This window comes from Phalangium opilio, unplaced genomic scaffold (genome assembly GCF_054372755.1).
Source record: "Phalangium opilio isolate 3A_F unplaced genomic scaffold, DU_Popi_V2 ptg000217l_1, whole genome shotgun sequence".
NCBI classification, from domain to species: Eukaryota; Metazoa; Arthropoda; class Arachnida; order Opiliones; family Phalangiidae; genus Phalangium; species Phalangium opilio.
Window position 1 is genome coordinate 13,994,195 of NW_028324218.1, and position 67,417 is coordinate 14,061,611.

Sequence of the window (67,417 nt, forward strand, 5' to 3'; positions counted from 1 at the left end):
ATTTCGGTCCATCGGGAATATAGCCACTGGGCTGGAAATCTAAAATCATTGCGGGATATTCGGTCGAATGGGATTTCGGTCCATTGGGAATTCCGTTGAAAGGGACGATACCTGTCGCTATGACCCGCCTCTTCTTTCATACCTCTCCGTCCCGTAGAAGGGGGTCCGAAACTTTGACGCGCCCACATTACTCTGATCTCCATTCCTACTCCTAATATTAAATCTATCCCTGGTTATATAAAATATAATTAAGACACACCCTAATTGATCAAAAACTAATTAACTCATAAGCTCTTAAAATAATTTTTGACAGATTGCAAACTTTTCTGGAAACTGGTCATGATATCCGTGGCGAATTCGTATGGTTAAACATTTTTTGCCTGGAGAATGAGATCAACAAAGATCAAATCATCAAGAATTTGACCTCTGACCTGAAGAGTTTGGCACCGGCTTTCGCCATTCTAATTGTTCTGTACATTTTGAGTGTGGTAGCCCTCTTGGTTGAACTTGACGTAAAGAAGATGAATCCAACTACAGGCTCGGATAATAAGCAGAAATACAAACTCAGACCTAGGAATTTTTTTCGTTTTAGGCATTCTAAAGTAACTCCTGATGCGTGAGCTGAACTAAATTGAATTCAAATTTATATACTTTCCCATCATATCCAAAGGGTTATAATAGAAGTATACCCTATCACTAAATACAGGAATACATAGATTTACTACTTGGAATCCTTAAGAGGCCATTTTATGGGCCTGGGTGTCTGACTGAAAGGGGAGGCGGTGTAGAAACCGTCACCGTTGACGTCATGCATAATTTATTTGACGTATTTTGCGACTTGCGCCGCGACTCCCACGACCTATGCGCGGTGAACCCGAATGTAAACATGGTGCGTCGTCTGAACAAGTAGACCAAGGATTACGTTTCTAAAATAAAGGCGAGACTTGCTTTCCGTTAAAAACTCGATATTACTGTTCTCACAGGGTGGAGTAAAAATTTAATTCCTTCCACTCTTCACCAAAGTTATACAAAAACAAAACATCAGCATCCCTATGCAAAGGCTTAGGGTTTAAGGGGAGGTAACGTCATCTTTTCTCGAAATTATTATAGCATTCGTTTTCAATACTGAATTTCGAGCTACACTAACTTCTAAATCGTCGACTTTAGTTACAGTTATAGAAATTTCCGCCTCAAAAACGTCGTTAACGTCAAACTGTTCCAAGTTCTCGCACTTTCCGACCATTTCGGAGCCGAAACTGATGCAGACGACAGCTTAAAAGGTCATGATCTCAATCTGTCCCACACATTCGCATAACCAATGAGACGCGAGGAAGGAGGAGCAGGTGGTTTAAACGTTTTTGGCGCTTCCCCTCACAGTCAATCAGATATTTGTATGGGGTCTATGACCTCTTATAGATTCCAAGTACTAAATCTATGTATTCCTGAATCCTGCTAAATACAGAGTGGAAGAGATCAGAGCAACACCTACCTTTGTGGAAAACCCCCAAAACCCCTGACGGACTACTTCACTGCAGTACATTTTCGAGCTCGTATACAGGGTGTGACATCTGTCATTGTATGCAAATGAGAACGTGCAACAAGTATCATAGTGAATATCGTTTAATGATACGCACTTTGAAACGTAAAAGACCTACGATTAAGCTTAGGAACTAAGGCATCACACTACAAATTAAAGGGCTGTTTGGTAAACCCATCAGCGTACATGTTCGATGTGCCTACCGTCGTGGTGTAGGCACTTTTCAAGACGATTTTCCATGCCTTGTATTACGTTTTCTAGCATTTGAGGAGTGTTTCATTCAATTGCGCTTCGAATTCTGGCCGTCAAGTCGTCTACATTTAAAGGTTCTGTTGCAAACACCTTCCCCTTAACATATCCCCATAAGAAGAAATCAAGTGGGGTTAGGTCAGGGGATCTTGCTGGCCACGGATATGGTCCACCTCTACCGATCCAACGGTTTGGAAAGTGCTCAGTTAGCCATTGGCGAACATTGACCGTCCAATGTGGTGGCGCACCATCCTGCTGGAACCACAGGTCCCGCATCACTGCTAATGGTAATGCGTCTATCGCATCACTAAACTCGTGGCTTTCGCCTACTTAGATAAGGAATCCATACGAGGTTACGAAGGTCAGAATTTTCCGCGGCACTGAGAATTCGGCACATTATTCAATCAAACGTACGCGTCGTTACTATCAGCTTAGTTCGTATAAACGTTGTAAGTCCTGTGTCGTAGACGAATGGCAGCCTACTCCAGCCGAGAAAAATTGGACATGACGTTTATTTTAGGTGAATGTCGCGGTAACGTTCAACAAGCGGCATTGCTTTATGACGAACGCTTCCCAAACCGATGAAGGCCGGTTCGAAGAACCTTCACGAACATTAGAGACAACATACGAGATTTCCGGAGTTTTGTCGTGCAAGACCGTCAACGTAGAAGAGACCGTATAATTGGTAATCATGATAGGGAAGTCGACATTCTTGCACGTTTTGAAGCCAATCCTCATACTAGTAGTAGAGCGGTCGGAGAAGAGGTTGGTCTAAGCCATTCAACCGTTCTTGCCATTTTTCATCGGCATCACTACCGGCCCTATCATATCCACCTCCAACAAGCCTTAACGGACGATGACTACCTAAGACGTCAAGACTTCTGTCTTACCATGAGCGAGCTAATTGAAGCCGATCCATTGTTCTTAAGAAAGGTTCTTTTTTCTGATGAGGCGACATTTCACAGGGATGGTACGGTGAACTGACATAACTTACATTACTGGACCCAACGAAATCCACACTGGTAACGGCAACATTACCATCAAATTCGATGGAAGATAAATGTTTGGTGTGGCATTCTGGGGAACAGAATCATCGGACCTTTCTTCTTCGAGGACAACATTACTGGTGACAGGTATTTGCACTTCCTGCGCCACGAGTTTAGTGATGCGATAGACGCATTACCATTAGCAGTGATGCGGGACCTGTGGTTCCAGCAGGATGGTGCGCCACCACATTGGGCGGTCAATGCTTGCCAATGGCTAACTGAGCACTTTCCAAACCGTTGGATCGGTAGAGGTGGACCAATTCCGTGGCCAGCAAGATCCCCTGACCTAACCCCACTTGATTTCTTCTTATGGGGATTTGTTAAGGGGAAGGTGTTTGCAACAGAACGTTTAAATGTAGACGACTTGAAGGCCAGAATTCGAAGCGCAATTGAACGAATCACTTCTCAAATGCTAGAAAACGTAATGCAAGGCATGGACAATCGTCTTGAAAAGTGCCTACACCACGACGGTAGGCACATCGAACATTTACGGTGATGGGTTTACCAAACAGCCCTTTAATTTGTAGTGTGATGCCTTAGTTCCTAAGCTTAATCGTAGGTCTTTAACGTTTCAAAGTGCGTATCATTAAACGATATTCACTATGATACTTGTTGCACGTTCTCATTTGCATACAATGACAGATGTCACACCCTGTATACGAGCTCGAAAATGTACTGCAGTGAAGTAGTCCGTCAGGGGTTTTGGGGGTTTTCCACAAAGGTAGGTGTTGCTCTGATCTCTTCCACACTGTATAATCATGGCATTATAAAGCTTTAATCGCGTTGACATGACTTAAAATGCTTAAAGGGATACTTTCTTTTAATTTCATTGCAGTAAATCCCTATAAGGTTAATTTATTTCGATAGATAGACAAATAAGGATTCTGAAAATATATATGTTTTTATATTTTAGTTTAATTAATGATTTTTAAATTACGATTAAAAGATCCAAAATGCTCTTGTTTTGCGATCATGAGGGCACCTGGTGACACAGAGCCGAACCACCGAAAAACGTTACTAGTTCGTCTCTACCAATTTCTCCGTAGTGTTTTTCCTACTGGTAGGGGGATTCATTCTGTGAGCGCAGTATGATACAGATTGACGGGAATTGGTATGGCTGCACACCAAATTCTTCTACTTCAGAAGAACTACCCTCAGATTCGTTTATTATAAATTGTTCCGAATTTTCTGAATCCAAAGAATCAGAGTTCGAACTTTCATCCTCAGATTCAGGACCGGAATGATCAGAAATACTTTCTCGTCTGACATTCTTAAGCATATAAGCAGACGACGATTCACCAGGCAAGCTGACCTAGATTCTCGTTCCTACTACTTTTTACTCCTTAAACGACAGTTTTCATTCCAACTACTACCAACCAATCAGAGGCCGAACTTTACCTACGTAGGTAATGGGTTGAAAATGGTGGCCGATTTTAAATCTGGCGTTCAAAATTTCAATTTTTATTCACGTTTATTTTAATTAATAAATTTTTCTCGCGATTTCTACTGACCCCCATGTTTTTAGGGGTGGTTAATTTATAGAAAACCAATGTTAGTGTGACCAACTCAGATAAAGCCGATTCTATCCCTTTAAAGCTCATTTTGTATTTGTTCGCCTTAACTATTTGAAAGTTATATAAAGTTTTTACGAGAACAGATTCTATTCGATTTCACACACTAAAATCTGAGCTCCCTTTATATCGAAACACCGTATTTATGCCCATTTTTGTTGTAAAATTTCTAATCATAACAAATGTATATATTACGCAATTAAAATCAAATTTCTCGTATCGATTAAACTTAATTTCAAATTGCAATGCATTAATAATTTCTAATTTCTGGCTCTTTGTTGGTTTGAAAAAGTGTCACGAAGGACTGTGTATAAATGCAGTTTTTAAGGACTGCGAAGCAAAACTCGTTTTTGTATAATTAGCATTATAAGCGTAACACTTTATTGACTCTTCTTCTATTGATTTTATAATTTAAGAAAGTTGCTGAAAGAAAAGTTTTCGGTTGCTGAATTTTGTCATTAACGCTAAATGCATATTTTACGCATGGGTAAGAAAAACCAAATTTAAATGGCACGAAAACCTCGCAAGGATCGATTTTCGCCAATGTCAAGTGTAAGCCAAGGCAAAAAGAACAGAACTGGGGTGGATGAGAAAGTCACTCATGGTGCCCGTTATAATGTTACGCGTCTTTGGTCGAAAAATCAACGCACTAGGCCTACTACCAGAGTTGAAGATAACATATTTTTTGTAATTTTAATTGTGATGAGTTTGATCGCTTATAGCATACCGTGAACTAAAAGAATAAAGTATTGTTTTTTTGTTGACTCTGAGTAATGCCTCACTTTCTTTTCTTTACACTTTGCCATTGGTATAGGCAGTATTTGGTTCGCTTTACTAAATGGTAATTGCGTTTACGCTAGGTACAAACCCGGTTAATTCTCCACGGTACAATAAATAGCATCACATATTGCGAAACGTTATATAATTTAACCTTAAATGATTCCGCCGCAATTCAAAAAGTTCTGAAGCTTGTGAATCACTCGGAAATATTTTCGAAATGAACATAAACGGTACCAAGACGGTACTTATGACACTTGGTACAAAGTCAGCGGGTGGTAAATTAACCAATCTATAACTCGATGATGCATGTTCAAAATAGTTTTAATGTTGAGCTAAAATAATGTTGTAACGAATACTAGGCGCGAAGTTATCTACAGTACGGCAACAAGTTTCAGACATTTGTATTACGATTACAATGTATCGGTGTGTCAATAGAAGAAGAAAACTTAGAGTAAATAGATCTACGGAGTCTACGCGAGTAATTTCTAATAACAACACGGTAGTAATAAAGCCGTATTCTATGCCGAACAGAACGTGTGTGGTGTTTCATGTTTTCTTTCGTTTTCTGCGATTAATAGGATTTTTCCGGAAAAGCAATTGTCACTTGGGATTTTCGATGTTTACTGTGGTGAATTTATTCGGTATAAGTGGTGTGCTCGCATTTCTCCACAGTATGTGGAACACAAAGTATGATTTTAGTACGATTCCTTATTACTCGAGCTGGTTTTTAAATTTAGTGGGGCCTATTTGCATAATCAATGTAAGCTTCTTCAACACAAAATTAACAAAAACTTGCTTAAAAACGTATAAGCAGTCCTGTTCTGTACGACAAAGATTCAAATTGCTAAATACGATGCTTGTGCTTATATTCATTATGATACTGTACCAGTACATATATATCATGATTTGGTATTCACAATCGGATTCATTAAATTTCTACGTAAGCTTTTATTTTTACAACTCGAATTTGTTACTTAATTATCGGCGTTTCGCGAACGTATTGATTTGGTTCCTATTACTATTTGCTATGATTTTGCTACCAGTGTTAGAAGAAATGTTGCTAGGTATGATAATGATTACCGCAGAATGCCTCAATAGTAAGATTACAAAACTAGCGAGATGTATCCCTAATAAAAACTTCAGTGTTCGTCAATTATCTATACAACACACAAATGTTTGCCAATCTGTGGAAGACCTAGACACAGCCTTAAGATTTACGATTCTTATTTACTTAATAAAATGGTCAACAAATTTTTTGACAACTCAGTTTGGCTGTTTTTCAATCCGACACGCACAAAAAAATTCAAAAACGTTTAACATTTGGTATTTTTTGTTTAACTTTTCTTACTCAGTTTGCCCCTTGTTTACCGTAGGTCTATTTTTTATAAAACTATCGTTAATTAGCCACAGTAACGGTCTATTATTGTCCGCTTGTCACTCGCGTTTTTACAAAAAAAGTATCAAAAGGAAGTAACAAGTCTCTACTGAGAATAGCCGAAGAGTCTTACTTGTGGAATAAAATTAGCGTTACTCATATTAGATTTACTCTCAACAAAACAGCTACAATAGATTTGGCTTTTCTTACCAGTTTTTTTCTAATCTTATTCTCTAATTTTCTCTTCATACTTTCAATGATGCACATATCTGTTGCAAAAAAGCCTGTGTGCTAAAATTCCATTAGACGTATTTGAAAGCTTTATATACCTGATAACATTAAATACGAAATGGTTCAGACCTCTGAAACTCAGAAACGAATTAAAAATATATTTAAATCTATTAGCCAGTCAACATATCCAACCCCAAAGTCCATAAAGCCAGTCTAAAATTTAAAACGAACCAAATACTGGCTCCGTGAAGAAGTCGGTTGAAACTTCGTCCTTATGTTTCAAGTTTTCAACCCATTTAACTGGTTCATTATAAATATAACAGACGGCCCCGGTCGATTAAAACTTAGTTGGATTTGTGGCTACATCTATTGAGTACATTTTCCACGTTAAGCATTCTTTATTAATGTATGTTCAGCTTGAAAAGAAAATCATTAAAAGCTCACCCTCACTAAAGAACGATTTAATGTTTAACTTTAGTAACACAATGAAATTAAATGTTGAACCTTAGTAACACAATGAAATGAAAGATAAACCGCTTCCTTTAAAATTAAGAACAAGGAATATGTAGTACTACTAAAAGACGTATTTGCAGTTCAGGTCAAACTAATAGTCTTATACGATCTGAGTTCGTTAGAACACTTTCCTTACGCAAGTGACGAAATCTTTTTATATATCTCTCTGACCGCTATTTATCAAGATGGCCAAGGATATGAAAATTTTCTAAAGACACTTGCCTTCCTTGGTAAATTCGCTTGAGTTGGTCATTATCAATCATGCAGCCAGGACTTTTTTATTCAGTGCGTAGATACGATTTCTTTATCCGCTTAGTAAATTTGTTTCGCAAAACTACGTTATCAACGTCTTCTTATGAAAAATTGTAATTAAAGAACTGCGTGTATAGTAACTCAAACTTAATACAAAGTTGGCAACGATAATAAATGGTCATTTCAACTGTAATTCATAAGTTCTCGTTTGAACTGCTTATCAAGATTATGAGATGAATGTTCGATTTCATAAGATCCAAGTCTCTATAATATCGATTTAAAATTCTTAATAAGGTAAAAACTAACATGATTTAACACACATATTAATCAATATTCTAAGGCGAATAAACAACTCTTGAACATTCTGTAAAGACGAAAATTTTCTGTCATTTGAAAGAATTTATGTGAAAAACGTATTTTGTAATCGTGTGAACAGCTTGTTTTAACTGGTCAAAAGTAGAGACATTGACGAACAAATGGTCAAAAAACCAGAGTAAGCTGGTTTGACAATACTTTGTGACGCATTCAGTGATAGAACGATTTTTCACCCGTTTTACTAAAAATAATTTTAGTTTTTAAATAATGAGAGTTAGGCTTAGCAAGTTAACGTTTGAAACTCAAAAATCATGTAAAATGTGTTTTTAAGTTTACTAAATGATTTCGATGTTATTTTATCAGTAGAAATCGATTAAAAATGGTTCTCTTATAGTTAATTCTCTATTTAAAGTTCTCGGTGACGATTTTATCAAGCTTCAATGTGAAATCATAAGCCTATGTAAAAACTTTCAGGTTTCTCACTTACCATGCCAAGATGGAACCAGCGTATACTGCAAGTCGTAGGCGTTGTACAAGCCTGCATTAAGTAACTTAGCATACTTATAGTATACTTCAGCTTAGGACGTGACCCTTATGTGGTTTGTGCCCTGATTATATATACTATATACTATCAAGAAGTGATAGCGAGAAGGTATAAGATGCCTAAGTATTCGCGCGCCATAGTCCCAGTCCCCCTTTCAAAATAGGAGGGGGGACGTAAAAGGAGGCACCGGGCTATTTCGCCTCTCCTCAGTCGGAAAATACGGAATTTCCGTCATTCGCGTCGTGCTGACGTGGAGTTTCCATGAACCAATGAGATGCTGGTTTTAATTTAGAGGCGGGGATTAACCCCGGACCTACTTTTGGACTGGAGATAAAGCAGGAATTGTGGCAAATTTATACCTTCTCCCTTATAACTTGATATTACTTCTTGATACTATAAAATACATTAACAAATAAGAATCTAGGCTAGGAGTAGACAATGTTATTAGTTTTCCACAATTTAAATCGTTAAATTACCTGTAATTTGGCAAATTACCGTTTTAAAAAAATCACGGTAATTTCCCATCTCTAGTTATATCTCACGGTGATCTTCTTGTTGCTCTCCTTTCAGTTATATCAGAAGTGAGATGAGACTAGAAGTGAAGGGCTCTAGCAATGATAGTAGATCCTGGCACTAGTGAACAAATTTGAGGGTTTTATGCCGCTTCCCACGCGCTTACGCTACTGAGAAAAAAATTGGTCGAGTTCCAAAAACATTTCCTACCCCTTCCCCTCAACCTAAAGCGGCGGAACACGGACGCGGGTGCTGGAATCTAGTTCGGCCGTCTACCACCGCGAGCGTCTCACCTTTTGGAGGGAAAATTCAGAAACCGCTACTAGAGGGTCAACCGTTCTTGTGTTATCAAGAATCTTCACTTTCGCCGAGTGAAGAATTTGGTTAGCTCAGTACTTCTGGTCTCATCTCACTTCTGGTTATATTTGTCTTTTATTCGTAGAGAGCCTATTACCTTAAAAATCAGCCTTAGGTTAATTAAAAAATAATTAGAAACAGAGATAAAGATGAATATCTTTTATTAATGACTAAGAAGAACAACAAAACACCGAAGAGAAATTTTATAAAACCACGAACAATTATCACGAATGATTTACTTATAAAAAGAGTTACATCTTGTTTATCTTTCCAAGAACACACTCGAAAATGGTAGAAAAAGAGTTTTATGAAGCTAAACGAACAAAGCCAACGAGGACCACACTTTGTCCATCGAATGACTTTGTTTTTTAATTAAGCTTTTCATACATGTTTCAAAGGTTACGATGAGATCAATGATTAGCTGATGCTCGACAATTACATTTTTCGTTTTGAATACCGTACATAATCGATCATTAAATAAATCTGTTAATAAATTTTTAGCAATTAAATTTTTATCTTATTATTATTTATTTATGTTATCTACATTATATACATGAAACATTACAAAGAAAATTACGGCTAGAATATATGAATATTTAATTTAAAACAATGTATTTGGGAAAAACAGGACTGTTGATTATTGAAGTGCTTTGAAAAACCGTAAATGTGAAGGATTTGAAATAGAAGCTGTTAAACAACCCCGCGGTATTTGCCACCTATGGAAATTAGGGGTATTCAAATAGTTCAAAGAAATTCCTTTCTGATTTTAATATAAATTTTGAATAAGTCATTATTTTAACTGATTAACCGGTATTAGTAAAATATGTCTATCTTTCAATCGTAAAAGCATTATTGATAAATGTTGCTTAACGAAAAAAATAATATGAATAATGTACGTTTTTAATTATTTATTAAGTTACCAATAATATCCCTAGATGGCGCTTTTTATATATTTCTGATTTAACACTGTAAAATGCAAGCTATAGGGACTAGGCAGTACTACGTCACGCAACGTCAGGCTACCTTCCAGTAGTGCTAAAAAACATACCAGGAGGAGGGGCTTATATAGCTTTCATTCTGTTAAAAAAACATACCATAATGGCGCTGGGGGGCGGAGTTAAGCCCGAATTGCCAAGTCCCTATTGGAAATAATATATTTAAGCTCAGACCACCTAACAATGGACGCTTTAAACCCGCGTTAACTAATGGCAACCGCAACTTATCGCCGAATTTTACTAGTTTGGTGCTAAACTTTCGACACCAACCACCACAGTGCTAGTGTCAGGCGTTGCTCTAAGCAAACCTAGCTCCCTATACAGTTGCCTGTCCATGGTTAGGTGGTCTGAGATTTAATGGTAGTACTTGTTTTTATGTTTATGTTTTTTCGAACGATAATTTTGCAAGTAAACTTTCTGTTTTATTTATGAAGAAACTGGCCAGCAGTTTAAAACAAATAATCACACGAAAGTTTGTATTGAAGATAATAATTTAAACAGTGAAAAAAAACCGAGCTTTACTTTTTTCAACAATGAAGTTCCAATTGAACTAAATATTATGGATAAATTGAAAATATGCGTTTTGAAAATATGATTACAGTTTTTAAAAGTAATAGGGCCCATTTGTGTAACAAACCAGGGAGAAGCAATGAAATACCGGCGGGTCAAACTGGCCAAGGAAAAGGATTATTAAAACGAATATATTCCTTCCTTCTATTTTAAGATATAGCTCCCTGGTTTAATTTTTAATACATTCTGTAGTACAGAACTATTTTTTAAGTTTCTAATTCACGATATTAATTAAGTACATGCAGTTTTGAAGTTTGAAAATGATGTTGACCTTTCTAAGAGCTTTTTATATCTTCGCGCGTGTTAATGATACTAAATAATTAATACAAATTAATAATTTAATAAAAAATAAAGGGGGGGGGGTAAATTAAATTAATCTATGGGTTACCAACCAAAATTAAATTAAAAGTTAAACACTAAAATGACGTTACGTGTTTACACGTCACCTCGGGTTGGGAATTAATTATACCATTAAGAGAGCTATATATAGCGAAAGGTATTATATTTAAAACACTTAAATAAGCGTTTTGTGTGACGTCACGAACGTCATTAAGCTCTATAAAGATTATTAAAAACGCGATAATGAATCTACTAATGAGATCAAATGAAATATGGAAAGACAAAAATTGTGGGGGAGAGCCTTAATAATAATCCGTTGTTATAATTATTTTAAAGCCTTTAAATTTAGCCTACTTTTATAACATGGTGTATTAAACAAAATTAATTTTGAATATGAATCTCATCTTGACATCTACCTTTGCATTAATTACAAATAGAGAAACCAACACCTTCCCTTGAACCTAGAGGCAACACCAGATGGAGCCAGAATTCACTACACGATGGATGCTAGCCCCACTAGCACTGCCTCTAGCGGTGCTTCTTGGCGGACCCCTACGCCCTGTAAAGTTCTCTTCACCCCTGTCTATAATGAAATGGTCTATTGCATGAGTTAAATGGTAGCCTCCCATCCTGTGTGTTTGTTACTCTGCAGGAATTAATGGAATGCAGAATTAGCTAGATTTAATTAGCCTTATTCCTGATCAGCGCCACCTACCCATAGCGGCGACTTTGTGAACTACTGTAATCGGCAAGCCAATCATATGTCGCTAAAATCTGGTGACGTCACTGACGGGCACTATCGGGTGCTTACCAAAAATGACGTCATCACATTTTAGCGACATCTGGTTGGCTTGTCGATTACAGTAGTTCTCAAAGTCGCCGCTATGGGTAGGTGGCGCTGATCAGGAATAAGGCTAATTGATCAGTCCTGGAAGTGGCGATACCAGGGGTACTTAGCTTTAAGTCCAGTAAAAGCAAAGCTCCCCCGTTTATAAAGGGACCCCCAAATTTATAATCCATGTGGAATAAAATCCTGGCAACGCCAATGAGTCCAGGTATTATTGAGCAAACATGTCTGACACTAACGTTTTAATTTTCGATAAAGGCAAAATTTCTATTAATTTTAATGTATTTTCAATGTTCGGAATTAATTAACTTATGGTCAAGAATTAGGTTTTAATTACGTTACGGTTTTTTAAACCGTAATATACTTAACGAATAATTAATTATAAACAAGATGAGATCCATATCCATTTTTTTGCTACGTTTACCTTAACGTAAAAGCAGGCAAAAATTTCAAAACTTTAAAAACAATTATTAAGATATAATCACTAATTTTAATTGTTGTTCCGCGAGCTCTTCCACTAAAAATATACTTCGTCCCTCATTTTTAAGGTAAAATCCGTGTACATAATCATGTGATTATGTAATTTTTTTTTCGAAAGATGACGATTAGGTGGTCAGAATAATTAGAAACAACGTTTAACTAAAATTATGATAGCACGTTTAAACTTTCTGGTTATATCTTCTTCGGAAGATTCCATAAGAATAACTTTAATTACTAATTTTCATGTAACTTAATTAAGATTAAGTTAAGATAAAAAATTACTGCATTAAAATGAATAATTATAATTTAAAATTTTCATGTAGCTTAATTTAATTAAGATTAAGTTAAGATTAAAAAAAATTAGCTGTATTCCAATGAATGATTATAATTTAAAATTTTGATGTAATTTAATAAAGATTAAGGTTATTGAAAGTCGTCATTAATTATCATAATTTTAGTTATCACGTTTATTTCTAATAATTAATTTTAAATTAATTTGTTTAATGAAATTAAATATTACGTAGCTTTTTTTTGGGAAATAAGATAAAAGAGGGACTAATATTATAAATATAAAATGTACATTAATTATAAACGTTATTATTTAAATTATTTACTGAAATTAAGATAATTTATTTTTCACTTCGCGAAATTCACCCCATCTTTTATAACATGACTCGGTTTTCACACTCCCATATCATTAATTTAAAAATATCGTCACATTTTAATTTTTTTGTTAATGCGATGGACGATGTTTCGCTTTAAAGTTTTTAATAATATAGCAGAAATACGATGCGCGAGACTAGTCTCGTAGTGTCGACTAAAAAGTATTAATTTGGTTTTGTTTTTTTATATTATTATAAAATATACTACTATTTAAATATTTATCAATATGTTTTTCTTTATAGGTGGCCAACATCATGGTATCCGGTTTCACGAAACAATTACGCACGTTTCCTTCCACTGATGTCTTGACAAATATTTTCTTCGACCATTTCAGATGCCAAAACTAATTCTGCAATAGAAAAATAAAATAAATAAAATTAATTATGATTAAGAATTTTTCGCTCATTTTAAAAACGTTTATATGTGAAAAATAGGCAACTAATTTGAAATTGTTTACTTTGTTTGGAAATAATTATTTTTTTTAATTCTTTTGGAATAAGCCATGAAAAGGATTTTTTTATATTATTAAATTAATTAATTTGTTTCCGTTAATGTGTACCGCTAGAGGGAGCAAGTGCTTCATAGCCTATGGCATGTAGTGAACTGTAGCGGTGCTTCTTGGCGTTAAGAAAACACCTTTATATGGTCGAAACGTACTTAGGTACTTCGGTTTACGATTAAGTCTGCTACCAAAAACCCATATAAATACAAAGAGGGGTCGGACGTTTTGGAAAAAGTGTACGGGATTTCGAAATCCAATTTGATTTCTTCAGATTTCGTTTGATTTCTTCAGATTTCGTTTGATTTCTTCGGATTTCGTTTGATTTCTTCGGATTTCGTTTGATTTCGTCGGATTTTGTTTGATTTCAGAATTCGATAAAATCCAATGGATTTCATCAAATTTTGAGATTTTTCCCGTGATTTCGTCGGATTTTGCTATTTTTACCGGGTTTTCGACGGATTTTGCGATATTTCCCTTGATTTCTTTGAGTTTTGAGGTTTTTCGCGTGATTTCCTCGGATTTTGAGATTTTCCCCATGATTTCGTGATTTCTTTTGATTTTGGATTTCGTGAATTTTGTAATGGATTTCACGATTTATTTACTGATTTTGTTTCTGATTTTGTGATTTCGCTTCCGATTTCGTGATTTCTTTGTTGATTTTGTGATTTTTTTACTGATTTTATGATTTCTTTACTGAATTTATGATTTCGTTGCTGATTTTATGATTTCGTTGCTGATTTCGGATTTTTAATTTGATTTCGAAATCAGCCTTGATTTCGGATTTCTTAAATTTGATTTCACGGGTAGCGTACGGGATTTCATGAATGACCGACCCCTCGGAATATACCCTCTTCGATAAAATCTTATAACGGGTACATGAAAAAGTGTGAAAGCTAAAAACTTTAGATCATGGTATTTCAGTACGATTCAATAAATGAAGTTCTTTCTTCTTAGGTCTTATAATATGTTCTTGATTTAACACTAAACCAACATTACATTAATATAATTAATAATAAAAAATAATCACGATATTAAATAATAATAATTATTTAATATATTAAAATATCAATATTTTTAATTATTATTATTAAATATATTAATATTTTTTAATAATAATTATTGACAATATTAAAACAAATATTATTATTAATAATTACTCATAATATTAAAAGACAAGTATTATTATTAATAATTATTCATAACATTAACAACATCTTAAATATTTTTAATGATCATTATTCATAATATTAAAATATTACCTAGGTATATACCTTTAAATTCATCTACCAAAAAAAAAAAAAATAAAAAACCTTTCTCTTTAAAAACATCACACACACCACTTCCAATTAAACTAAAGAACTGTTGCCAAGGCGACTAACCTACCAACGACAAGAAGAAAGGTAAATTAGACAATTAGCGTCAATAGGTTATTTAATAATTTTCGTCTTAGTAAGGTTTCGCATCCGGTCAGGTGTGAAGGAGCTATAATCTATGGTTCTAACTAAATTTTTATTAAACCCATAGGCATAGCCTTCGGCTTAATACGAGAACTTCCCTTCAAGGGAGAGATGAGGTGGATTTAAAATACCCAAGGGCGATTTTCAAACACCTGTGCTACATACAATCTTAGTATCTTTAATTTCAAGCCATTTAAACCCCAAATTGGTACCTATTTTTGGTGGAAGTCCACATGAAGCCTAATAATATTTCGCGAACACAAAGATAAATTTTCGTTCAAGATGACAGGAAAATCCTAAAACATTGGAACCTATCCTGGCATCATTGTTCGTAACCGGCGAGGACTTTTGCAAGTAACATAACACAATACGTATGACATTGTCAATGTTATCAAAAGAATATAAGATATGACACTTATACTTCGTAATGCTGGAGACTTACAGCACGAGCTAGTTTGACAACGAGAAGCGAGAATTGACTACACTCTGTTTTGCAGTCCATCTAATCCTATTTAGTCTGCACTAAGCCTTTGACAGCGCCTCACCAGGCGTCGCTTTACCTCGAATCTATGACCTACGTTGTCACTTCATGACAAGCTCCAGTTTGTAACCAATGACAAAACTTATGGAATATATCTTATGAAGATAGTAGTAAGAGTTTTTCTACCATTTGTCCATCTTGCATTTGTACATCTTCAACAATTATTAGGTCATTAGCGTTTTAACCTTGAAATTTTCCCCACGACTAATTATTCTTGTTAGGTAAGAGATGGCTCATCTTTGAAGATGGGAACTATTTTTATGTTTCTCATCATGATGGCTGCTAATGAAAAGAAAAGAGAGTTTGTTTGCTTATTTATCAACTCAATCTACAAAAAAAAGCTATGGATTCTTTTAAAAAAAAAATAAAATCTATTGAAAATATGGTGTTTTATACCCATTATCTAATACACGGTTTGAAGTTTTTTTTTTCTTTTTTATCTAGCATTTTACACGCATCGATGAATTTGAACCGTTCTTTTGTTGCTTAGAAATATTATCAGTTAAGACCTTCTGAAATTGTTATAATGGAAATTTATATTTTTCCTATATAATAGTGTCTGGAAAAAATCTTATTTCAATTATAAATTTCAAATATCTAACAAAATATTGAATTTTGCAACTTTTAAATATTTTTTATAAAACTTATTTACATTTACATGCTTTTGTTTTGAAAACTGAAATGTAGTTGATAAAGCGTAATATATTAAAACGAATGATATTTACCAGATAAACAAATTCTATATTCAATTAACACCTTTTATTTCGTTTCTAGCGCCATAGAAAGTTTACAAGGTCAAAATATTGACCTTTTTAGAACATTAAAATAAATAACTAGTAGAGAGAGCCAGTGAATTCCCAAATATACTTCATGCTGCCAGCATTACACCGATTCGATATTCTTACGATATCCTGAATATGTTATTGATAGAAGCTATTTGTTCTTCTAAAATTGCTATATGCCATTACCCATTTTCCCTATCGTGAATATAAACTGCTATCCAGTTACAATCAAAGTTTCTCAGATATAAAAATCTTCAAATTTTATTTACGATACCATGAACAAAGTCCCACTTTTGTCCAGTTCAGGCTGTTCAGCACCAAGGCGAATTTTATATCCTAGAATTTGCAGAAAAGCTTTAAGGTCTCGTATAGTAAACATATCTATCCCCTTTTCCTTTCCAGAAAATAACTAGAGTAGAATCCGAGGGAGTCCTCACTTTCCAAAGATTTTGTGATAGATTTCAAATAGATCGTATTCACTGAAGGGGCTAAAGATCTTTAACTAAGCGTCAATGTTGCCAGTAATTTGTGAGAGCCTCTCTTGCAGGTTTGGAACTGAATAGAACAGAACTACAAGCTCTTTAGTCTGTTGTAAATAGCGGTTGAAATGCTATCACTAATGACTGGCAACACTTGTCTGCCCACTAATTTTATTATTTTACATGAATTTGACGACACTTTTAAGACCCAGAAAATTATTAAATAATTATTTATGAATTAATTACCACTAAACTCATTTCCCAATTGCTGCAAACAAAACCGAGGGGGTAGCCACTTGAGAACTCAGGTGTACAATATGTCTTGAACTCAATGTACTGTCAAAGCTGAACTCTGAGTTCCGAAGGGTTTGAACTCAATGCACTGTCAAAGCTGAACTCTTTTGAACTCAGGTGTACAAAAAGATCCAAAGTGTCTACCCCCTCGAACAAAACCCATCCATACCTAAGTTGTTCGATCAATAGAGAGAGAGAGAGTTAACCAAGTTTAGTAATGATTTAAACTGAACTGCTAGCCTTTTTCTTGGCTCAACAATGCTCTGAAAACACATGTTGGAACGTCAAAATATCCTACTGAAATTAGGGCATAATTGCTTCTACTTCAGAATATAAACAGTCATTTTTGAGAAGTTTAAAATCTTCCATAATATTTATTTCTTAAATGTACCAGATTTAAATTAGTAAGGAACTCCTCGTGTAGGCTAAGTCCATCTCTTTTTATCAAATCTCTCCAAAATAAGCAGAAAGCTCGTAGTCCTTTTGTCGTCCCTCTCCCTTAGAAGGAAAACGACCTTGACACTGAACGGCAGATGGGTCCCTAACAGATTTTTTTACAAAAGCCAACTGTTAATAAAGGATTTACAATCGTAAGACGTTACCATAGCCCGAGGCTAGAGTGCATGCCAAGCAAGTACCATCTATTAAACAGAGCTCCTGCACTTTCTTCAGTAAAATCTCGGGGTAACATCTGTGTCCTTTTTTGGGTGTTGCCCTTGCACCTTACCCCCTCACAGAAGCGAGTAGTAGAATATAGCAGCAACAGCCGAGACGTTTTTATACCTTCGAGGCAAGTGATGGTTTCCTGCGCGCGTTCTGGGTGTACACTCAGCCTCGCCCCTTCTCCCACTAGGGGGCAACCCAAGCTTTTTGCTCTCCGAAGTAAGTAAACCCTGACATTCAAAGGGGTGGTTGTAATGGAATAGCCGAAGGGTCAAACCCCGAACAATTGTACGTTTTAAGAAAAGGCGGTTTCCGGTATTTGTCTGCCATGTTCGCGCCAGGGGTCAGAGGTTAATGTTACAGGCCGAAGCGTGCCACCTGTCCTTTTTTTTTACCCTCAAATAGCTGCTGCCATAAGGCGTATTCCTTGCCTATCGTCTCAAACTTACCCATTTTCTTGGAAAAAATATATCCAAAAATATTCCAGATTTATATCGACTACGCTATCGTTTTTCTAAAGGTTATAGACTATTTCGGAAATTACATACAGAGAAACCAACGCACAGGCGCCATCTCAACAGTGAACTCGGGCTCCGTCTGGCGTCTCTTCTTGCCGCGAGGGAGAATACCCCAATAACGGCCTCGCCGGTTTCTCAGTATGTAATTTCCGAAATGGTCTGTACAGAAAACCATCGTCACAGAGAGGTATTACACTGGACGTGTCTGTAATCGCGTTCGCAGTTGGAAAATCGGAGCAAACGTGTTCGCAGAAAGCAATTTTTGAGTTTTACTCCCATAGTTAGAATTAAGAAGTGCACGGCGATCGGCTAGGGTTACGAGAAACGTCTAGCACCCCAATGGCAGGGCTTCCAACAAAGGATCACGCAATTGCGAGTTTTCTTATAATTTACAGTGAATCAATCGCCTTTTATACCTTAAATTTCCAAAAATTGTAAAAGAGGCATACGCTTGAATTCAAACGTCAACAATAGCTATATTTAAAATAACTTTAAGAATAAAGTTTCTTAAAACGATTTAACTAGAATTAGGGTAAATTAATGCCGATTAAAATAATTAATATCAATTCTATTTATATAATTACTTAATAAAAACCCTCTTAATTGCGTCTCGACTCGGAGAGGTTTATTATCATGGTTTCCCAACTTGTATTGAACAAGGACTAATCCGTTCATAATAATTATAAGAGGTTACAGCAGGAAGGTCATATGATTTAATAAAGTAAAAAATATATATATATATTAATGCTAGACAAGATTAATACAGTCCTCCATGCACATATCCTTCCAAGAAAGTTTTTATAACTCCGAAATGATGTATTAAAGACAAACCGCGGGCACGCTGTTCGGCGCAATTTATACCCCGTCAAAAACAAAAAAAAAAAAAAAAAAAAAACGTCGCGCGTGCCACTCGTTTCCCCTGGTCTCCCTTTCCCCGGTTAAGTTCCTCTGGTTCGTCTGAAACATAACCCGCGCGAGACAGGACAGGGGAACGAGTCTGTCGTGAGACGGGACATTATATTACAGTGTCGTTGCCTGGCATACTGTATAATATCCAAACGGAAGTGCACCACGTGCAACATGTCTCAAAACTCACCCCCGCAAATCACCCCAAAAACTTGAAACGACAAGTACGTACACAGGGAGTATAAGTTTTTTAATCCCTGGTAAGTGAGCGAGCGAGTGACTACTAAACTATGGAAAATATGCGCTTGCTTCGAATCCCAGTCGAACCAAAGGAAGTAAAAAAAATATCTAGTTTAGGCTTAACCTTTTTTTCGCGCCAAAAACTATTTTCATGGGTTAGAGCCACGTGGTTTCACCGTGCGTTAGGGTGCTCGGGGCGCATCCGGCCGGTCAAAAGATCGAATAACTTCGTCATCACCGGATAAAGAAAGACTATATACCAAACTTATCCGTCGACGCTAAAAAATGCAAGTGCTTCGAGTCTCGGAGATATAGAGGGAAAAGCATACATATGGGGCAGGCAAGCCATCTTTTAATAGTATAACGGCACGGCTGTTTCGAACTTCCGTCGCCCAGATATTTTTGATAGCTTCAAGGGGCAGTGAGTAGTTTGGGTATGATGTATTTGTGGAGTATTATTCATCGAAAATTTGAATCCAACAAATTAAATACGATCTTGGTCATGTATGTAATGGATTTGTAATGTAAATAAATGATTGCTTTATGCAAGACAGATAATAGACCAATTCGAATATTACATGCAGAGAAAAAAACTTCCAGGGGCAAGCCGCCATTCTGAATAATTTCCCTCACGCCAGGAGACATCGCTAGAGGCATGACCGGGTTTGCTAGCCTCTAACACGCAGTGAGCTTGGGCTGCCCTCTAGCGATGTCTCCTGGCGGGAGAGAAATTATTCAGAATGGCGGCTTGCCCCTGGAAGTTTGTTTCTCTGCATGTAATATTCGAATTGGTCTATAGTGCTAGTCCATTTGGTCGCCGCTTATGTCTCAACAATCCCGCGGTGTCTTCCCGTGAACGAGTGGGCCATGGTAACTGATTATCGTCTGCTTCATAATTGAGAGCATTAGAAGGCACAATTTTAAAATTTGCAGCATCTATGACGTATTCTTTTAGTTTTTATTATTTTCTTCCACGTTTCGATATTAAGGTTGCCAATTTAGTTAATTAGTTGTTGAAATTAAGCCAATTAAAGTTCGACACAAACAAAAATAATATTGTTTACGATGTTCTTTGTTTTAAAACGGAATGAATAGCAGTCCAAAAAAATTATAGAGTAAGGTGTCTGGCACGAGGACGAGGGTCTAGTCTGGTCTGGTAGCATTGCACCTCCAAAAATGGCGCACGGTTTTGCCGCCAAAATTGATCGACCACAATATAGCGGTGGAGTTACTCCAATATAGACCAAGACTATTGGAATGGATAACTTCAACTTCGATTGCCATCCTCAATAAACTCACTCTGAAATATATTTTCAGCCCAAAATACTTCATCAACATCAACATAAGCTTTGGCATTTCGTCAAGTCCTTAAAAAGACCATCTGACTTTGAGAGTGCCTCGATCACCATTTGGGTTAACGAAATACTTTTAAGACCCAAGTCTGCGAGTCTTCAAAAAACCTTGCTGTTGGGCTTATGATTGAAAGGCAGCAGTCATTTGTTTTCCAACATTACATCTTCCCTTCGTCCGAAGAAGGTTGAAGTCCTATAAAGTTTTCATCTGGATCAAGGGGAAGCTTCAGCGCGAAAAAAAGAACTTTTTGTTTCAAAAACAAACTGTGATCTGTCAGTTCCTTCGACAAAAACGCTAAGGAATTTTTCCCCTCCTAGGCCTAGCTTTACCGTAGTTAGTTCCTTATTTTCGGTTCACGAGAGAAAATAGCTGAAGCAGCTGGTACAGTTGGACAGGAAATGCCGGCGCCCCCGTCTTCCGGTTTTGTTTCTTTTGCATGGAAGTCTGAGGGAATCTTTAAGAAAATACACCAAAAGAAATTGGTCTGCCCACGGGCTAGCTTACAAACGTAACGCATGGATAGTCATTAAAAGAATACAAATGGTGGGATGGATGAAATGAAGAAATTTCTGCACTTTTCCCGTAAATTGAATAGTTAACACATCCTATTGTAAAATATCGTCCCATAGTCAATACTGCTTCAGTTTTGAATGTGGCGGAATTATGCAGTTCAAACTAAGTAACTTTCAAGTTTCAATATAAGCGATGGTTTTCCAGGACGAAAAAACAAAACGCAAAATAATCTTTTTACCTCACCTAGTGACGATGACGTCACGTAGAGGTATTACACTGGACATGTCTGAGTGTATGTCTGTCTGTCACCGCGTTCGCAGTTGGTGGCAAATCGGAGCAATTGCGGGTTTGCTCATCACTTACTGTGAATCAATAGCCTTCTATACCCTAATTTTCCAAAAATTGTTAAAGAGGCATACGCTTGAATTCAAACGTCAACAATAGCTATGTTTAAAATGATTTTAGGAATAAATTTTCTTAAAACGATTTAACTAGAATTAAGGTAAATTTATGACGATTAAAATAATTAATATCAATTACATTTATTTAATTATTTAAGAAAAACCCCTTAATTGCGTCTCGACTCGGACAGGTTTATTTTAATTTCCCAACTTTTCTTCAATTGCAAAGATGATTCACGTAGGAAGCAATCATTTTGTCTATGCTTACTGCTGTAGATTGATGTAATAGGCGTACAAAGGCAGGGTTTTTACATTTATGCCTTATCTTTTAAGAGCAGCGGCCGTACAGGGACCACCCATGAGAACTATCAAACCGTAACTAAAGCCCGTACCATGGTATAATGTAAAGGGCCAGGGTACTTATTAGCTATTTTGAGATATAACCGTTAGAAGACTAAATCTCATATTGGGCCGATGGGAATGCTACGCATTGGATACCGTTATATATTTAACGGACTTGTAATTATCCTTGGTCAATTTAAAGAGAATTGTGAGTCATAGAGTTCAATTAAATCTACCGAAAAGGTTCAGATTGGCATGTCAAAATGTCAACATAAAAAACACAATTTTGATAAGGACTTACAATAACAAATATGATGCATGGAGAAAGGGGGAGGAGCAAGCCTTGGTAACTGTTTAACGTTTTTTTCTTAATTTATTACTCATTAATAGATAGGAACGACTTATTTCTGAGAAATCGATGTGTCATTGGAATGCAAATGAAACCCACACATAGTTTAGATTAGATTTGACAATACAGAGTTTTATTAACTAAGTTCCATTTTCAAAGTTTTACATTCCAAGGATCCAAATGATATGATAAGCAGACTTTATTATTTAGGTCGTCTGTAAGTCTAATGAGAGTGGAACGCCCAGACACATCGGTTATATTTATTCACTGAATTGTTTCTAAAAGTTACAAACTTAATCACGCAAAAGTTTGGTATTTACCATTAATTCTTAGCTATCTGGGCTAAGTTTCCCTGGGTGTTTATAGAATTTGTACATTTTTCATCCCATAGGTGGCGGGGCAAGCAATTACCATTGATTTTAATTCAGTGTAAGAAATGTTTGTGCCCCACCTAGGTATTTGAAACCATGTTATATCTTTACTTGGAACATCATCAATGACGTAGCCCAAGTATAGAAATATTCAAAAATGTTATATACATATTACACTAGCCGTTACCCGCGGCGTCGCTCGCGTGTAATAAGAACTTCCTTCTAAAATGATATAAAGAAGGTGTAGATTTTACTGATGACTAATATTTTTGTAGCACCCTAGGAGCGAAGGCACTCGGCACAGTCCGTCAGCCCGTCGGGATATTTTTTATTACTTTTCACGCGGACATTATTCCATAAAGAAGGGTTTTTAAGTTTTTGGCCGCCATTTAAAAAGATGGCAACAAATCGAACCCAAAATACAATTCAGCCCGTCTATAGGTTAAAGGAAACCATTGTACTAAATATTTGTGAAATCGGTTGAAACGCGCGGACTTTATTGCATAGAGAATGTTTTCTTACATTTCTGGGCGCCATTTTAAAAGATGGCGAAAAATCGAACCCGAAAGACCATTCAGCCCGTCTTAAGGTTAAAGCAAACCAGTGTACTAAATATTTGTGAAATCGGTGGAAACGCGCGTACTTAATTGCATAGAGAATATTTTTTACATTTCTGGGCGCCATTTTTTAAGATGGCGGCGGATTGGAAAAATCTTTCTTAGTACGCGCCTACTACTTATGAGTAACGTTCCTGCAAATTTTCAGCCTTCTAGGGCAAGCGGTTTGGGCTGGGCGTTGATTATCAGTCAGTCTGTCAGTCAGTCAGTCAGTCAGTCAGTCAGTCAGGACTTTGATTTATATAGATATAGATAACAGAGAATGAGCGGAGCCAACCCAAGCATAAAATGTATCCAATCTCAATTTTATACTGCTCATTACATATAAAAATTCTAATTACAATTGGAGTTAAGACCATACTCCCCCTATAAATTTGTCTCTGCAAAGAAAATTATATGACCACACATGTGGAGTAATTAGCTTCACTTTAAAAGCGTACGCACGCTTCAACCAGTTTAGTAGAGCATTCTGCTTGGTAAAGGTTTTCAATAACGTTCTTGAAATGAAGGCAATTGAAGGCTGATATGTCTTAACTTCACATGTGTGAATATTTCCATGTTTTAGGGACTAATCAATGTAACTATCTCCGTAACTAAATGTTGTAGACCCCATGTATGTTCTTTCATACATTACGCATAGTTTGACCCTATAAGAACACACCTTTTAATTTATGGTAGACTTATCAGAATCACCGTGTATTAAAAAAGCGTGCTTCTAAAATATCTTTCTTTGGACATGGCATGAGAAAACCTTAGAAAATGTCATTAAACTCTCATATTAATTTCACCTTAATTAATACAATTTTTAAACTGCATCCAAAACACTACGTAAGAATTGCAATTTAATCAAAACCAATATTGTGCATGCATTTCCCAATCTGTCTTATCAAAACGACTTCATTTCCTCATATAAGTGGGCCCACTTGATCGCATATTTATTGCAAGAGTGAAACACCTGCTTTATCATCTTTCGATATCCTATTCTATTCCCTTAAATTAAACCTGGCGTTAAAACAGACTACTGTTGAGTTTTACTCTTCAAGAGCTTCCTGGAGCAGATTCGAGGAGAAGTATTTTAAGTGTCTTTGACTCTTTGTCCCCCACAAAATCATGCATAAAATAGGGCTTATAATTGGACAGGTATGGTATCGATAAGATATTATTAATGGAACACAATAGAAAGATAGTAAAAACACTTAAAACCCGCATCAAGTCAATACAATCTTATAATCCCGGTTCCCCATTATTTTTCAGATGTTGAATAACCTACCTCCATTGTGGAGGCATCATGTTTGTCACGCATTTCCATTGTCAATTATATCTAAAAAACCTTTCCCAAACTTCGGGGATTTTTTTTTTCTGTAATAAACCCTCACAACCTCCTTAGCTTTCAGTGGTTTAAAACACTTGAAACAAAAAAGGAAGAAAGTTTTAAGAAAGTATTTCGTAATCAAGCAAAAGACAATGGGATTGATAACGTATTTTACAGGTTGATAAATCGGGCGTCGTTTACGTACGATATTTTCTATATCGATGTTGTTTACTAAAGTTTTGAATAAAAAGAGATTCAGTATGAACCACTTAAAGTTCATAAGATATGTTTCATAAGTTTGTCACTGGTTACAAACTGGAGCTTGTCATGAAGTGACGTAGATGAAACGTCATAGATTCGAGGTAAAGCGACGCCTGGTGAGGCGCTGTAAAAGACTTAGCACAGACTAAATAGGAAGATGGACTGTTAAACCTTCTCGAACTAGCTCTCAGTAAGTATCTAGCATTACGAAGTATAGGAAGTCTCAATTTTATGGGGCTTAGTACAAACTAAATATGAAGATGGACTGCAAAACCGAGTGTAGTCAATTCTCGCGCCGTTCTCGAACTAGCTCGAGCTGTAAGTCTCTAGCATTACGAAGTATAGATAGGATAGTGTCTTTCTTATGAAACATCTTATAAAGTTATGGTACAGCTAGTACAAGTATATTTATTTATAAATGCATATGGAATTTTGTTGTAATTAAGTGGAAGTTATATATTAAAAGGGATAGTAGAGTTTAATTTCGACCATCAACAACGTGTGATAGTTTAATTCAAAATAAAATAGGTATTATGACGTCATAACGGTATCCGGAGACTGACATTATGTCGTTCTTATAACGCTACATTTTTGAACCTTCGAAATATGGTGCATTTAACTTTCAATTTATATGCTATTAAATTCAATTGTCGTTGAGCTCACTTAAGAGAACTTAACACACCCTTACTTAATTAATTAATAAATTTTCATCAAGCTTATTTCTATAAATGATGTAACGAACAGTTTGCAAAACACTACTAAATGTTGTACATATAATAGAACTGACCTAGACATAATAACAGATAACAGTAAAACGAGACATTTGTGGGCTGTCATCGTGAGCCTTACAACAATGGTCTGATTAACTAAAGTGAGTTTGACATAACGGACCTCGAGGCAGTTGAAGTGAACCATAATTGAAACCGTTAGTCCTTAAGGTCAGTCAGTCAGTCTTTATATACTAAACCATTATCATGAATAGGGGCCCAGGGAAAATTTTTATAGCGCCTCTCACCCAAAATTTGTTGCGTCCAATTTTATAATAGGGGTGGAGTATGCTAGATGGGGGGAGGGGAGGGTACTAGTATAACAAAAGAATCAAACGCGTTACACGAAATTTCGCAAGTACGGAGATCAATCACCGGATTATCATGGAAAAGGAAGATGAGATGGTAGACGAGATATATTTTCCAGCCCACAAAAGTGAGTCATGCAATATTTTTTTCTTTCATATAAATATAAAATCTTACTCGAGACTCTATTAATCTACGTTGCGATTTGATCACTAAGGCCACTGAGATAGCAGTCCGCTACTTCGCCTAAGCAAACCTTGAAGGAGAGAGGAATGGAGTGGTATTTCTGATACCTATTTCTGAGTTAAAGGGACTGTAAAGTTGTCAGCGGGCCGTTGAATTTTATTATTTGAAAAAGTCGAGTTCGAGACCCCCACTGCGTTTGCTAGAAGGAAAGACTTTTGTTTTTCTTGCCCAGGGGGGATTGTGACGACAATAACGACTTAAAAAAAAATTCCAACCGTCCGCCGATTGCTTTACAGACCCTTTAAGGAATGATTTCCCATATTAATCGAAATAAACTTATATTTGAATGCTAAGTGCTCTTTTTAGGGTTGAGCTTGAGCATAGATGTTCCCTGCAGAAGCGGTGTCCCTTCTAGTTTCCAAATGCCTTTCACGACCTTTTTTATGACACCGCCTTTTTGACTTTTCTTGGGAACTGGCTACTTTTTGAGTATAATTGGTTTCGCAAAAGTATTGATTGTCCTCACAAAGGGTACGCGCATGCTAGAATCTCCTAAGATCTTGGCAGTTTTATTGTTATTGAGCAGTTGAAAATACTTAACGAAGACCTGAGGCGATGCCGTCAGTTTGTTATGATTCTAACTAAAATTTATTACCAAATTTTCATTTTACTTTTACAGTATACTGAAATATTAGATAAACAGTATATTTTCAAAGCTTTTGTTAGTACAATTGTGGTCTAACTTTAATACTTAAAAATTTTACCAAAAATATTTAACAGATACATCGTCCTCTGAGTATCCTGACACCGAAAATTAAACAGAGCGAACTCAGCGAAGGCGCTGAAAAGAAAGACAAAGGCCATCCCTATGTTAATTACATAGCAGGTATGATTGCCTTAGGTGTAGTTAGAGTAATTTATGAAAAACTAAAGGTGTCATCTCGGTAACCTTCGCATTATATTTAAATGATAAACTGTATTTTAACAATCGATGAAAGACACTCCACGAGGCAAATGCAAATAATTTCATCACTAAGCATTCAATATTCATGATTTCGCATTTAACAGAATCTCAATATTCCTTGTAACTCATCTCACCATGGCCTCTAGAAAAGTAAAAATAGCTTAACAACAGACTTGTGGAAGCGCCTCTCCCACGAAGAATTATCATCAAAACCCTTTACCCATGCGCCAACGAAGCTCGTACTCGTAGACTTTTCTATACAACGGTATTAAAAATGAGTTTAAATTAAATTAAACCTTGACCAGAGAGTTGGGTTATGGACAAAGAGGAAGGTCGTCTCAAAACCATTCAAGTATTCATATCAGTCGTGGATCGAAACCCTGCACCGTTTCACTTCGTTGCACACCTCTCTGCTGCAAGTCATGAGACTTGGTATAAAACTGACAATGACTCTTTATTCTTTAATATATTAAAAAGAATCGGATTTTTGAGATATGGTTTTCTGACTTAAAAATAGCGGTAGTTGCGACCGGATAGTGTAATCAACACATCATACTTAAAGGTAACTATATTGCGTCAGTTTTAAAATTTGTTTCAAGCCAACTATATTGCTTATTTCAAAAATATTTTTGTGGTCATAGTCGCAAAATTTGTATATCAGTGTAATTGGCATGGACCTTTGAAAGTGCACAGTGCACTAATGGTTTTTCGTTGACCTTTAAAAGCTCTAATCTTGACCGCACTAATGCATAATCGATTTATATTGATTTATAGGTTAATTAGCCCCTCGAACCTAACATAAATATTGTCTGCCATTAGGCAAAATTATTGGCATTGGTCTGCCGTGGGCCAAACGTATTGGCATTGGTAAACCGTGGGGCAATAGTATTGGCATTGGTCAAACGTGGGGCAATAGTATTGGCATTGGTCAAACGTGGGGCAATAGTATTGGCATTGGTAAACCGTGGGGCAACCGTATTGGCATTGGTAAACCGTGGGGCAACCATATTGGCATTGGTAAACCGTGGGGCAACCGTATTGGCATTGGTAAACCGTGGGGCAATAGTATTGGCATTGGTCAAACGTGGGGCAATAGTATTGGCATTGGTAAACCGTGGGGCAATACTATTGGCATTGGTAAACCGTGGGGCAACCATATTGGCATTGGTAAACCGTGGGGCAACCGTATTGGCATTGGTCTGGCGTGGGACAAAAGTTTTGGCATTGGTCTGGCGTGGGACAAAAGTATTGGCATTGGTCTGTCGTGGGACAAACAAATTGGCATTGGTCTGTCGTGGGACAAACAAATTGGCATTGGTCTGTCGTGGGACAAAAGTATATATTGGCATTGGTCTGTCGTGGGACAAACAAATTGGCATTGGTCTGCCGTGGGACAAAAGTATATATTGGCATTGGTCTGCCGTGAGACAAAAGTATTGGCATTGCCCATGATAGAAAAAAATAGGTTAAATCTTTACCGTCATTGTCTTATTCGGAACAGTATATGGTCATGATTTACTGTGTATTAGGTAGCGTTGACCTTGTTGGTTGATTTACTTCATAAACATGTCAGTGTTTTTTCTTCTTCTTAAATCTAGCGGTAAATGCTAATTCCTTAATACGAAATACATCGCATTAGGAAAACAAACCTTTACTTGCTGCTTAAATAAGCAATTAACATCCGTTTAGCTAACATCTTTGCTTCTATGATGTATCTCCAAATGCGGCAAATACAGACAAGATTCTGAAATCCGCCTGCCCTATTTATATGGCGCGATCTTTTTTTTAACCAAAAAAAGATGAGTCACGCCTGCCTGATTTTGGAAAGTGCTTGTAGGGTATGAATACACGGATGCAACGTCATAAAGTGGGCGTTAGGAAGAGAAGGAGGGGGGGGGGGTAGGGGATATGGATTGGATTCTCTCTCTAGTTTCACTCTCGATTTTTATTCAAAATAGGACGCCGCTCTCTCTCTCTCTCTCTGGGGTTTATTACTCATACACCTCGCTCTGTACTAAGAGAAAATCTTCGTGTATATCACGTATGAACCAGAATAGATACTAATTGCTTAGAATAAAAACACAACCGTCAAGAAAAGAGTGGGACACTTGTATTTAAATTAGTATGTTTTAAACTCAGTATATTCTAGACGCAAGTAACGTTATTTGGGTTGGCACAGATTTTTCATTCCAAAATTCCCTGACTTTACCAGGTTTTCACTGATCATCTGATGCCAATTTCCCTGACCAATTTTCAAACTTACACTAACAGAAAAGTAAGAGTGCAGCCTACAAAAATTCCTTATTGATCATCAGCTTTGTACTTACAATTATGCTAATTTAATCAGCTTTTAATTAAGTTGGCCATGACTACACATTTTCTCAAGTCGATATGCAACGGAAATTCCCTGATTTTAACAACAATTTTCAAATTCCCTGACTTTTAACACCCTTTTTCAAATTCCCTAACTTTTTACACCCTTTTTCAAATTCCCTGACTTTTTACACCCTTTTCCAAATCAAATTCCCTGACTTTTTACACCCTCTTTCAAATTCCCTGACTTTTTACACCCTTTTCCAAATCAAATTCCCTGACTTTTTACACCCATTTTCAAATTCCCTGACTTTTTACACCCTTTTTCAAATTCCCTGACTTTTTACACCCTTTTCCAAATCAAATTCCCTGACTTTTTACACCCTTTTCCAAATCAAATTCCCTGACTTTTTACACCCTCTTTCAAATTCCCTGACTTTTTACACCCTTTTCCAAATCAAATTCCCTGACTTTTTACACCCATTTTCAAATTCCCTGACTTTTTTACACCCTTTTTCAAATTCCCTGACTTTTTACACCCTTTTTCAAATTCCCTGACTTTTCCAGAATTTCCAGGTACTGTACTGTGGCAACCCTGGTTATACAGTGACCAAGACCAAAATACTACAAAAATACTTGGTAAGGTTTAAACATTGGAAACTTTAACCAAAGTATAATACAACCTAGGCTAACAAAGGTACCTACGTTGATAGAGTTTTGCACGTGCGCAGAGACATAGTTTAAAACGACCTTCAAACAGTTTTTTTAACTTTGTGACGCAACTACCATATAAATACATCATAACACCTGAAACCGGCGAGTGTTTGATCCTTTTATAGATGCATAAACTCCATTTTAAGAGGTTTATTTGTGTTGTTTTGAGGCATGATACGCCCAAACGCTGCGATGTCTTTGGTTCTATAACGAGATAGAGATTCCAAACAAAGAAGCTCATGGAAGACCTTGAATCTTTGTTGAACAACGACTGTCCGACCTCCCCTCAATCGCGCTTTCTTTATTCTAGTTTATGATAATGATTCACCATCATCCTCGTATTTGGTATGTTGTTATTGCCATGCCACGTATTTCGAGCGACCACGCGTCGCTATGACATCACTTATTTTAATACAAGGCGTATTTCTTGAGGTAACGAGTTTGGGACAAGCCCCAACAAATTTTCTTTCTCAGTGTCATGGTTTTATTAGATATTAGAAGCTAAGCCTCGAGACAAAGTGGAAATAAATTAACAACGATGAACAGAAAAACTGCATGCGTCGAGTAAATTCAAATATGGCCAAGGCTTCTGCAGGGTTCATACAACTTTTGGAAAACAAATTTTCCTGAGATTTCCAGGTTTTTCCCCATATACTTCCCTGAATTTTACAGGTTTTTCCCCCGTATATGGAGTATCCTATGGTGCAAATGTTATTGAAGGAGGGGGGCAAATATGACTATAACATACTCAAAGGACATCCCCGTATCTCTAATATAAGCAGAGTTATGAGCCTCCAAAGTATAGTGTAATGTTAATCTTATGGAGGGAATATTCAGGAACATTTTGCTTAATTACTCGGTCCCGGTTAGACGCAAATTTCCCTGAATTCTACTAAAGATTTCAAATTTCCCTGAATTTTCCGTGAGGTTTTTGTCAACTATTTATTTCCCTGAATTTTCCCTGGGGTTTTTGTCAACTATTTATTTCCCTGAGGTTTTTGTCAACTATTTATTTCCCTGAATTTTCCCTGGGCTTTTTGTCAACTATTTATTTCCCTGAACTTTCCCTGGGGTTTTTGTCAACTATTTATTTCCCTGAATTTTCCCTGAGGTTTTTGTCAACTACTTATTTCCCTGATTTTTCCAGGTTTTCCCGGTTTTCCAGGTTTGTATGAACCCTGAAATATGGCAAAGGCTACTGATAACAAATTACAATATGTTTAAGATTACCACTAAAATATTTATTGATGTTGGAATTGTTATACCTGTAAATTTAGAGTCCAGGTAAAATTCCGGACTACATCTGTAACCAATCAAAGCAACTGTCTCTAAATTGTTCCAGAAATAGATTTGTTCAAAAATTCTTCAAGGGCTTTACGCACGTCGAAGCTCACAACAAACTTGCGTAACATTTTAGGCTTCTCTGAGCTTAAAGGCATGAACGCAGTGAGACTTTTAACATTGAAAGGCCGAAGACTCCGTCATTTTGTCTTCTTTCGGCACTCTTAAGTTTTCTTTGAAGAAAGCGCCTTGTCGGTAAGATCAAAAATAATATAAAGAAAAAAACCCGGGACCCAACCAACTTAGCTACGCAGCTGTTGCCCGCTATACCCCCAAAAAGAACCAAGATATAGAATCTTTATATTCTTCCTCAGCTAAAGGGGGCTAAAAAAATACTAATACTTTCTGAACTATTTTATAAAGTGTTTAAATACGAAATAAGATAACATACGACATGCGGAATCCTTTTGGCCAGTCAGAAATTTTCCAATGAGAATTTTTTCTTTTTAAATTTAATTTACTCTTCATAACTGCAAGTTTCTTGGGGAGCAAGGTTTTTATCCGATTAACAACACAAGTATATACAACGACACTTATCTTCCTTAAATTCTCGGACCAGGTATATCACCTTGAAGTAAATTACTCCACCTTCAAATTACCCAACAAGAAATCATACTTTATCTCAAAGGTAATTCATGCATCTTGAATCTTCAAATTCTCCAGATTTTACCTTATCTTGAAGGTAATTCTGGTAACTTCAAATTCTATGACCATGTATTACTTTATTTTGAAGGTAATTCTGGCAACTTCAAATTGTATGACCATGTATTAGTTTATCTTGAAGGTAATTTTGGCAACCTCAAATTCTATGACCAGTTTTACTTTACCTTGAAGCTAATTCCGGCAACTTCAAATTATATGACCATGTATTAGTTTATCTTGAAGGCAATTCTGGCAACTTCAAATTCTATGACCATGTATTACTTTATCTCGAAGGCAATTCTGGCAACTTCAAATTCTATGACCATGTATAACTTTTATCTCGAAGGCAATTCTGGCAACTTCAAATTCTATGACCATGCATTACTTTATCTTGAAGATAATTCCGGCAACTTCAAATTTTATGACCATGTATTACTTTATCTTGAAGGTAATTCCGCAAATTCTATGACCATGTATTACTATAACTTGAAGATATACTTCAAGAATATTCCTGCACTTTTAAAATTTTGACCTTTAAACCTCAATACAATTATGACCTCATGGACCCCGCCAATTAGTTCAGAAATAGATACTAAAGTGCCAACGTTCATCTACTCATTAAGGAGGTAGTAATCTAGCAAAATGTATTAAAAATATAAAAACTGTATGTAAGTGTGCAACGGTTTAAAAAACCGGACATGAATGGAACAGATCATCGACCATGCGATGCGACTCCTATCTATTTTGGGATTTGAAAAATTACTTATTTCATGTCAATCGTCCATAGGATATATTCGTTTATAACAGTCTAAATTGCGGTGGCGGTTCTGTGAAGTTGGGGGCCAAAAGGCGCGACTCGCTATAAAGTCGTTCCGGGTCCCTGAGCAAAAAATCTCCGACGAACCGCTCCACAAAAGGAACGCGCCCTGTTTGGTCATCCCCCTTCCTTGGCACTACCACCACATCCGTTCTTGAGCGAGTAAAGCGGCAGGTACAGCCGCTATGCCTCGATAATCTCGCAAAAATACCACCGTTTCCCCATAGTTCTTAGCACATTTTAGTTTAATTTCGACGCCCATTTCCCACCAGGCTCTCTTGTTCTAAAGTACAGTTCAGAAATCCGGTACATTTCAACGTTGTGTAAAAAAAGAAGAATTTGCAGCGCCGGAATGAATGGTCTTCAATATTTACTGTTGGATTGACCTTCTCGTGCATGATGTCTAAAGCCATTATGGGCAGCCAGCCGAGAAATTATTTCAGGAACCAATAATCTTTTAAAGCTCCTGTTTTAAAATTAATTCGCCTCTTTAAGCACGCATTGTTGGACCAACCGAAACTAATATCATATAACGGAAATGCTTTTTGTCTTTAGGTATGCGCTTAGTCCTGTATGTACGCCCAAGGTAAAATATTCAAGTAAACCACGCATTCATGACCTACCAGAAGGGTTGAATATCGAAGAAAACACAGTGCTTCCCAAGGTTTAACATATCGCCTACTACATCTTCATCACACAATTCTCCCCTATAACATCACAGACTACATCTTCATCACGCAATTCTCGCCTTAACTACACACACTACATCTTCATCACGCAATTCTCGCCTTAACTACACACACTACATCTTCATCACGCAATTCTCGCCTTAACTACACACACTACATCTTCATCACGCAATTCTCGCCTTAACTACACACACTACATCTTCATCAAACAATTCTCCCCTTTAACATCACAGACAACATCTTCATCACGCAATTCTCGCCTTAACTACACACACTACATCTTCATCACACAATTCTCCCCTTTAACATCAGATACTACATCTTCATCACACAATTTTCCCCTATAACATCACAGACAACATCTTCATCACGCAATTCTCCCCTTTAACATCAGATACTACATCTTCATCACACAATTCTCCCCTATAACATCACAGACAACATCTTCATCATGCAATTCTCGCCTTAACTACACACACTACATCTTCATCACAAAATTCTCCCCTTTAACATCAGATACTACATCTTCATCACAAAACTCTCGCCTTTAACACCACAAACACTACACCTTCATCACACAATTCTGCCCATTAACATCACATACTACATCTTCATCACACAACTCTCGCCCTTAACACCACCAACACTACATCTTCATCACACAATTCTCGTCTATCGATTGAATCCATAAAATATTCTCTAGATGAACAGAGATATTCACTTATCAGATACAGCCCACCTTACATCCTACATATAACCATGAATTAATTCATATCCACGAATAAGGACCCTTGTAGCCTCACCTCGCAAAATATCGAGCTTGGCCCTTATCCAGCGTTTACCAATGAGAAGGTTATAGACGTAGCGACGATGAAGATATAGACAAGGCGCTACAAAGTCGAGGAGGGTATGCAATGTACAAAACCGTACTTTGCTATATATATATTCATGGGTATATATGTATTAATTCATGATATCAGTCATAACCCATATAAGACCAGAGAACCAAATAATTCGGGTTCGTAACTTCGACAAAACCGAAGAATATTACTACGAAAAATATAACTCAAGAATGACAGGCTCTAATTCCAACGTCAAAAATACGGATAACGACTCAAAACTCAAAACGTTCCCACTGTCAGGGATTTTTTCTTTCGGAATTGAGAAAACGGAAGTAGGGTATAGGAGATGGGAGATGTAGACACGGACGGTATTAAGTTAAGAGAGAGAGCGGCGGAAGTTGATAGGTTCCCAACATATAACCCCGAACTATATGCAGAAGAAGCTATATTACGTGTAATTCCTGGCAGTGAGCTTTTGAAAATCATGTAGGGCGTCCCCTAGCTCTATCCCCGCACGTGAGAACCTTAAAAACCACATCTCACCACCACCACCACCACTAGCGGTACAGCTAGCAGCGGTCGTGGTCTATGGATTTTTAAAAAGTCCCGCAGATAAAATTGCACAACTCCCTTTTAAAGTAAAAATCCGTCGGATATGCCTTAAAAAGCAAACGGCGTCGCTACGGTAAAGCGACCATGCCGAAAGTCGCTCACCAAAAAAACCTCCCACGCTCGTTTTGGGTAAAAGTTGTCTTACATCAAACGAATTACCATGCCTACGTGATATACCTTTTGTGTTCCTGTTTTGCTAGATATTTTTAAGGCGTGAGAAACGGTCCTTGCATGCTTTGCATATTCTTCGAGATTCAACATTTAACATCGCTATGAATAATATAAGTAATACATACAGCTAATAGGAAGCATTGTGTAGACATTGTATCAAAGTATCTAGGCGGATTTTGTTAGTAGAGCTAAACTATCGTTTTGTATGATGAATTTTAAATCGCGAATAACCGTCTCTCTGCCTGTTGCCCTTAACGATGCTACCAAGTACCAACCAATGAAATCATAGTTAGAAAGACGTCGACATTATCAGCGTTCAAGTACGGCCCACAAAACCCGCACAGAAATTAGCGTGGGATATATTTGGGGCATAATGATTCCCAATAGCTGTATGTATTCCTGATAAAATGATTACAAAGGTAGTCTTGACTATGTATGAAAAAACCGATAATTTTTAATAACAATTTTCTTATATGAACTCATTGTGATTGCCCTAACTTATGATACTTATCTTTTTATTCGATATTTGGAGGTTTGGTCAGTTTCTTTCATTTAAACTTAAAAATATTACTTAAAACATTGGTAAAGCGTTGATAGATCTTTGATTATTTTCAAGCTACATAGGTAAAGATGCTAGGAATTATAGGTGGCATTTTCTTCTGTGAATTAGAATTCTTGGGACACCATGTGCAAGAAAATTTTGATGATTCAAGATGCAGATCTACGTTTTCACACTCTATGGTATAATGTTAAATATAAATTTTATCTTTATCTTATTCTATGAAATAATTTCTCATATTATATAACATTTGATTTTGGCAAAATTTTATAATTATAGGAGTTATTACTATTAAAATGACATTAGTCGTACAGCGAACTCGCACATTTTCAATTAGGAAAATCTTAGCGAGTCACGACTTATAGCGGACGAGTTGTTAAAAGAAACATTAAAACTCAATTTTATCACAAATTGTTTCTAGGTAAATAAATTGGAAACTTCAAAGGTAATGTATGAGTTCAACGAGAAGTTAGTCATAACATGGTAACAGTATCTGAATTGAAGAGAGAAGTGACCGACCTCTTGAGGAAATTTGTCATCTATCCCCAAACTACACAGTAGAGTTAAGATTTCATATTTCGTATTTACAGGGTCATTGGCGCATGCGTGTAGTTAATACACCTTGATGAAAAGTACAAATAAGCTGAACACAATTACTCCAAGCCCGAGCACAAGTTTTTACACTCTTAAACTATGACCCTGAGGTCATGGCAACCGTTATACCGCGGAAAAACCATAGACATAATAACGAAAAAGACATGACAATTGATGTATTACCCCTATGTATATCTTACAAATGGTCAGGGGGAAACCAACAAGATGGTCCTGGCAATGCACTCACTTTAGTTCCATCACAACCTTTCATTAACTCTGCAATTCATAAGCTTCAAAATTTCATAATTCTACACTATCAAAAGAGCTGCAGTTAAAACCTGTTGCGTTTTTTAAAACACCTTATATGTTATCAGGGATAGATTTAATTTTAGAAGTAGGAATGGAGAACAGAGTAATGTGGACGCGCGTCAAAGTCCCGGACCCCCTTCCCCGGGAAGGGGGATATGAAGGAAGAGGAGGGTCATAGCGACAGAGTTAAACAGGAATTACGTATTTTTCGTCGTCCCCGTCCGCAACGTCATCAAAACGGCGTTTAAGTGAGCCAATAAGATAATTTAAAATTTTCGTTACGTGCTGGAGGGAGGGGCTCTATACTGGGCTATGAGTCGGACTGAAGTAAATACTAACCGTTCTCCATTCCTACTTCTAAAATTAAATCTATCCCAGATATTATAGAAAATTAAACTTGAGCAAATGATTTATAAACCACTAGTAGAAATATGGGGCAATCATAAAATATACTGTATTGCGAGGACTGATGGCGCTACAGACATTAATTGCTTGCTATAGGCCATATGGGCTTTCAGATCTACACCAACTAAATAAATCTTTTTGAGACATCTATGTGGAAGGGACTATGACCTCCAGAATAAAAGCACCATAATATAATCTAACTACACCAGACGACACCATCGCCAGGTCGGTACAAACTAATATCTTCATCGTTACGATGGGCATAGCTAAAAGTAGGTGGACAATTACAAACGACCGTTCTTGGCATGTACTTCGATTACTCTTATTTATAAGTCAGTGTGAAGTTGTGGCCAGGGGGACCAGACACGAGGCTCGCTTCTTCAGTCTTCGTTGTAGCGAAAATAAAGTTGTGAATTTCTCGCGCGAGAGGTCCCTTCGTTATAAATCAAATAGCGGGAAACCGAGTGATAGATATATTTCTTACAGACAGCATGCACCTGCATCGTAAGAAGTTACCCACCCGGAGGATTTCTTCAATGTGATATCAAGAAGTGATATCTAGTTTATTAGGGAGAAGGTATAAATTCGCAACATTTCTAGCTTTATCTCCAGTCCTAACGTAGGTCCGGAGTTAATCCCCGCCTCTAAATTACAACCAGCATCTCATTGATTCTTGAAAACGCACGTCAGCGCGACGCGAATGACAAAAATTACAGTCATATTTTCCGACTGAGGAGAGGCGAAATAACCCGGCCTTCTTTTACGTCCCCCCTTGTATTTTGAAAGGGGGACTGGGACTATGGCGCGCGAATACTTAGGCATCTTACACCTTCTCCCTAATAAACTAGATATCACTTCTTGTTATTATTAAATCCGTTTTCCTTGCTTAACTTGTTTAAGTGCAATGAATTTCTCGCGTCTATGCTGCTGGTGGATGGTACTTTATAATGTCGCCTATAAGGGATTTTAAAACGTTAATTTTTACGCTAGAATACGAGACATCATGTATATCTTATTTTTAAAGTTTATTGAAATATTATATTCGGAAGCATTAATATGAATATTAACAAAAGGGATACAACTTTAAATCTTTTTAATAATCACCGCGACATAGCTTTATTTATAAATGTTTTTAATGAATTATGACTTGTTTCTCAAATATATCGATCAATAGTGACTGGTTTCGCAAAATGTATCGATCAATAGGAACTTGTTTCGCAAAATTTATGGATCAATAGTGACTTGTTTCGCAAATATATCGATGAAATGAGATTTTTCTGCAAAATATATATCAATCAGATCAATTGTGACTTGTTTTCAAAATATATCGATCAATGATTAATTGCTATTTGTTCTATAAAATATATCGATCAATGATCAATTGCTATTTGTTCTACAAAATATATCGATCAATGATCAATTGCTATTTGTTCTACAAAATATATCGATCAATGATCAATTGCTATTTGTTCTACAAAATATATCGATCAATGATCAATTGCTATTTGTTCTACAAAATATATCGATCAATGATCAATTGCTATTTGTTCTACAAAATATATCGATCAATTGTGAATTCTTTCCCAAAATATATATCAGATCAATTGTGAATTCTTTCCCAAAATATATATCAGATCAATTGTGAATTCTTTCCCAAAATATATATCAGATCAATTGTGAATTCTTTCCCAAAATATATATCAGATCAATTGTGAATTCTTTCCCAAAATATATATCAGATCAATTGTGAATTCTTTCCCAAAATATATATCAGATCAATTGTGAATTCTTTCCCAAAATATATCGATCAATTGTGAATTCTTTCCCAAAATATTTCGATCAATTGTGAATTCTTTCCCAAAATATATATCAGATCAATTATGAATTCTTTCCCAAAATATATATCACATCAATTGTGAATTCTTTCCCAAAATATATATCAGATCAATTATGAATTCTTTCCCAAAATATATATCAGATCAATTGTGAATTCTTTCCCAAAATATTTCGATCAATTGAGTAATGTGGGCTGCTTCTTAAAAATACGGATCATACTCAAAAACTGTATCGATTCTCCGTGATAATAATATAATAATAAATGTATGATCAAAGTGCATTTTATAAAAATGTTCATATGATCGTTCATGAAGAGAATTATCGACAGTGCTATCGTTGCTCTAAAAAAATATCGTCAATACCGTCTTTATAATTGTGGATATATTAATAATAAAAATAAAAATAAACATCATATTATTTTTCATCGTAATGTCAGCATTAGGGTCCAATTGTGCCTATTGGAGTTTAAACTCGCAGGCCTTTCCATAGAAATACCACTATTATTAGTAACGCAAATATTTGCTTTCCAAATAAAATGAAACAAGAGAAAGTGCATGTATGGAAACCCGAGACTTAATTTACTATTGAGGCCCACCAAGACAGTCAAAAATCTTCACTTCACCAATGAGATAACCATTCATCACTAAATGTATATGACGACATGCAGTCCACAATAAATTACTCGAAAAAAAAAATAATAAATAATGAAACCCACCCTTTTGAAAAGATTAAAATTAATTACCTTAGTTTAAGAGATGAATGGTAGGAAAAATTGCGCCTTCTTAGTTTCAGTTGGATGAGGCCGTCTTGCGAATCTTCGTGGGTGCTTCACCCGATGAAAGGTCACCGCTAGAGGTCGTCGTCGACAAGTCGTGCTTGGAATTAGATGACAGATTCCTCTTTCTCGCTTTCATGAAATCTGAGTCAAATGAAAAGAAAAAAATATGAGATACACTGCTTAAATGGGACATTAAGAATCTCTAACCATAACTAGGCAATGATATTTATTAGTTAGTGAATGTAATTCATTCAGTCCTTGTCTTTCATTCCGATGGTTAATGAAGATTTAAAAGACGAAAATATTTAAAAAAAAAAAAAAATGTAGTAAAAGGGAAATCCAGTCTACATTTCTAACTATTTCCTTGTTTAAGGGGTCAATGTTTGGGAGCCCATATCTCCGTAACTAAATGTTGTAGACCCCATGTTTTTTGAGCACTCAGTTTGACCCTTCACACTTTTATTCATTTTATATTATCATTTTTAATTTTTATTTATTTCACACTTATAATCTTATATACAAAGTTTCAATATGTGTCGAACTTAGCGTCAAAAACACAACATAACGACAAACGGTATAAATGGTATACACCAAATTAAATGGTGTCATAAGAAAATAATATATAGCTCCCTATTTTTCTTATGGTGGTGTATAAAGATTAATGAACGAAAACGATGTATTACGTAATTACCATTTTTAACACCATGTTTAATTAAACATTCTTTCAAAATTTGTATAAGTAATATCAAAATTTTAAGAAGGTATTTTGTAAGGAAGGGTGAAGTGGAAAATGCAGTGATTTTTTAGTGATTCTTCAACTAATTATAAGACCATTCTGCATAGTGAAACATTCAGGAAATATCTCCGAGTGATTTTAAAATTCATATTAGGTTCAGATTTAAAGGATAATTTTGAAATAAGCACCTCCGACCAATCAGGTAACGCCCTGCCTTCCTATTGACAAAATTCTCGTGGCACGCTCCATGCCAAATGAAATTTATCACGAGATTTGATAAAATTTGCGCGCGACGTGATAATCGTGGCGCGAGATGTAGAGCGTGCAACGGGAATTTTATTAACAAGAAGGCAGGGCGTTACGCGATTGGTCAGAGAGGCTTATTTCAAATTATCCTAAAAATCTGAACCTAATTTGAATTTTTAAATCATTCGCAGATATTTCCTGGATGTTTCACTATGCAGAATGATCTTATAATTAGTAGAAGAATCGATAAAAAATCACTTAAATTTCCAATTCACCCTCCCTTTAAGATGACACGAAGGGAGTAGTTGCCAACTTTCAATATCTAAATACTGTGTTACAACAAGGCCTGTATTTTATTTTTTGTAATGTTGTGTTAAAAGTTTATATTTACTACTTGGTTGCCTCGCACCTAACATACTTCATGGGGCATCGTCACAATAGGGACTTGGCAATTCGGGCTTAACTCCGCCCCCAGCGCCATTATGGTATGTTTTTTTAACAGAATGAAAGCTATATAAGCCCCTCCTCCTGGTATGTTTTTTAGCACTAGTGGAAGGTAGCCTGACGTTGCATGACGTAGTACTGCCAAGTCCCTATACATACATCCTTGCATTGGCCTTAACCAACCGCATTAGCATTTTCATCTAAATATTTCCATACACGTAAAGACAAATTTAAATATTGCGTCTACAAAAGATAAACAAAACCAAAAAAAAAGGCGAAACTGAAACTTCAAAGCGATCAATATCTAAACGAGGAAAATGCCGAACATCGCGCCAAGAATATGAATGTCAAGGACTTCCGCAAACTCGTTGCGAGCAGCAACCAGATACTAGAACAACTGCTAATGTTCCTCGGTGGTTTCCTGGCGGTCTGCCTTATGTTATACTCGTTTTAATCCTGAATAAAAAATTCTTATCTACGAACTAGAAAACGGGTCCAAAATAAACAGCAAATTCCATTCCACGACATGTAACGTTTTACTCCGAGCCTCTCTCTACCCCACCCCCTGTTGTAAGTAACCTTGTATAAATATTCAAATTAGGAATTCTGCCTGCAAAATACTTCCGGGGTATAACGTTCGCCTCTTTCTGATTGCCAAATGTTCAAGCGGCTGTTGGATGAACGTTGGTATTTGTGGGTGTTGGGTACACCCAAGGCGTGGGGATGCTGTCAGGCTCAGTTCACTTGTTTTACAAAAATATTTTAAGTTAAGACCTTGGTCTATATTCCATGTGGTGCAGGGCAACAGACACCGGATGTAATGTGTGAAATGATATGATGATGTTGTTATAATTGTTGTTTTAAATTCCATGTATTGCAATTACGAGATTATAAAGCATTGAAGTGATTAAGATTTTAATGACTATTATAAATAACATATGATTTAGAGAAATATTTACGGAGATAGGCCTTATGATGTCGGGGTATGAATTGATATTGGTTTACAAGTAACAGGGTTCATACAACTTCTGGAAAACAAATTTCCCTAAGATTTCCAGGTTTTTCCCCATATACTTCCCTGGGAGTTTTCCAGGTTTTTCTCATATATGGAGTATCCTATGGAGCAAATGTTAACGGAGGGGGGGGGCAGATAGGACTATTACATAATCAAAGGACATCCCCGTATCTCTAGTAGAACCACAGTTATGAGCCTCCAAAGTTTAGCGTAATGTTAATCCTATGGAGGGAATGTTCACGAACATTTTGCTTAATTACTCGGCCCTGTTTGATGCTGATTTACCTGAATTTTACTAAAAATTATAAATTTCCCCTAGTTTCCCCCTGAGGTTTTTGTCAACTATTTATTTCCCTGATTTTTCCAGGTTTGTATGAACAAAGTACTAGTGTAACGAGTATGACAGCACCGAAGTTAACTTACAAACCGTCAACTTGTTCATAAATATTATAGAGTAGCTAAGCTACCCGATCGTTTTAACTTAATAGATACACTACAACTAAAAGTCTTTGTGGTTATGAAATATCTGCATGATGTTTTTGAGTACAGAAACTAACATCTTTCACTTGTTCCAAATTTGTTTCATTGAACAGATGTATGAGTATAAACCAAGTTGGTGTTTTAAGGTGATAATGGATGTATGCTGCTAAGAATATTCTAGGAGAGCGATAGCTCTCTTAGATAAGACTTCATACTGACTTTAATGTATAAGGATGGTTTTTTGATTAAATTTAAGATTTCAGGTTTACATGGGACAAGTTTCAAATTCAATAAAACGATGCTTAATTAGGGGTCTAGATTGAAGGCCGACTTCCATCGAAAAGAGTTCTTGCGAACTGAAAACCGAGCATCGAGACTAACAAGGAACGACCGTGCCGATTTTCGAATCCCCGCTGGGGTAAAAGTAAAAGATGGAAGGGTTCTAGCTAACTGAAAGCCGTGCAATGTGGTTCTAGCGAACTGAAGTTACTAAATAGAGAATTTCCTTCAGGGGAAAGCAAAAATTAGAGAGGAAATAAATTTAAAAGGATTTCTATTGTTCATCTTCAGTTCGCTAGAACCACATTGCACGGCTTTCGGTTAGCGAGAACCCTTCCATCTTTTGACCAAGCGGGGATTCAAAAATCGGCACGGTCGCTTCATTGTTAGTCTCGATGCCCGGTTTTCAGTTCGCTAGAACCCTTTTCGCTGGAAGTCGGCCTTTAAGAAGTTATTTACAGACTTAATAATTGGCCATATGTCTAATCAGCGCCACTAGCGGATGGTCTGAGAACTACTCCCATAGAGACTAGGTATATTTAAGCGGGTTTGCAGAATTTCCGTCAGATGGCGCGGCGTTCGAGCCATCTGGCGGAAATTCTGCAAACCCTCTTAAATATACCTAGTCTCTATGGGAGTAGTTCTCAGACCATCCGCTAGTGGCGCTGATTAGACATATGGCCAATTAGGGTACAAAACAGACACACAGTTTCAAATTGAAATATTATTGGCGAATTTTAAAAACAAGGATATCCGTTTCCTTTATAAAATAACTAAAAGCGAGATATATCCTTATCTTACAAATAAAAAAAATTGGAGCGAAATTTTGATAGGGAATCAATTAATATTAAAAGCCAAACAATTCTTTAGTGAAATTTGAGATAGCAAATTTGATAGTGCTTATGTCAAAAATCGTAGTGCTTATGTCAAAAATCGTATTGTTTATGTCAAAAATCGTATTGTTTATGTCAAAAATCGTAGTGCTTATGTCAAAAATCGTAGTGTTTATGTCAAAAATCGTAGTGTTTATGTCAAAAATCGTAGTGTTTATGTCAAAAATCGTAGTGTTTATGTCAAAAATCGTAGTGTTTATGTTAAAAATTGTAGTGTTTATGTCAAAAATCGTAGTGTTTGTGTCAAAAATCGTAGTGTTTGTGTCAAAAATCGTAGTGTTTCAAACGCTAGTGAAATTCACTGAAAACGAAGCAATATGCTTCAAGGGTATCAGAAACTCAAGATTTTTACTAGAAATTGCCTGAGGTATAGTTGCAACAATAATGCCAATTTCCATCGAGCAATTTTATAAAAGGAACAGTAAGTGTTTGCTTAATGCTTCTAGACTGCTAGCAGTCAACATATAATGCAGCCAAAACTTTGGTAAAAAATTAATAAATTGTAAACCCAGTTAATAAATGCACACCCTTTTTAAAATAAATTTTCAGCCTCCACGTTTGTACAGTACAGTACACTTCTGTCATGGTGAAAGCGTTCTTTTTCCCGCGCTTTTTCTACCCCCCGTCGCGTTCCCTTTCCTTTCTTATGCCTCTCTTCCCTATGATTTCGACGCTTACCAAGTCAACCTGTTCCCACCTGCCCGGGCATGTTCGCTCTCGAATAACATCTACAGTTCAGTACCGTTTTCCGACTCATCAACGATGACTAAGTTTTAAGATAAGATTAAAAAATAAATTTCGGGCTAAAAGAAATCATTTTTATGAACCCCTTTACTGTGTTTGAAGTGGTAACGCGATTTTTCACTTTGCCCAGAATTGCTTTATGACAACGATAGGATTCCACGCAGATAGTGGTAGTTTTAGTTAACTTCTAATCTTGAATTTTAAAAAATTTCAAGACCAATAGTTTTTTTTTATGAGAAGGATAAAACAGTAGTATAGTTTTTAAATTAAATTTACATGCTAAGTCTTTACCGGGATTTCAATTATATTAAAATGAAGGATTTTTATTTCATTGTTTGGTTTTTATAGTTTATAAACCTTTGAAAAACCTATTTTCCTGTATTCATAATTTTTCACAGAAATATCAATAATATATTCATAATTTTTCACAGATATTTTCAGGATTTTTCACGGATATTTCCCCATTTTCCCTGGTATTTTCACGAATATATCCCTGTATTTTCAGTTGATTTTTCACGAATATTTTCCTAATATTTTCAGGATTTTTCACGAATATTTTCCTAATATTTTCAGGATTTTTCACGAATATTTTCCTAATATTTTCAGGATTTTACACGAATATTTTCCTAATATTTTCAGGATTTTACACGAATATTTTCCTAATATTTTCAGGATTTTACACGAATATTTTCCTAATATTTTCAGGATTTTACACGAATATTTTCCTAATATTTTCAGGATTTTTCACGAATATTTTCCTAATATTTTCAGGATTTTACACGAATATTTTCCTAATATTTTCAGGATTTTACACGAATATTTTCCTAATATTTTCAGGATTTTACACGAATATTTTCCTAATATTTTCAGGATTTTACACGAATATTTTCCTAATATTTTCAGGATTTTTCACGAATATTTTCCTAATATTTTCAGGATTTTTCACGAATATTTTCCTAATATTTTCAGGATTTTTCACGAATATTTTCCTAATATTTTCAGGATTTTTCAAGAATATTTTCCTAATATTTTCAGGACTTTTCAGGAATATTTTCCTAATATTTTCAGGATTTTACACGAATATTTTCCTAATATTTTCAGGATTTTTCACGAATATTTTCCTAATATTTTCAGGATTTTTCACGAATATTTTCCTAATATTTTCAGGATTTTTCACGAATATTTTCCTAATATTTTCAGGATTTTTCAAGAATATTTTCCTAATATTTTCAGGACTTTTCAGGAATATTTTCCTAATATTTTCAGGATTTTACACGAATATTTTCCTAATATTTTCAGGATTTTTCACGAATATTTTCCTAATATTTTCAGGATTTTTCACGAATATTTTCCTAATATTTTCAGGATTTTTCACGAATATTTTCCTAATATTTTCAGGATTTTTCAAGAATATTTTCCTAATATTTTCAGGATTTTTCACGAATATTTTCACGGATATTTCCAAGATTTTCCCTGGGTTTTTCACATATATTAGAGCAATATTCCTGAAATTCTGAATTTTCACCAAATATATTCAATATTTCTAAAGTTTCAACTTAAAACATTTTTTGAAATAAACATAGGAAACTTATTTTTCTGAAGGTTATAAATAATGAACCCTACGTTTTTAGCTCTTTGCCATTTTAACTCATTATTTAAAAATAAATAAATGATACGTAAAACCTGCTTAGTTAGTGTGGTGAAACTTCAACTCTTCGTAAGTTATATGAATAGTGGATAATTACGTATAAACAACGTACACAAAGTTATTTATTAAAAGCAAATAGTACGTAAATTATTTATAATGTAGTCTCGCTTGCATTTCTTTCTCCCATGATAATAAAAATAAACATAATTTATGGCAATAAGCGAGGCCAAATCCAGTGTTGACTAATTTACAAATGAATATAATTTACTGAAATGAAAATCTCTAAGAAACCAGTTTTTTCTTTAGATATCCTGGAAATACATCTTGTTTTCGTCTACATTCATTTATCCTCCTAGGTTTAACGTGTTCAAACAAGCCTTTCGAAAACAACCTTATACTTTCTCTAAACTGCAATTTTTTTTGAACTTTACAAATTTTAATTTTCAACTACACTTTTGCCCATTGTGGACTGATAAATACGAGGGGCTGATCACTTCCAAAAATATGTACACTCGATTTCAGATTTCAAAAAATTCGTAATGATTTCTAAAGATTTGAAAAATTTCAGAAATTTTTACAATTTTCATAAATTTCACCAAAATTTAGTAAGATTTCAAACAAAGATGGAAAAATTTCATGATTTCAGCAGAGATTTCAATATTTCCATAGAAGTTTTACAATTTCAACAGATTTCAAAAAAATTCCAGAAATTTCAACCAAGATTTCATAAAATTTCAAGAAATTTCAACCAAGATTTCACAAAATTTCCAAAAATTTCAACCAAGCTTTCATAAAATTTCCGAATTTCAACTAAAATTCTCGAAGATTTCAACTAAGATTTGAAGATTTAAACTAACATTTCGAGATTTCAACTAAGATTTCCAAAAATTTCAAGATTTAAAAATTTCAACCAAGATTTCAAGATGTTGGAAATCTGATTTCACGGGCATTTGTACACTCAATTTCACAAGTGATCAGCCCCGCGGATAATAATCCAAGACAAAAATTGAAATGAAATTTTACATCGTATTTTCGTCTCCATTCATTTATCATCCTTAGTTTAAAGTGTCCAAGCAAGCATTTCGAAAACAACCTCATACTTTCTATGAGCTGTACATTATTTTGAACTTCAAAAATTTGGAATTTTCAACTACACTTTTGCTCATTATTATAGACTGAGAAATTCAAATATCCAACGCCAAGAATTGAAATGAAATTTCACATCGTATTTTCGTCTCCATTCATTTATCCTCCTTAGTTTAACGTGTCAAAACAAGCCTTTCAAAAACTACCTCATACTTTCTCTAAACTGTCAATTTATGAAACTTTAGAAATTTGAAGTTTTCAACTAAATCTTTACCCATTATAAGAGCCTGTGAAATATGCATAGGTAGGTAACAATGGAAAATATACCAGGTATTTTTCACCCACCTGGTCAGAATATATCGACAAAATATAAGCTTTACTCGACGCCCCCTGTTGAGAATATGGAAATGTGCCGGAGCCTATTGCTACAAAGTAACACAGTGACAGGTAAAATACTCCCATTGAGGTGGTTACAGCCACTTTTAAAATCATAGAAGAACTCAGATCGTGTCGAGACAAGAAGAAACGTAAGACCATTTCGTTTCCACCCAAAATTCAAAAAACAAAATGAAGTTCTCAGAATATCTTAGCTCGGAGCCTCCGAGATGATCTAGGCCCGTGCCTATTGCGAAGCGAGAATATTTTTTTAACTAACTTAGTTCGCCGTGTTTTCTCGCTTGGGGGCGCTTTTAGTTTCGTAAAATAAAAATAAGTTCAGTCTCGTGACCCCGTCGACTGCTACAATATTAGGGCAAGGCATAGACGTAGAGCGGTGAAGCCGAGGCCGCGGATAGTAAGAAAATGTTTTAGAAAATTTCCGAAGACCTTTTATTAAACAATCATGCCAAAGAAGTAAAGGATTAAAAAGCTAAGGTTATGAAGGAGTAAAAAATTCTCTTATGGTATAATAAAACTGAAGTTTTGTTTTTCTAAAACAAACAACAATGTTAAAATCTCATAATTAATTTTGTTGTCCACACAATCTAACCAAAAGATTCAATAAAATGTGAATATACCCTAAAACAATTACGTTAATTTAAGGGTGAAACCTTTCACTTTCATAAAATTTTTATAATTGGCCCCTAAAATATCAGCAACAATTTATGGAAGACCCCCTCGCAACTGTAATAAAAGCGCCATCTAGTGAAAATATTTCCTCTATGAAACTGGATATTTCCCCACATAAAAATCGACACGCACGGGCTTAGGTATCTCGGAGGCTCCGATCGGACTGAAAGAAGGCCATATACATTGATCGCAGTTAAGTTTATCTAACTGACATTGCCCAATACATTTATTTCGAGGGTGTAGAGTAATTGCTAGCTAGCTAGGGTGAATTTTTGTGTAAAAGAGCGAGAGCAAGGCCACGTGATGCGAGTCTAACGAACCCCGGGCCAAATGATAAAGTACTACTAGAACACGGACGGAGATCCTTTTCTGGTGGGCATGTTCTAACAAGTTTCCTTCTGATACATTTTCAAACTACCACCCTCTCCTCCAGGGTTTTCTTAACGAGTAAATAGACTAGGCCTAGAAGATGCTTGTTTTTTGTTCAAAATAGTGTATAAAATAATGAAATTTAAAATTTTCAATGTTAAATAATATAAAATTAGTTAAAGTTTCATGTAGGACCCATTTTTAGCCTGAATTCCGTTCAGAACTTTGTGTTAACAGTTTAAATTAAAATGGTATGAGTCATTTTTGCTATTTTCTATAATGGATTGTAACTAAGATATTTTAAAAGATATTTGGCATGACATGATATAAATTCGAAATGAAGATACGCGAAAAATTTGTAATTATAAAAAAAGAGACAAATAATTAATTTCGTGGGCCTAAAAATTAAATTACTATTGGAAAAATATGTTAGCTTATTGTAAGCAAAGTTTAAACGTTATATTAGACGATTTCATTAATTCTAAAAGTGAGGCAAACTGAAACATCACAGGCGGAGTACCGCCATCTTGGGTTATTTTCCTCGCGCTAAGAAGCACCGCTAGAGGCAGTGCGAATTAGCAAGCCTCCCACGTGTAGTGAACTTGGGCTCCGTCTGGCGTTGCCTCTTGGTGCCATACGCCATAGAAAATAACCTAATAAGGCAGCCTCCCGCCTGTATTAATTAATGAAATGGTCTATTACAGGGTTAATACAACTTTCAGAAAACTGATTTCCCTGTTTTTTTTTTTTCAGGGTTTATCCCTTATATTTCCCTGATTTTTTTAGGGTTTGTCCCTTATATTTCCCGGGTTTTTTTCCAGGGTTTCTCCCTTACATTTCCCGGGTTTTTTTCCCAGGGTTTCTCCCTTACATTTCCCGGGTTTTTTTTCCAGGGTTTCTCCCTTACATTTCCCGGGTTTTTTTACAGGGTTTCTCCCTTACATTTCCCGGGGTTTTTTTTCCAGGGTTTCTCCCTTACATTTCCCGGGTTTTTTTACAGGGTTTCTCTCTTACATTTCCCTGTTTATTTCCAGGGTCTCTCCCTTACATTTCCCTGTTTATTTCCAGGGTCTCTCCCTTACATTTCCCGGGTTTTTTTCCCAGGGTTTCTCCCTTACATTTCCCTGTTTATTTCCAGGGTTTCTCCCTTACATTTCCCTGTTTATTTCCAGGGTCCCTCCCTTACTTTTCCCTGTTTATTTCCAGGGTCCCTCCCTTACATTTCCAGGGTCTCTCCCGTACATTTTCCTGTTTATTTCCAGAGTTTCTCCCTTATATTTCCCTGTTTATTTCCAGGGTTTCTCCCGTACATTTCCCTGTTTATTTCCAGAGTTTCTCCCTTACATTTCCCTGTTTATTTCCAGGGTTTCTCCCGTACATTTCCCTGTTTATTTCCAGAGTTTCTCCCTTACATTTCCCTGTTTTTTCCAGGGTCTCTCCCTTATATTTCCCAGGTTTTTTCCGCATATATGGAGTATTGACAATGAGAGTGGTTTATTAACAGGTAATTTTTCCTAAAAACTCTAAATTTCCCAGGTTTACCTCGTCACTATGAACCCTGTATTAACCATAATAACCAATCCCAAAATCAATCTGACACAATAAATTGAATATTCAAGGCCATTACGCGAGCGCTAAGATAAAATTTCCCTTGTTACCATGCAGGGTGCTAGAGTCAGCGAGAAAAATAACCTTTCCTTTCTTCATAGTTGGCCCTGATTAATATATTATTCAAATTTTGGCACGCGCCCGACTAGGTTACTGGAAACTAAAGCAATAGGAGGTAGAAATTAAAAGGGGGTGACGCTGCATATCAACCCATTTCCTGCCTTAAACCTCCCAACACTTAACAGTTGTATAAATAGGCTCGAAAGCTCACGCTCCAAACGGCGTTACGCAAGAACTTTGCTCGTTTTGCTTTAATACGTTGCACAAAAAAAAAGATGTTTGCAATAATAGTTATAAAAGAGCACGCGACAATATTCAAAATATTTTACTAATAATATTATATACAAGCGTGGGATAGATTCGAAACCGTGTTGAAAAATTAAATCGGAACAGGATGTTGTCGGTAAGAACAGTGGAATCAATTTTAAATATAAACAAAAAAAAAATTGCGGCGAACTTCAATAATATGGATAGCGAAACATTGACGTGATATGCCCATAAGTTTATATAAAAATATCTTCCATAAGTATGACACTACCTATACGTCGTAATGCTAGAGACTTACAGCTCGAGCTAGTTCGAGAATGACAAGCGAGAATTGAAGTACTACACTAGGTTAATTTTGCAGTCCATCTTCCTATTTATTCTGTACTAAGCCTTTGACAACGCCTCACCAGGCGTCGCTTTACGAGAATTTATGACGTCTTACCCACCCCTCACTTCATGACCAGCTCTCAGTAACCAGTGACTAACTTATGGAACATATCTTATGATAAAACTGAATATCGTGTTCCTGCATTAAGAACTGTATTCAATCAGGGATAAATTTAATTTTAGAAGTAGGAATGGAGAACAGAGTAATCTGAGTGCGCGTGAAAGGGGGGGGGTATGAAAAGAGGCGGGTCATATCGACAGAGGTAAAAAGGAATTACGTATTTTTTGCCGTCCCCGTCAGCAACGTCATCAAAACGTAGTTTAAGTGAGCCAATAAGATAATTTAAACTTTTCGTTACGTGTTGGAGGGAGGGGCTCTATTCTGGGCTATGAGTCGGACTGAAGTAAATACTAACCGTTCTCCATTCCTACTTCTAAAATTAAATCTATCCCTGATTCAATGTAATTATAACTGCTTCAAAGCGTTAATTATTTTTGAAAATAAATCACATTATTAAAATTTACCATTTTAATATTAGTTTAATTTTCAAAAATATCTTGAAATTCATACAGTCTTATCACAAGGTGATATTATTCGAACATACAATAGAAATAAATGGAAAAAATTGACATATTTTTCGAGTTGTTAATAAAGTTTGCGAATACATTTTTCTATATTTGAGCCCTTCAAGTCTGCACTTCAATTCGGTAAACTTGTGATAGTTTTCGAAAATACAAACGAAGAAAAAAGGGAATAAATTGATATCTTTCTCGAGCTGTTAGTAACGTGACATTTGTCTATTTGCGCATGCCCTTTGCTCTTCATTTCGGTCAACTATGAGAACATACAAGCGGTTCAAATTAAAATTATAAGAAATTTCGGAATTCAAAAGAGTTCCTTGCATCTAACGACAATGTTAAGGTAGACATGAGCAATTATATTTTCTTATAGGGGCCTACTCATTAGTTCAAGTAATTTAAATTAAACAAATAACTTAACTGAAAATTCAACCTTATCAAGCTTTTAAATAACACGACCCATATACTGTATTATCTGAGTTTTAATTAGTGAGCTAAATATCATCGCGCACTTGTCGATAAGAGCACAAACTTAGCACTTGTCAGCTTTAATTATTTGATAACTGATATTGACAATATTTTTATATCAAGTAGGCCACGAGTTTTGCTTACAGATTAATGGTTTTGGGGTTTTTTTTATTTGCAGGGTGACAAAGGGAAATTGGTGTTAAATTTTGTAAAATTTAAGAAAATGGTGTATAATTTAGAAATTTTTAAGAAATTGGTGTAAACTTTAGAAATTTTTAAGAAATTGGTGTAAAATTTAGAAATTTTTAAGAAATTGGTTTAAAATGTAGAAAAATTTAAGAAATTGGTTTAAAATGTAGAAAAATTTAAGAAATTGGTGTAAAATTTAGAAAAATTTAAGAAATTGGTGTAAAATTTAGAAAAATTTAAGAAATTGGTGTAAAATTTAGAAAAATTTAAGAAATTGGTGTTAAATTTAGTAAAATTTAAGAAATTGGTGTTAAATTTAGTAAAATTTAAGAAATTGGTGTAAAATTTAGAAAAATGTAAGAAATTGGTGTAAAATTTAGAAAAATTTAAGAAATTGGTGTAAAAATTAGAAAAAATAAGAAATTGGTGTAAAATTTAGAAAAATTTAAGAAATTGGTGTAAAATTTAGAAAAATTTAAGAAATTGGTGTAAAAATTAGAAAATTTTAAGAAATTGGTGCAAAAATTAGAAAAATGTAAGAAATTGGTGTAAAAATTAGAAAAATGTAAGAAATTGGTGTAAAAATTAGAAAAATGTTAGAAATTGGTGGAAAAATTAAGAAAAATGTAAGAAATTGTCGTAAAATTTAGAAAAATCTAGGAAATTGCTGCAAAATTTAGAAAAATATAGGGAATTGCTGCAAAATTTAGAAAAATCTAGGAAATTGCTGCAAAATTTAGAAAAATCTAGGAAATTGCTGCAAAATTTAGAAAAATATAGGAAATTGCTGCAAAATTTAGAAAAATATAGGAAATTGTTGCAAAATTTAGAAAAATATAGGAAATTGTTGCAAAATTTAGAAAAATCTAGGAAATTGCTGCAAAATTTAGAAAAATATAGGAAATTGCTGCAAAATTTAGAAAAATATAGGAAATTGTTGCAAAATTTAGAAAAATATAGGAAATTGTTGCAAAATTTAGAAAAATATAGGAAATTGTTGCAAAATTTAGAAAAATATAGGAAATTGCTGCAAAATTTAGAAAAATATAGGAAATTGCTGCAAAATTTAGAAAAATATAAGAAATTGGTGGAGAAAATAGAATACGGAAGAAATTAGGGTAAAATTTAGGAAATATTATGGCAACATTGTGAGAACGGCAAAACCACCTTTTGTATAACCACAAATTCAATATAGAACGCATAATATACCAAACGTATTTTCCCCATTAAATTATTTTCAGAGTGAATGTTCAAATTCTGCACATATATCTAGGATGGAAAGGTATTCTGGGGCTGGTATCTCAGCAACTCACAAAAAATAATAACACCTACCCTGGTTATAACAACCAGGAACAGCCAAATAACCACTCCCTTGGTTATAACTCTACAAGGCATACATTTAAACACCAGCTGGCAACTATAGTCAGCGTCCTTGTGTATCTAAAATTGCGATTCTTCCAAAAATTATGCCTAAAAACTCCTTTTCTTTTAAGAACAACTTCGTGGTGCGGTTTTTAAAGACCCCATACAACCAAAACATCACGGAATATTCTTTACGACCCCAGTATTTCTAGGGAGGAGGGGAAATAAGTGGAGGGGGGGAATCTCCTACGTCGGCAAGCTTATCAACAACTAAGAGGGAGAGAGGGTATAGGGGGGCGAGCGACAAGGCATTTTTAAAGCTCAAAGCCTGCAGCTGAGGAAGAGGCCAAAAAAGTTAGGCACTATCCCCGGGCGCGTGATGTAAAATAGCGTCCGCTGTTTGCTCTCGCTTTAAAAGAGACCGGATTAGACGCTCTCGGCCGAGGGAGCCCTCATTACTACACGTTAAGAGCGTACGAGATTTGAAATCGATAGCGATTTCAATGAATTTAGGGTGATTTGGAGACGATTTTAATGATTTTAGAGTGATTTTTCACGATTTTAGGCTGATTTGGAGCCGTTTTGATTGATTTGAGAGTGATTTTCATGATTTTAGGGTGATTTGGAGCCGATTTGAATGATTTTTCACGATTTTAAGGTGATTTGGAGCCGATTTGAATGATTTGGGAGAGATTTTCACGATTTTAAGGTGATTTGGATCCGATTTGAGTGTTTTTCACGGTTTTAGGGTGATTTGGATTCAATTTCAATGATTTGAGAGTGATTCTCACGATTTTAAGTTGATTTCGAGCCGACTTATGTGATTTTTAGGATTTGGAAATGATTTGTTTGATTTGAAGGACTGGTGACTTGTCGAGGATTTGAATTATTCGTCTTTAAGGGATTTGAATTATTTGAAACGGATTTGAATTATTTGTTAAGGGGATTTGAATTATTTGTTAAGGGGATTTGAATTATTTGTTAAGGGGATTTTAATTATTTGTTAAGGGGATTTGAATTATTTGTTAAGGGGATTTGAATTTTTTGTTAAGGGGATTTTAATTATTCGTTAAGTGGATTTGAATTATTTGTTAAGGGGATTTGAATTATTTGTTAAGGGGATTTGAATTATTCGTAAGGGGATTTGAATTATTCGTAAGGGGATTTGAATTATTCGTAAGGGGATTTGAATTATTCGTAAGGGGATTTGAATTATTCGTAAGGGGATTTGAATTATTCGTAAGGGGATTTGAATTATTCGTAAGGGGATTTGAATTATTCGTAAGGGGATTTGAATTATTCGTAAGGGGATTTGAATTATTCGTAAGGGGATTTGAATTATTCGTAAGGGGATTTGAATTATTCGTAAGGGGATTTGAATTATTCGTAAGGGGATTTGAATTATTTGTCGGGGATTTGAATTATTTGACGGGGATTTCAATGATTTGACGGGGATTTCAATGACTTAGTAGTGATTTGAATGATTTGTTTGATTTTATGATATCTTGATTTGACTGTTTTCATAGTGATTCGACTGATTTACTATTGATTTCGCTGGTTTTCATAGTGATTTGAATGATTTACTGTTGATTTCACTGCTTTCTATAGTGATTTGAATGATTTACTGTTGATTTCACTGCTTTCTATAGTGATTTGAATGATTTACTGTTGATTTCACTGCTTTCTAGTGATTTGAATGATTTACTGCTGATTTCACTGCTTTCTATAGTGATTTGAATGATTTACTGTTGATTTCACTGCTTTCTAGTGATTTGAATGATTTACTGCTGATTTCACTGCTTTCTATAGTGATTTGAAAGATTCACTATTGATTTCACTGGTTTTCATAGTGATTCGACTGTTTTACTATTGATTTCACTGCTTTCTATAGTGATTTGAATGATTTACTAGTGATTTCACCGATTTGTGCAGAGATTTGAATGATTTACTAGTGATTTCACTGATTTGTGCAGAGATTTGAACGATTTGATTGATTCCATAGCAATTTGGTAAATTTGGGAAGTGATTTATGTCATTTTAATGATTTGAAAACCAATGTGTACGCGATTTGAAGGAGTGACGGTCCCCTCGCTCTAGGCCCTGGAAAACGACAACCCGTCAAGGGGGAGGGAGGGAACTAAACGTTTATTAGGCGTATTCTCATACGGTGCCTATTTTTGTTTTCACCAAAATCCGAGTCTCTTCAGACTCCGTCCGTACCGCCATTTTTATGACAACAAATTTTGACAAGCTCAAAATATTGATTGAATGTACTGATGCGAAATTGTTGTGATACGTAACAATACAATGTGCATTCATAAGTTTCAGCTTTGTATTTAATTAATTATGTGCCCAATAAACCCGAGTGCTCTTGATAAGTTTAGCAGAGATTTTATGATAAATCATAATATGCCAAAATAAATAACCTTAAATCGATATTATAGGCTTATATCTTTGGATTTCACTCTTTTGTGCAATAATCCATTTGAAATATAATCCACTAATGTAAATAAATGCACTAGTCCGTCTTCATAATACAAGTAAACATAAACCCAATAAAATTCTACGTGTGCATTAAATCATAATTTGCCAAAATAAATAATCATATTTGGATTTCACTTTTATGTGCAATAATCCATTTGAAATAAAATTAATCCACTAATGTAAATAAATGCACAAGTAAATAATTAATAAGGCTACCAGTAAAATTCTACGTCTGCATTAAAGATGTCGCGAATTATGATTTAAAATATAATAAGGATAAACTCACCGTGCATCGTTGTCTGCTGATACTGTTTATTTCTTATCACCGTGAAAGACTCGGGCAATTTGGATTGCGTTTCATTTACGGCGGCGGAAAGGTTGGTTTCATTAATATTTGGATGCAATCGCGTATTCGCGCAAGAAATTGCGGGACGTTGGATTTCCGTTTGATCATCGGTAGTAATATTATTGCGGTTGTTTTCCTCACTTGGCCTACTCAACAATCGTTCTTCAACCTTACTCCATTCCCATCTCTGATTCTCGGTTGGCGCGTACGGGGTTTCTTTTTTAAAGTCAAAGTTCCATTTGCGACAGTCACTTTCCAATAAGGCTTCCGCCTCTTTTCTAACGAATTCGTGACTCTCTCCCGGCGTACGAGGCCCAAAGAGCGAACGTCGAACTTTAAGGCGGCCTTCTCCCGGGTTCGAAACTCTGCCCGTTGTCGTAACGCGCGAAAATAAGGGCAACGGATCTAGAACTCCTCGATCGGCCATCATTTCAATAGGGCCGCTAACCATTTTCAAACACACAATTTAATTTTTTTTAAACAGTACGTCTTCGAAGTTCGACTATTAATATTATCTAAAATCTAAACGTTTAACGTTACGTTTCCAACACACGTCTACACACACCGCGTACAGCACGCAAACTGATCTCCTCGCTAGCTTCCAAAATAATGGCGCGCTACGAGCTACGACTCGGCCTCCTTTGCCGCTCTAAAAGCCTCTAACGCTTGTGCCGAGCGGTCTCTCGGAGTACTCTAGATTCCGGGGAAGAAGGCTGAGAGGATTTGGGCCAACCAATGGCGTAGAAGGATCGGTACAACACCTCAAGCCATCCTCTTACGTCATGGTCACGTGACAAAAAGCGCGGGCTTTACTCGAGGCATGGTCGAGGGCTAGGGCTACGAGACTACGAAGTACGAACGGGAACGGCAAGTCGAAGATAGAACGTTACCGTAGTAGTCACTCTCTCTAGTAGAATAATGACAGGAGCCGTTGGATTATATTAACTGAAATAAGCCTACGCCCCATTGATGATTTCAAATTTTAAAAATTCTGTTATGACGTGTTTAAACTGTACACTTCTTTTTGCATATATAAATATAAATTCTCTATTTCTTATAATTTCCTTAAAATCTTTAATAAATTCGCAATTTTCCTATAATTTCTTTAAAATCGATTTTAAGTTCTCTATTTTTGAAATGTTTTCTTAAAATCGATTATAAATTCTCTATTCTCCTAAAGTTTTGTTAAAATCGATTATGAATTCTATATTTTCCTATAATATCCTTAAAATCGATTATAAATTCTCTATTTCCCTATAATTTTCTTAAAATCGATTATAAATTCTCTATTTTCCTATAATTTTCTTAAAATCGATTATAAATTCTCTTTTCTCCTAACGTTTTGTTAAAATCGATTATAAATTCTATATTTTCCTTTAATTTCCTTAAAATAGATTATAATTTCTATATTTTCCTATAATATTCTTAAAATCTATTATAAATTGAAATTCTCTATTTGTCACTAATCTTTGTGTTTACTTTTAATCATCCTTGATTTTCATTTTTACAACTCTATATTTCTACCCCAAACTTAAATATCCTTGATTTAAAATATGATTTATTTTATAGATAATCATTTGTTATAACAAATAGCGATATTAGAAATATACCACTTTTGAACTATAATGTTTTTGAATAAGCCCCTTTCCGTGGTGAAAACTACAACCTCGCCAAGAAACTACACAATAAAATACGCTAGAAAACCTAGTACATTAAAAAACATACTCTAGAAAACCTAGTACATTAAAAAACATACTCTAGAAAACCTAGTACATTAAAAAACATACTGTAGAAAACCTAGTACATTAAAAAACCTACTCTTGAAAACCACATATTAAAAAAACTTGTTCTAGAAAACCTAGTACATTAAAAAAAACATACTCTAGAAAACTTAGTACATACTCTAGACAACCTAGTACATTAAAAAACATATTTTACACAACCTAGTACATAAAAAAAAACATACTCTAGAAAACCTAGTACATACTCTAGACAACCTAGTACATTAAAAAACATACTCTAGAAAACCCTTTACTTAAAAAAAAACATACTCTAGAAAGCCTAGTACATTTAAAACATACTCTAGAAAAACTAATAGTACATTAAAAACATACTTTAGAAAACCTAGTACTTTAGAAAAACATACTCTAGAAAACCCAGCACATTATAAACATGCTCTATAAAACCTGGTACATTAAAAACATGGTCTAAAAAAACAGTGGTTAATTCAAATAGCGCACTTTCTTACTAAATTAAAACCAATTTAATTCGATTAAAAAAATCTGAATTTGAAAACTAATGTTGTATTTAGAGATAATAAGGACAACAGACAACAGTCAGCGAATTCCCAATACAAAGTATTGATATTATTTTTATCGCTTGAATAAGAGGCGCCATCTATCACAACATAAATTTATTATTTTACCGTGTAGTGGATATATTTAAAATTCAAGTCAGGTGATCGAAAACTAAAATATGTCGGTACACTTTGTGGTTTCATTCAAAAGCACATAAATATTCTAAGGTCATTTCAGGCAGTGGCTAAATATGAAACTGATATATGTATACTAACAATACCAAGGGTTTCAAAGTTAATTATTCAACACCATAATGTACGTGACTTTTAATTAATGGTGAGACCAAAGGTTCTGGCTTATTACTTTTTAATAAGGTCATTAATTATTCTTGTCATACCATTTCGCAGATTGTGTGGAAAAATTGTTCATTTACACCACATATACAGCACTTTTTATAATCGGGGGGCAGTTCACCTCTGCCAATGAGAACATTATAGTAGTATGGTTAGTAATATGGGAAACAGTCAATCTTGTATGAGCTATTTTAAAATGAAAAGAACTGCCTGTGTTTCGATTAAAAAATAAAAACATGAAAAAAAAAAAAATAATAAATTTTCCATTGTTGTGGCAAGCGTTCGAATTCGAGGCCTGCTCACGTTCAACCACCGCTCCAGCGGATTGTTGAACGGTTTATGGCACATATAAGTTCACAAGATATGTTCCATAAATTTGTCAATGCTTATTAAGAGCTTGTCATGAAGTGACGTGGGTGAAGCGTCATAGATTCTCGTAAAGCGACACCTGGTGAGGCGTTGTCAAAGGCTTAGTACTGAAACGTTTTTCCACTCTGTCTTATAAGTTATAGGTAAAGCTACCGTGGGGTAGTGTAGGGCAGCGCTTCTCAAACTTTTTAACCTTGCGGACCGGTTTTTTTTTCAACTATGTATGACGGACCAGAGAGTCGCATGTCCGCGGACCGGTGCCGGTCCACGGACCACAGTTTGAGAAGCGCTGGTGTAGGGCCGGAAATAACCGTACTCTATTTTAGGCCTTCTTATATAAATTCCTTCTTGCTACTAGTGCCCTCTCTGATTCGACTCTGACCTCTTTCTTTTTCATGAACTTTTGGTGTCTTGACTCTTGACCCTACAGGGCCGAGAACACATACGCCGGAGCAATTATTTCCCAACAATTGTCAAAATGTTATTCATGATACACTATGGCGTCAAGGTATCCTGGCACCCATATTTGGGTACCAGCTTAAAGGGTTACCTACAGTAAGGGGCATATAACCATTGAACAGAATTCCATTGGAACGAAATTCCATTGGACCGAAATAAAAAATAAGTTGTTCTAATTGACCGAAGCTAGCCGGCTGTTCCCAATGGACCTAATTCCCATTGAGCAGACTTCCCATTCCTGTTGGACAGAAGTCTCGTTGGAGCGAATTTCCCATTGGCGCGATTTCGCATTTTATCGTATTCCCATTGAGCCGACTTCCCATTCCTGTTGGACAGAAGTCTCGTTGGAGCGAATTTCCCATTGGTGCGATTTCGCATTTTATAATGCTATATTAATTAAGGTCGTTGAAAAATAAACATGGGCCTTTTCCAAAATATTCTTATTTTCTAGGTTGGCCTAGGGTTAGGTTAGGTTAGGTTAGGTTAGGTTAGGTTAGGTTAGGTTAGGTTAGGTTAGGTTTGGTTTGGTTTGGTTTGGTTTGGTTTGGTTAGGTTTGGTTAGGTTTGGTTAGGTTTGGTTTGGTTTGGTTTGGTTTGGTTAGGTTTGGTTAGGTTTGGTTAGGTTTGGTTTGGTTTGGTTTGGTTTGGTTTGGTTTGGTTTGGTTTGGTTTGGTTTGGTTAGGTTTGGTTTGGTTTGGTTTGGTTTGGTTTGGTTTGGTTTGGTTAGGTTTGGTTTGGTTTGGTTTGGTTTGGTTTGGTTTGGTTTGGTTTGGTTTGGTTTGGTTTGGTTTGGTTTGGTTAGGTTAGGTTTGGTTTGGTTAGGTTCGGTGTGTGGAATCGGATATAGACGAATTCATTTATTCCATAAATAAGCCGGAATCGTCGTTAACAGCAGCTTCAAGCTTGGGCCAAAGAGCGACGCCAGTCATCGTTCACTACCTCTAGCGTTGGCTCTTGGCAGAACGAGAATGGCTGCTTGCCCCATGTACGGTTGGATTCTCTTCTAGTGCTTACTGATTTCATTCACATGACCAATCTGTCGAATGGGATTTTCGACCGAAGGGGATTTCTGTCGAATGGGACTTTCGGCCGAATGGGATTTCTGTCGAATGGGATTTCTGTCGAATGGGATTTCCGACCGAATGGGATTTCTGTCGCATGGGATTTTCGGCCGAATGGGATTTCTGTCGAATGGGATTTTCGGCCGAAAGGGATTTCTGTCGAATGAAATTCTGCCCAACGGATTCTATCCAATGGGATATAAGCACAGTAAGGTAGGTTCCTCTCTGTCGCGCCGCCTAAGGTGTGTTCCACGCAGAGAGAGAACGGACAAAAATACAGTCAGAAGTAAGATAAGGGACTAGAAGTAAAGTTCTGTAGCATTGGTAATAGATCCTGGCGCTAGTGAGCAAATTTGTGTATTTTATGCCGCTTTCACCGCGCCTACACTAGAAAGAAAAAAATTGGTCGAGTTCCAAAAACATTACCTACCCCCTTCCCCTCAACCTAAAGCCGCGGAACACGGACGCATATGCTTGAATCTGTTCGGCCGTGTATTTGATTACCTCTATACTTCTAGTCCCTTATCTTACTTCTGATACAGTATATAGTTGATGAGAGTCATAGATAAAATCAGTTCTAAGAAACTGTATGAGAAAATTTTTGAAAAAGTGGTTCATGGCATGGGAACCAAAAACTTAGAACTAAAACTGTTATAGTACAGAATAAATACGAAGATGGACTGCAATAATAACCGAGTGTAGTCAATTCTCGCTTGTCGTTCTCGAACTAACTCGAGCTGTAAGTCTCTTGCATTTCGAAGAATAGGTAGTGTCATACTTATGAAACATATCTTATAAACTTATGGTATTACTTGTGCATATCATAAAGCGTAAAATGAATGGAGTGGAAATAGAGCTTCGTAAAATTTGAAGCAAGGATATATAAGAATATTATGTGAATTACTTACTATAATGGATGAAAGCTGAAGTTTATATATGTAATAGAAACAATGGATATTATAATTATAAACTTCTTCAATACTTTTCATTCCGTATATTAGGTGGATACCCAGAGGTTTTACAAAATATTAGAATGACTTCCGGTGCTTCAAAGATAGAAATTGAAACCTTCGGGATATGAAATACTATTCTTTAGACTCAATTTCCTATGCTTCCGTTTTTAACATATTTACCCAAACCCTTAACAGGATCCCAATTCTATTAATATTGCACTCCAAAATACCAATGATGGAAAAATTAAAAATGGGGAACAAATTATTGCAATTAGTCAGAGCATAAGATACAGGAAGTATAAGACCTTTTCACACTTAGAGCGAGGGTGAAAAGGGGGTAAAATTCTCGAGAGGTGAGCATGCGCAGAAAGAATGTTTGTTGCCAGTCGTATTTATGTAACCATTACTTTTACCTTACTAGTTAGGCATTCGAGTTTATTTTTATAAAATAGTGTTGTATTAATGGTTGTAAAAGTATAAATAAAACTTTCTAGGTGAAATTTTATCAAATTCAATTGATAGGCGTAAAATTGGGGCAGTTTATAATATTCTACAGACCAAATTGGGTGCCAAGGCTTACGAGCGTGTTATATGCGGGTTAACGCGGCGCTTTCGGCACGGCATCGGCGATGTCCGCCGATGAACTTGATGAAGCGATACGGTCGCCGAGGCTTAGTGAGTTTTAACCAACTATTATCATATCACCGTTTCCATTAGAACTTAAAAACTGTTTGTTTCTTAACATGGTTTTAATTTTACTCTCTCGGTTTAAATACTAGGCATTTTATTTTAATATTAAATTACAAAACGTGCTAAAACACGTCCATCGTAGTTTATTTTAGACGTTAACTCCATTGAAGTGTAAAACTTATGGCAACAAACTTGCAACTGCTCATGCGCGGCCATAAGTGTTCGTTACGTATTGGAGGGAGGGCCTCTAGTGGGCTATGAGTCGGTCTGAAGTAAAGGCTAGCCGATCTCTATTCCTGCTTCTAAAATTACATCTATTCCTGGTAACACAAAAATCTTGGAATAGCACTTCTCAAAAAATATATTACAGAAATCAGAATAAATATAAATATGTTAATTTAAAGAAATAGTAAAAGCTTTCAAACATCAATGAGTTTTCGTTAATATGAAATTTCTGTCTGTTAAGAAGAACTTCAATTTCCGATATCTCGTTTCCGCTCCCATAACAGTTAAAAATTAGAGTCGTGAAACGGCAGTTCGGTGATTTTAACACTCAACACATTAGTTTCGCATAATATTGTAATAATAAAGCTTTTAAAACAAGTATGAATGTGTGAAGTTATAACAAACAGATACAATGACTCAATGAGTCTATGAGTTTGTAGCCACATCGTATGATTTCCACTGCCTTTCAAGATAAAGGGTTGATAAAGCAGACGAGAGTAAAATTGTAACAGGAAGTAAGGCGGCCGCCCAAGATTTCACAAGGCACCGCATTGATTATTTCTCGCCACCACAAAATTGCATAATTACTATTAAATTTCTTATAATGAAACTCTGATGTTTTTCTCACTAAGATTTCCTTTATAAACTGTTGTTCATAAAGGCAAAAACGGATTTATGTAGTACATAAATCCGTTTTTGGTATTTATCATTCTTGATGAACGGTAGGTGAAAGAATTGTGGATAGTTAAAATGACAATTGGTTACCCAATAGATAATTAAATACAAATTTCCCCTGGACTGTAAACCATGAAAACAGACGAAAGCATCGGAAAACCTAGCTCGGTGGCAAACATTTGCACTGGGAGTCCAAGGCTTTAATCTAAAGTGCTGTGTTGCAGAAGTGTTAAGTGACTAGAACATTGGTATTAGTTATCAACCCTATATCTGCATGATTACGTGTTTTTTTTATTTTTTTTAAGAAACTGAAGTCTATTTTACAACTTTCAATTTGAATAAAACAATGCTTAATTAGGGGTTTATCATAAAGTTAAAATATTTTAGGGCTAAAGGTCAACATTCTTCACAGGCTTAATGTTTTGGGGTTCCCCTTTGTCCCAACTTTGAGAAGTACTCAACCAAACCACTTATAAAACCTTCCCCTAGCTTAACTGATATCAGCCATTTGTTTGATCAAATTCGTTAACGAACTGTGATTGTTCTTGTAGAACAAACATACAAATATTCAAACAAATCAACAGCTTTCTCAAATACACAGGGCGTTTCTAATAAGTCTGCCATAAATGTACTTCGGGCGATTTTGAGTCGAAAATGTAATTTCTATGACATCTTGCCGCCCGTTCCTCTGTTTTCCGAGTGTTTTAGGCATGACCAAAAACGGATTTATGTAAGAAGAACGTTGAACGTAGCAAATTCACTACCCATCCTCGCATACTTTATTGAGAAACTTCGTCTGCTTATATTTTGACTCCACCCACAAATAAGCGACTCCCATCAAAACATACAAAGTAGTCGAGGAGTGGTATTTGCTACGTTAGTACAAAGGAAGAATAAAAAAGAAACATCAGTTATTTATATTCCTAACTTTAAAACTTAATTCCACTAAATCGGGAGTTATTTCGCATGGTTGTCCACTTTGCTTTTTTACCACAGGCGTAATTTCAAAAAAATTATTTAACCACGAAAATAGAGATAAGAATGACATTTTCGAATCTCGATCTCTAGAAGTCGCTATATGCAGAATTTGTGGGTGGAGTCAAAATATAAGCAGACGAAGTTTCTCAATAAAGTATTCTGAGAGAGCTACTCTCTTTTATGTATAAGGAGGGTTTTTTGTTTGGATGTAGTTTTTTTTTGCGAGGATGGTACCAGAGGCTAAAGCTATGATCCCACGTTCTTAGTACATAAATCCGTTTTTGGCATGACCCCTTAAAGGCCGACTTCCATCGAAAAGGGTTCTTACGAACTGAAAACCGTGCATCGAGAGTAACAATGGAGCGACCGTGCCGATTTTCGAATCCCCGCTGGACAAAATTTTGAGGGGTTCTTACGAACTGAAAACCTTGATACGGGGGTTCTTACGAACTGAAGATAAACAATAGATATTTTCCTTCAGAGGGTCGTAAAAATCGGGAATAAAATATTTAAGAGACTTTCTATTGTTTATCTTCAGTTCGTAAGAACCCGCATAGCAAGGTTTTCTTTTCGTAAGAACCCCTCCAAATTTTGCCCCAGTGGGGACTCGAAAATTGGCTCGGTCGCTCTATTGTTAAGAATCGATGCACGGTCTTCAGTTCGTAAGAACCCTTTTCGGTGGAAGTCGGCCTTTAATGAATTAAATTAGAAATCATCATCTTTCAGTTTCTTAATTAAATTAAAATATAAATCATTATCTTTCAGTTCCTTAATTAAATTAAAATATAAATCATTATCTTTCAGTTTCTTAATTAAATTAAGGGGTTATCCGTATAACTCGAAAAGAGTGGCCGGGACGGCAAAATGGAGATAGAAGTTACATTAACGACTCAAAATCGCCTAAAGAACATCCCCTTCATTTATGCATCCATAGTTTTTTCAGACTAGGAGGATCGATTCAATTTACACCAGGAGGACAGGCTACTTGGCGAACAAAGAGCAGTACCAAGTACCCTGGCCTCCTGTGTAAAAGGTATCAATCCTCTTAGTCTGAAAACTTTGTATATGAAGTTTAAAAATATCTGGAGGACAGACAAGCACGATTAAAAAAATATTCATAAATTTAACATTATTATTAGTTATTAGCCCCTCGAATTAAAGAGATATATAGCCGGTGAAGCGAATCTAATCCGTTATAATAAAACTTGACGCGAGTTGAATATAAAAAACATCTACGATGTTTATTTGTCACAATACAAAGACGCTATTATATAAATGCGCCACTTTTTTTTTGTTTCACGTGGTAAAAGTACATATATCATTTCGAGCGATAACAAATCCCGCGTGCTGGACTGATTAATCAATGTGTGTATATGATATTAGTGTCCCGCCCGAACAATCAACTCTCCTTGTAGTCATATTTATTTGACGTTGGGTCGGTATTTTTTTGACTGCTTTGTGTGCCGCGCGCTTATCTCGGGTTCTCTTTTTCCTGTTGACTCTGCATTGTTTAAAAATGTCACTCTTTGTCTAATATATTGGTCGAATTAATTGATATCGATATTACCTTGTCATATGGTGCCGTAAAGCTCCCATATGGTTATAAATTTCTTATGTTTAAATAGCAACCACTATTCGGAGTATTTTTATGAATACATACTTATCATACTCTCATGAATATCAAGCTTGTCACTAGGGATTCAGGGAGAAGAAGAATACAATATATATATATATATATATATATATATATATAACATCTTTACTACATAGCTTAGCGCGTTTTAACATGACGTGAAACAACTTAAATTTTCTTGATAAAAAACGAAAACAAACTTAAATGCTGCTATGGGAAGCCTTATCAAAATTAAATTATAATAATGAAAAATGCTCCAGTGTAAATGGGCCACATAGTCCAGACTCACTTTAAAAATAATCTATATCTATATAAATCAAAGTCCTGACTGATAATCAACGCCTAGCCCAAACAGCCCAAGAAGGCTGAAAATTTGCAGGAACGTTACTCATTAGTAGTAGGCGCGTACTAAGAAAGATTTTTTTCAATCCACCGCTATCTTAAAAAATGGCGCCCCGAAATGTAAAAAATCTTCTCTATGCAACAAAGTTCACGCGTTTCAACCAATTTCACATATATTTTCTACACTGGTTTCCTTTAACCTATAGACAGACATGGTCTTTTGTGTTCGATTTATTTCCATCTTTTTAAATGACGGCCAAAAACTTAAAAAACCCTTCTTTATGGAATAGTGAATAATAAAATGAAATAAGTCTTCTTTCTAAACCATCTAATACTGTCGGTTTTCTTAAAATTATTCTGGAATAGCTTTTTTTTCAACCAAACAAAAGTTGTTTGTTGAGAAATAAACGTCAACATTGTAAACTTATGCCAAATTAAAGTGTTAGTGACATAATTTTCGTCATCCTCAAACTTAAAATGCGAAAAAAATCCTTGAAAAATCTAGTTTATTATGATATGTTTACTTTTTTATTTGGTTTCGTAGCAATTTATTAAATTGAAATCAAAGTATTGTGTTTGGAAAAAGCCTAGTTGAAATTTTGTTTCGTTTGATGACGTAGTAAGGAGAAATTTTCACTCTAGATGTCGCTCACGTGACGCGCCTGTTAGTGTCGCCGCGCCGCGTTAAGCCTATTTTATTC

The 67,417-nt window shown here is 35.6% G+C and overlaps 1 protein-coding gene and 1 long non-coding RNA gene across 3 annotated transcripts; one reads left to right on the forward strand and one right to left on the reverse strand.

The window, feature by feature from the left end:
- Positions 1-9,427: 9,427 nt before the first annotated feature.
- On the reverse strand, positions 9,428-57,330 carry LOC149616729 (uncharacterized). 2 transcript variants are annotated; one of them, XM_089857297.1, is made up of 3 exons: positions 56,622-57,329; positions 39,888-40,064; positions 9,428-13,526 (listed from the first exon to the last, which is right to left on the reverse strand). In XM_089857297.1, the coding sequence occupies exons 1-2, from the start codon at positions 57,130-57,132 to the stop codon at positions 39,934-39,936; spliced, it is 642 nt and encodes a 213-aa protein (XP_089713423.1). In that variant the 5' UTR covers positions 57,133-57,329; the 3' UTR covers positions 9,428-13,526; positions 39,888-39,933. The 2 variants fall into 2 exon arrangements, with proteins under 2 accessions (XP_089713423.1, XP_089713424.1); XM_089857298.1 differs by lacking the exon at positions 9,428-13,526 and adding an exon at positions 38,316-38,586 and having other exon boundaries at positions 56,622-57,330.
- On the forward strand, positions 48,965-50,948 carry LOC149616730 (uncharacterized). The gene is made up of 3 exons (XR_016375842.1): positions 48,965-49,182; positions 50,363-50,435; positions 50,689-50,948. It is a non-coding gene; the product is annotated as an uncharacterized LOC149616730 (long non-coding RNA).
- Positions 57,331-67,417: the final 10,087 nt, after the last annotated feature.

Bases quoted from the DNA above. Each gene is read 5' to 3' on its own strand.
- LOC149616729 (XM_089857297.1), bottom strand. From the start codon at position 57,132: ATGGTTAGCGGCCCTATTGAAATGATGGCCGATCGAGGAGTTCTAGAT. The intron at 40,065-56,621 runs GTGAGTTTATCC...CATTTGACTCAG, and splicing joins TCAGCAGACAACGATGCACG to ATTTCATGAAAGCGAGAAAG.